This window comes from Hyla sarda, chromosome 5 (assembly GCF_029499605.1).
Source record: "Hyla sarda isolate aHylSar1 chromosome 5, aHylSar1.hap1, whole genome shotgun sequence".
Classification (NCBI taxonomy): Eukaryota; Metazoa; Chordata; class Amphibia; order Anura; family Hylidae; genus Hyla; species Hyla sarda.
Genome location: NC_079193.1, coordinates 75,403,156 through 75,475,244, shown reverse-complemented (window position 1 = coordinate 75,475,244; position 72,089 = coordinate 75,403,156). Strand labels below are relative to the sequence as shown.

Sequence of the window (72,089 nt, the reverse complement as noted above, 5' to 3'; positions counted from 1 at the left end):
TCCATGGTTTCTGCGTCTTATGCTCATCTTCGGTTATTTGTAAATATGTACTGTATGTTAATACTTTAGAATACTTTAGTATTTGTAACCTCATACATTTTCTTTAGGTGTTTGAATTGGTTGTCATTGGTAAGCCTAAATCCTAATCTACCGTAGGAAGGAATGGTATTTCTAAGGTGCGCTATTTTAGACACATGGCATTAAAATACTGACTGCTTCTTGTATAAAATGAAGCCTGGGAACCTTCAACCTTCATCTGAACAATTTAGTTATAAATCATATGGTCTGGTGCCTCCAGACAAATGTATTCTTCCTCCTAGTATTACACAAAAGGTAATCCTGCAACAAACTTTGTCATGGTTATATTCATGTTTAAGATGTGCGAATTATTGATAATTTAGAGAAGAATTTTAGCTGCATAAGACACGAATAAGTGTAGGGTTACTAGGAGCGAGAAGCACAACTGCTAAAGTTGTCATAGTAGACGTCACCTGTACATTAAGTCATGGTAAATGGATTATAGAATGAGTTCAACATTAAAGGACGATGACACTCAAAACTAAAAGTTTAGTTTCAGGTGGATTACTAGTCACCTTAATCCCCCAAGGGACGATACTATATAGTTTTAAGTAGTTTAGCACATTCCTGCATCCTTTTGGCCATTTGGTGCGCAGTTTTTCAAATTACAGCTGGCTCCTCCTATTTTCTATTTAAATTGAATCTTTAATTTGCTGCCAACATATGCAGACACCATTGGATGGCTGTCAGGACATAAACGATTTCCTGGAGCTGATGGCAGAAAAATAAAAATGTGATTTTATATGTTTGGCAAATACCAAGTGGGAAAGAGGTAGAGCAGCGATACTCAAGTGCCACAGCCAAGCATGCCTCCTTACTTGCCCTCCCCTCCTAGTACGTCCTTGATTGATGTACAAAGCCCCATACATTAGTCAGGAAAGGGATGGAAGGTGAGAGGGAGTGAGCAGTGTGCCAGCTGAAGCAAATAGAGCTGACAGATTCCATTTAATGGCCCAAAATTAAGGAACCTCTGATCTTGACTGTTTAACACATAAAGACTTTTGTTAAAGGTGTACTCTGGGATATAACTTTGTAAAAAATAAAATAAAAATAAAAATAAAGCTGTCCTAGAATGCCGCTCCACTGATGCCTGCAGTATGCTGCTCTCGGCCTTTCGGCCTTCACTGCAGTCTGTTTCCTGCTTCTTATGGTCGACTCATCAGACTGCAGCCTAGGTAGCTGCAGCAGTGCCCCATTTTGGCTGGTTATAGCCTGAGCGGTAATGTGACGTATGAAACTGTGGTTCTCTTCCTGGTGCCGTCACTCAATACGTCATAAAAAGTACATCCGAAAGTATCCCTTTAACAGCATTTATGGCCCATGGACTTAGACAACAATAGACAGGACCTGTCCTATTCAGAAGAATTGGAAATCATATCTGTGACCTTTTCAGAGGCCATTCTATTGGGAGGGGGGGGATGCTGATCTCTGCTATGAATGGTGGTGGATTCAGTGTTATCTCTCTAATTGTTTCATCTTTCACTGTACCCTTGTCTGTGCTGAGAAAAAAACATTACTGGGTTATAATCTGTAGAGAACAGGAAATTGCTAAATTTAAATTCAGTATTTTTAAATATACATAGTACAATGAAAAATTTTAATAAACATCACCAAAAATTGTTAAAATATGGTTAACATAAAAACTGGATAAAAAAAATGACATATTTTCTGTAAAATACTAAAATTAAAAAGTTGCATGTACCAAGACCGATCAAAACTTTTAACAGGTCCTCCCCTCCCTAACAAAAACAGTTAATAAAAAATTACTAATCTGCTGCGGTCATTGCGGGCAAAGTGTTGAGAGGAAAGTAGGAAGTGCTATGCGCTAGAGACTGGCAATGTCAGAAGGGCACCACTGGGGGAATTGAAGGCAGGCAAGTAGATTAAAAAAAATATTTTTTATTTTTATTTTTTATTTTCTGGACAACCTCTTAAAGCAATTGTGCAGTTTCGGCAGCATTGTAGCAGTAATCTATGTATGCATTTATCTCTATTATCAACATGTTCTGTAATTAACCATTTGTGACTGGATAACCTTTTGAAGTCTGAACTTTCATCTTTTGTTACATGTTATTTACCTACAACTCTGCCCCTGGAAGGCTTTCATACACTGAACTGTCGTGTCTGATTTTCTTGTTCTTGATCAGCATATGCTAATAATTTAATTTTATCCCGAAAAATAACAATGTGTCGAACAATTCTCGAATAAAAGAAATTTGCTACTATTTTCTAACAGTCATAAAGCCGCATTTATTATGCTGATTACTGAAATAATACTTTCTGTATGTATTTGATATTACAAGTTCGAAAGCTCATAGAATCAGACAACATTATGATTTTCTACTTGATTAGCACATTGATTCTGGGCGATGAATGGCGCCAATTATTGTTGATTGGTGTAAAAAAAAAAGAAGAAAATTATTATTTTGCACTGTAATGAAGATAATTTGTACTTAATTCAACACATACTGAACGATGCTAATCACAGTCAACAAAACGGGTGAGACGCTTTCCTGGAAACAAAACTTCTATGAAAGGGAAGTTAAATATTGAAGTGTAGTAAAAAGTTTAGTTAAGAATGTCTCACTCCTGACTATCTGGTGCACCCGATTCTTTCTGCGGCTCAAAAAATCGCATGAGAAATGGCAGGTTAAGAAAAAAAAAAGATGTGTAAGTGACGCTAGTCTAAGGCTATGTTCACATATTTTTACTTTCTTTTGCCCTTTATTTGGCTATTTTATGGTACAAAAGTTGGCCAACATATATCAGTCTTTTTCCCGCTGCTTGGGACCCCCCGGGATCTCGGCTGTGGCACCCGGTTGTCATTACTGCACAGAGCAAATTCACTGTGCGTAATGACGGGCGATACAGGGGCCGGAGCATTGTGACGCCACGGCCACGCCCCTCATGACGTCACGGCCCGCCCCCTTAATGCAAGTCTATGGGAGGAAGCGTGACAACCGCCACGTCCCTTCCCATAGACTTGTATTGAGGGCAGCAAACTGTGAAGTCACAAGGGGTGGAGCCATTTCATCACGATGCTCCAGCCCCTGTATTGCCCATCATTATGCACAGAGCGAGTTTGCTCTGTGCAGTAATGATAGCGCGGTGCCGCAGCCGAGATCCCGGGAGTCCCCAGCAGCGGGACCCCCGCGATCAGACATCTCATCCCCTATCCTTTGGATAAGGGATAAGTTGTTTAGGGGCGGAGTACCCCTTTAATGGACAATGTCTGGTAAGGCACACATTGCCACATTTATCAAAGGTGTATAAAAAGAACCAATTAGAGTCCAGCCTTTAATTTGCCAGAACAGTTCTATAAATGAAACCTGCATTATTCCCACGTATTATTTTAGAAAAAGGGGGTACTTTTTTTTGGAAAAAAAGGCAGGTAAAAAGGCTATTAAAAATAGTGTGTAATATATATATATATATATATATATATATATAAAGGGGCTGAGTATTTACCTAAGGGCGAGGCCACCACTCCTGGTGTAACGGAGCTTCAGAAGGCCATTAAATACTCCGCGGGCATTCTGGGTAGGGGAATATGCAAAGCAGCTCATTACATCACCTTTTCAGGTAATGTTCCCTGGTATCAGCTTAGCTCCTGTTAAGGAATATAAAAAGCTGATTGGGATTTTAAGCCAAGCTAGACTACTCCCCAAAAGGGAAGTTTCTACCCATCGGCAGACAGCTGTTTCGTGTTTTTGCCACGAAACAGCTGTCTGCAGATGGGTAGAAACTTCCCTTTTGGGGAGTAGTCTAGCTTGGCTTAAAATCCCGATTAGCTTTTTATATTCCTTAACAGGAGCTAAGCTGATACCAGGGAACATTACCTGAAAAGGTGATGTAATGAGCTGCTTTGCATATTCCCCTATATATATATATATTGTTTTCTGTTTTCAAATGTTGTACATCTATCATATGTTGTACATCTTGTCAAAATATTAACCTTTCTAATATACATCATAAAACATCATAACATTTTTTTTATCTCCTCTTAATAAAAATCTTGTAAAAAAAACTAGGGGTCCCCATACCATCCAGAACATAATCCCGTCCGGCTGTAGCATCAACAAGCTTAAGCACAGACAATGACAAAGAACAGTGAGTGAGGGTAGGACTAACACCCCCTCTGTGCTCACTCCTGTCCTATCAGACTGCTGCATGAAAACCGAGAGGACAGCGAGGCCGGGCTTAGTGCTTGCCTCGAACATGCCCCTTACTGAGCGGAATGAGTGAGCAGCAGAACGGAGGGATTTGTGAGCCAAATACAGACACATAAAAGCTAGACACTTAAAAAAAAGACATGTAAAGCATCTACATAACCTAGTGAGTCACATATAAAAGCAAATATTTTCTGTGATATTACAGGAAAGCTTTCGATTATAATTGAGAAGCCTGTGGGTAAAACTTAAAAAACAATCAGTATACCTAGAGAAGGACCCTAAAAAACGCTACAAAAAAATTAAAAAAAATGTAATCCCAAAAAATGTATGTAGACTTTGCAATATTTTGTTATAGATTTTAAAGTAGCATCTGGCTGCAGCATTTTTGGAAACAACAAAACACTATGAAAAAAACGTTAAACACAATCCAAAAGGTACTTTCTACTGGCATTTTTTCTCTTCAGATATTCTTGTTATTATTAATAATAATAATAATAATAATATAAAAGCACATTTTGTTCATCATAATCTAATTTATTATTGTGAGAAAAGTGATAATTCACTCTCACAGGAGTCAGACATTTAGTTAAGGTTTGTCTTTGGAGCTGCCAATGATAGTTGGATACAAAGCTAATGGTGCTACATGCCCCTGAAAGCGTCATTTTGTCTGTATCCCGTAATGTATGTATTTTAATGCTGGAATAATAATGTTCTGTGGATTTTATTACATCAACTTGTGCTTTTTCTCTGTTTAATGAAAGGAAAATATTTTGTAAAAAACTATTTTAAAAAATGTAGTAACAGGTCCACTATTACTACATTTTTTAAAATAGTTTTTTACAAAATATTTTCCTTTCATTAAACAAAGAAAAACTGCTTCCCCATAATAGAAAGTATGGGTGTTTCTTTAGGACAAGAGGCTTGAACCCCTGTAATGCTACACAGATTTTTACTGCATGATTCCCAGAATCCCACATTATTTAAACATATATCTATCTTATGGTATGTTTATACATGGCAGATTATTTGTTTGCAAATAAAACTACAACTGTTCCTATACATCTAAATTAAGCTTAGTGAACATCTCTTAAAGGGGTACTCCGCTGCTCAGCGTTTGGAACTGTTCCGAACACTGGAGCCGGTGCTGGGAGCTTGTGATGTGATAGCTCCGACCCTTGTGATGTCACGCCCCTGCCCCCTCAATGCAAGTTTATGGGAGGGGGTGTGGTATCTGTCACACCCCCTCCCATAGACTTGCATTGGGGGGAGGGGCATGCCATCATAAGGGGCTATGATGTCACGAGCTCCCGGCGCCGGTTCCAGCATTCAGAACAGTTTGTTCCAAATGCTGAGCAGCGGAGTACCCCTTTAAGAAGCCGCCCAGTGTCAAGAGCATTGTTACTGTGTGCGGAGAAGATTTGTAACTTTCACAATAGTAAGGACCATTACTTATTATGTCCAGTGGCTTCTAAGCTACTCTGTGCCAGATGTATAGTCATCTTCGCTATTAAATGTATATAGACAGATAGTTTAACCCCTCAGGACACAGCCCATTTTGACTCTTTTATTTTTCCATCCACAGGCCCATATGAAGGCTTGTCTTTTGCACAACCAATTTTACTTTGTAATGACATCTTTCATTTTACCATAAAATGCACGGCACAATCAAAAAAGGGGAAATTGAAAAGAAAAAGGCAATTTTGCTACTTTTCAGGGGGTTGCATTATTGTGCAGTGCACTTTAGGGTAACACTGACATGATATATTTATTCTGTGATACACATATTTATATACCTTTCAATTTTTGTATTTACTTTATTTGTATTGGCTGTATTCTGACCCTCTAAATTTTGCGTGTATGTGACTTTTTGATCACTTTTTTATTTTGTACAGAATCACTAACATTTTATTTTAACAGGTGGGACATTTTGGCATGCAGCAATGTTGTTTTTGTAAAATGAAAAAAAGGGGGAGTGATAAAAATTTTATTGGGGGGGCTTATCCACTAAAGGATAAATGGGGGCATCAGCATCAACGCATCATCCGTCATTTTTGGTAAAATATAGTAAGTGAGCTCCTGTGCTCCCTTCATAGTCAGAATGCTGATCAGGACATAAATGTATGTGCTGGTGAGTTAAGTTCCAGGGCACCAGGATATACATTTAATGTCCGATGTATTTAAAGGGTTAAAGGGAATCTGTCATGCTGCAAATAAAGTCCAATCTACATTCAGCATGCTAAAGAGCACCATGAGCTGACACAAAGTCTTGTGGGAAAAATTTGTGATCATATATTCACGTAAATCTCTGCTCATTTTTTATTAAGTAGTCAAGTGGGCGGTCCTACATAGATATTTGATCATCAACAGATCCCATTAAAAAATGTCAGTTTTCACATCAAGTGCAGTCCGTAAAAACATCTTTGCTAAATTGCATTTTTGTTTTCATTTTATCCCCCAATTTTTTTTCCTGATTTTGCCATAGGCTTTATAGTAAATTGAAACCGAGCCCTTGTTGCCAAGTGTTTGTTCATCCCTCTATGACTTTTTCAATGACCATTGAGCCAATTCCCCAGATTTTTCTTAGCCAGAAATGCAGTTCCTCTCTAGATGGAAGTCCTTTGGGGTTTCTTGCCATTCAATAGAGGTGGCAAAAGGTATGGGGCCAGAGCAAGGCCTCCATCTTTAAAGATCCAAAGGCAGCCACACGGGGCCAGAGCGAGGCCTCCATCACTAAAGATCCAAAGGCAGCCACACGGGGCCAGAGCGAGGCCTCCATCACTAAAGATCCAAAGGCAGCCACACGGGGCCAGAGCAAGGCCTCCATCTTTAAAGATCCAAAGGCAGCCACACGGGGCCAGAGCGAGGCCTCCATCACTAAAGATCCAAAGGCAGCCACACGGGGCCAGAGCGAGGCCTCCATCTCTAAAGATCCAAAGGCAGCCACACGGGGCCAGAGCAAGGACTCATCTCTAAAGATCCAAAGGCGGCCATACGGGGCCAGAGCGAGGCCTCCATCTCTAAAGATCCAAAGGCAGCCACACGGGGCCAGAGCAAGGCCTCATCTCTAAAGATCCAAAGGCAGCCACACGTTGCCTCTGTTCAGAGGCGTCCTTAGAAGAAAGGGGGCCCTTTAGTAATTATCTTAATGGGCCTTCTATTATAATATCTGATTGTTCCCCCTGGACAAAAAGGTCTACTGTTTATTTCTCTATGCCCCCTGTCCATTATTTTCCTAAAAATGAAAAATAGAGAAAGGAGTTCTGCACAGTTTCTTACCAATATAAAAAGGACTAGAACCAATCAGGATGGTGCCCTCTCTCTCTAAGGCATCTGCATGGTCTGCCGTTACGTTATGCACTCCCTTGCCTCCATGGTATGTATAACCTTGATTATTAGAGAATATTATAAAAACAAATTCATAATATTTATATATATTGTTCATCATGAACACATTATTATTATTTTTTATTCCCCCAACATCTCACCTGAAGGAGGACAGAAAGGGTAAAAATAACAAAACGGATGCACCAACAAACAATGCCTGCCTGCATTGTATTACAGGGAACACATAAAGCCGTTTTTTCATCCTTAACCTGACACTTTGCACAATATGCTCTGTGGCTTTGCGAAAACATTATTTCATGTTCTTAGCCTAATCAGTCTTGTCTGCCATCTCGGAGAACAGGGAGGTTCATTGTTATATGCAGCTGTCATTTGTTCCATCTCCCTGCTCTCTGCCTTCAATATCTTGGCGGTATTTAGAGAAAGTAATTTTCAGTTAGAAATCTTGTGCCCTTTTCGGTAAGTGCAAGTTTTAGCACTTCATCAATGGCCAAAGGATTCCGAGCTATCTGGGAGGTATCAGAACAGTTGATAAAATCCTCAGAGAGCAGCCTATGATAGTACATCTCATCATAAATAAAAAAATAAATAAAAAATAAATAAATAAATAAATAAAAAAACAGAAAAGGCAGAAAGGGCCTTTGTCAGTGTTTATCTGTAACGCTTTTATTCTCTGCCCTTGATTTCCTCTTCAGAAAATTGATGCACCCTTAAATTGAAGCGGGAGGCTTGACAGGTGATGGTTAGTGTGATAACTGCTCAGATTTCATCAGGCACTGTTTTTCTGGTGGTGCAATTGTAGGAACTTTCAGCTAGATTACCTGTCATCCACTACATCAGATAAAAGAGGGAGAGTTGAAAGATGCAGTTTTGCCACTGTATGCCTCATAGGAAATAAAAAGCGCAGGTGAGGTAACAGCCGCAGGACCTGCACCACAATTATATTTTAATCAGGGGCTTCTGTCAGCTGTGTCACAACTAACATTGACAGTCATTGAGTAAAACCAGTGTTGCATTTACATATTTTACATGGATAGACAATAGAATTAAAAAAAAGCTCCAAATCTCATGCCTTTTACCGCCGTTTGCAGAAGACATTTTTATTTTTGACATATTATGTACACAGGGCTCGTTGGTTTGCATTTTACATATAACGATGGCTAAATGCTATTGGAAGGTCAGGAAATCAACCCAAAAATGTGTTCTAAATATACCAGAGGCTTCACTTAAAGTGTACCTGTCATATCACAGAAAAAAAAAAAGATATTTTACGCTCTTCATTAGGTCAGGCCGATTTTTTACGTGTCTTTTTTTTTTTATGTCTCTAGCTGCTGTATTTGGCTCACAAATCCCTCTGCTCTGCTGCTTACTCATTCTAACATCCGCTGCTCAGAAAGGGGCAATCACTGAGCTCATCGTGCATTCACTCCTTCTGCTGTGTAGTGCTGGGTTTCATAGTCAAATCAATGCAGGCTTGTAACCCTTTCCTCTCTGTTTTCAGACAGTAGTCTGATAGACTGGACAGGAATGAGCACAGAGCAGTAGTAGTCCACCCTCATTTACTAAACCAGTGTCTCCCAAACAGGGTGCCTCCAGCTGTTGCAAAATTACAACTCCCAGCATGCCCGGACAGCCGTTGGCTGTCCGGGCATGCTGGGAGTTGTAGTTTTGCAACAGCTGAAGGCTCCCTGGTTGAGAGATACTGTACTAAATTTTGTTGAAGCTTGTGCTTCAGCTTGGTCATAGCCTATGCTGCAGCCCAACAGAATTATGTTCTGGATGGTATGGGGACTCCTAGAGGTTCTTTTTTCAATGGAAATATATATGTAAAATTTTATTATTATTTTTTTTAATCAACTGGTGCCAGAAAGTTAAACAGATTTGTAAATTACTTCCATTAAAAAATCTTAATCCTTACAGTACTTATTAGCTGCTGAATACTACAGAGGAAATTCTTTTTTTTTTTTTTTTTTTTAAACACAGAGCTCTCTGCTGAATCAGCTCTCTGCTGACATCTCTGTCATTTTAGGAACTGACCAGAGCAGTATATGTTTGCTATGTTGATTTACTCCTTCTCTGGAAAGTTCTTAAAGGGGTACTCCGGTGGAAAACTTTTTTTTTTTTAAATCAACTGGTGCCAGAAAGTTAACAAGATTTGTAAATTACTTCTATTAAAAAATCTTAATCCATCCAGTACTTATTAGCTGCTGAATACTACAGAGGAAATTATTTTATTTTTGGAACACAGAGCTCTCTGCTGACATCATAACCACATTGCTCTCTGCTGACATCTCTGTCCATTTTAGGAACTGTCCAGAGCAGCATATGTTTGCTATGGGGATTTTCTCCTACTCATGACAGTTCTTAAAACGGACAGAGATGTCAGCAGAGAGCCCTGTGCTTGTGATGTCAGCAGACAGCTCTGTGTTTAAAAAAAAAAAAAAAAAATCCTCTGTAGTATTCAGCAGATAATAAGTACTGGAAGGATTAAGATTTTTTATAGAAGTCATTTACAAATCTGTTTAACTTTTTGGCACCAGTTGATTTAAAAAAAATAAATAAAAGTTTTCCACCAGAGTACCCCTTTAATGTTTTGCCAAGATGCACAACATATAAAAAGTTTTTTATTCTGACAGTGCCCATTTATAGAACTATGAAAGATTTGCACCAGAGTCCCCAAACCATCATGTGTAGAGTGGAGAGTATAAATTTGGGATAAATCGGTTTCAGAGTGAATCTCCCCCAAAATTTGGACTTGTTACTCATTTCAGATTTAACTTATTTTAGATTTGATTGAGCAGCTCAGAGGTAGGCGGCAATGTATTCATCACGGCTTCCGCTACATTTGCTAGGTTAGGCACTCTGCACCTGAACTAGCCTCTCAATGTAATATTAAGGAGCAGGGACTCCTGCCTTCCACAGGAGTCCCTGCTCCTGTACATACTTCATGTAAAAAATCATAGGGCAATATGGGCACTTCCAAATCCAAATGGGAATCTAAATTTGCAATACACTTTGTAAATTTCCTTTCTCTTTAAACATATACCTTTTTTTTAGTATTGGTATAATCATATGTGGTATGGAGGCCTTGGTGCAACTTCAAGCTTTTGAACTTCCTGCAGATCTTTTCATGCACTCGACTAAGAACACAAATTATAAATGCACTGATAATGTTATTCACTGTCTGTCTTATGAAAAGCGAATACACTGTTGTTACTACCACATTCATGTTGCAAATGTGGTGGTCTTGTGTGTTGCAGTGATAGTGTAGGGTATATTGGTGTTAACCCTTAATTGTCATGACGCCAGGGTGTGGTTTCCTCAATGTAATGGTCCTACGGCCAACCGGCCCACAAACGACAGGGAGAAATAACGGAATGTCCACAGCAGATTTTATGAAGTAAACTTGAAGTAACTTTACTGTATATTTTATGCAACTGCATGGAATACAACAGTCTTTGAGAGAGAGAACCGTGGTACAGGTTCATCACAGGTTTGCTGGGACTCCGGATCAATGAGCTTTGATTGCTGGCCACTGTGCTACTATTTTTAGGAGATTTGAGTTTCTAGTAGTCACACAGGATTTAGTAATTTGAGCTTTGAATAACTCACGTTTAGTAGCTGCGGATTCTTAGGCTTTGGGCCTAGCTTGAATTGATGATGCTGATGAGATGATGAGATGTGCTTGCTTTCATGTACAGGTCTCAAGAGAGAGAATTTAGTGGCTACAGACCCTTATATATTAAGGGGTGGGATAAAGCTCATTTGTCAGCAGACCTGTAAATCCTGACCCAGTGAACTCTGGGTATCACATGACCTAAAGGTCCTTAAACCATAGTACAATTCAATCAAAGGCCCATGACCTCTAAGGTCCTATACAGAGGTATTCCTATATAACATCTTAAATATATATATTTATACATTAAATACCATTTATATGAGGCGACTAGGGGTTAGTCCTACAGGAGAGCCCCATTGAAATGGAGGGACTCTGGCTGAGGGGACTTTAGACAAAGGGACAGGACCAGGTCCTGTATCGGGACACCACAAACCTCCTTACTTAAGACAAGTCGTCCTCTACGTAGGTCTCCAAAGACAGAGGGATGAAATGACCATAAGGCCAGACACAGTCCTGGGCATATTTGCAAATGTCCTTGATCAAGCTGTAGGTAAACAACAAGATAGAGTCCTTGTACATAGTCAAATACCATAGTCCATACCAGCTCCAAAATTTTTATATAAACAAAATTATGTTATCTGGGGTTTTTCTGAGTTTAACACATAACGCTATGCATTAAGTAAATGATACATGACATTTGATCTATATTTTTCTTTATATATATCTTTCTTCTTGACTGACAAGTACTTTTGATACAGAACTGAAAGTATGTATAATGAGGGTGAGGCTTCTACATACCATTATAAATCTCACTTGTTATAATTTTTTCTTCCTTTGACAGACAGTAAATAGTATACCGTAAATTTATTATACCACACACTTTTCCTAGAGTTATACATTTGTTTCAGATTGGGTTGCCTGAGGCTTCCTGCCCAATGCCTTAGCTACTAGGGTCTATAGGTATCACACACTTACCCCTAGAACTCTGAACTAGATAACACTTACATATTGTTACCTTTCTGGATACGTGCATTTTTATTGAGCTACAGGAGCAACTTCTGGCCAGGAAGAGCATCCTGAACACGTAGAAGACAAAAGAACACATTCGTGCATAAACAGTGGCATGGAACTGTTACAGTCCCTAAGAAATATTTTTGTTGTTTTTGTGAGATATTTTTCTGAATTATGTGTACTGAATGTTATGGAAAGTACACTAGTGAAAGTTATGAAATGTACAATGTGTACACTCTATATTATATTACTCTATATAAATGTACAATGTGTACACTCTCTATGTATATTCTATGAGTGCAGTCAGTCTTGATATCTGAGGGGAATGTTTCTATAGGCGTTAGTGAGAGGTGGCATTGATGTTACTTCCAGAGGAGCTGGGAGGGCACCTTAAAGTAAACACTATAACACCTGAAGGGCTCATTACACTGAGAACAAGGAGGGCTCTGTACACTGAGGACAAGCAGGGCTCTGTGCACTGAGAACAAGCAGGGCTCTGTACACCGAGGACAAGCAGGGCTCTGTACACTGAGGACAAGCAGGGCTCTGTACACTGAGGACAAGCAGGGCTCTGTACAGTGAGGACAAGCAGGGTTCTGTGCACTGAGGACAAGCAGGGCTCTGTACACTGAGGACAAGCAGGGCTCTGTACACTGAGGACAAGCAGGACTCTGTACACTGAGGACAAGCAGGACTCTGTACACTGAGGACTAGCAGGACTCTGTACACTGAAGACAAGCAGGACTCTGTGCATGTGTCATGCACTAGGCTCACACAGCAGGCTGATTGACAAGCCAGGAGTCTGCTTGTCCCGACCACACTTCCTGTATTCTGACTCTGCATGGAGACAGCATTTTTTTTTTCATCAAAAATATTCAAATCTTTTAACCAATGTACTGAGGAGCATGGCCAGATTAAGGCTGGCTGGAAGATGGAGCACTTCATTATGTTGCCCCCCCCCCCCCCCCGATAGTTCCCCCACATTAGGTGCAGTGTTCCCCCACATTAGGTGCAGTATAGTTCCCCAACTTTAGGTGCAGTATAGTTCTCCCACATTAGGTGCAGTACAGTCCCACCACATTAGGTGCAGTACAGTTCCCCCACATTAGGTGCAGTACAGTTCCCCCACATTTGGTGCAGTATAGTTCTCCCCACATTTGGTGCAGTACAGTTTCCCCACATTAGGTGCAGCATAGTTCCCCCCATATTAGGTGCAGTATAGTTCCCCCACATTAGGTGCAGTACAGTTCCCCCACATTAGGTGAAGTACAGTTCCCCCACATTAGGTGCAGTACAGTTCCCCCACATTAGGTGCAGTACAGTTTCCCCACATTAGGTGCAATACAGTTCCCCACATTAGGTGCAGTACAGTTCCCCCACATTAGGTGCAGTACAGTTTCCCCACATTAGGTGCAGTATAGTTCCCCCACATTAGGTGCAGTATAGTTCCTCCACATTAGGTGCAGTACAGTTCCCCCAGATTAGGTGCAGTATAGTTCCCCACATTAGGTGCAGTATAGTTCCCCACATTAGGTGGAGTATAGTTCTCCATATTAGGTGCAGTATAGTTCCCCACATTAGGTGCAGTACAGTTCCCCACATTAGGTGCAGTACAGTTCCCCCACATTAGGTGCAGTAGAGTTCCCCCACATTAGGTGCAGTACAGTTCCCCACATTAGGTGCAGTACAGTTCCCCCACATTAGGTGCAGTATAGTTCCTCCACATTATTTGCAGTACAGTTCCCCCACATTAGGTGCAGTACAGTTTCCCCACATTAGGTGCAGTATAGTTTCCCCCACATTAGGTGCAGTATAGTTCCCCCACATTAGATGCAGTACAGTTCCCCCACAGGCATACAACCTTCAGCCATATACAGTGTATGGCTGGAGGCTGTATGCCTGTTTACTGCCCCACTTCAGTGTTCTGACCACCGATCCTCTGGTCTGGGGACCCCGGGGACTGGAGTCACGATCTACTGCTATGGCCTATGGGCCATAGCAGTAGGTCCCGGGAGCAGAGGTCAGACCACTGAAGATGACATGCCGCTGGTAACTTACCATGCGTGCACATCCATCTCCTCGCTGCTCCGCTCCGCTCTGCATTTCTTCTATGGGCGCATGCACGGGACGTTCCTGCGTGCGCAAACTCCCGGTGGCCGCCGCAGAGAGGTAACCGCCAGGACATCCCTGTGTCCTGAAAAGATTTTTCGGGACACCGGGATGTCCCGAGTGCGATGGGGGCCTCCTGCGGGATCGGAGCAGGCGCTCCATGAGTGCCAATGATGATCCGGCCCTGCTGAGGACAAGCAGGGTTCTGTACACTGAGGACAAGCAGGACTCTGTAAACTGAGGACAAGCAGGACTCTGTGCATGTGTCAGGCACCCAGCTCAGACAGCAGGCTGATTGACAAGCCAGGAGCCTGCTTGTCCTGACCACACTTCCTATATTCTGTCTCTGCATGGAGACAGCATTTTTTCACCCAAAATATTTACGTTTTAACCAGTGTATATTACAAATATGCATGCAATGCTATTATCTACATTATATAAAACATTTTTGCAACTGACAAGTGTACTTTTAAATCATGATTAAAATGTGAATTTAGCTGTAAAAAGAATAATATGGTTGATATGTATCTATAACCTACAGAGAAACTATGTAACTTTGCTAAAATTCTACAGTCCTGAATTATAGCATTAGCCTGCTGTGACCTGCTCTCACGATTTTGCATTAATATTATATACAGTCAAGAGTCATACATGGTTGTATGGAATTTCCAAAGCCTTTACTTGGCATTTAGATTGGAGCACATCTGTGAAAAGGCAGCATTTCTTCATTTTATCTTTTTTTCTTATGCCATATAATAATCTATAGCAAGTATATATCAGCTTACAAATCCTTACTATTATTTTCCTTTAACACCCAGTTGTGGTGACACACATTTAATCAGACTCAAGTCAAGTGATGTACTGTATTTCAGATGATATTCCCATAACACCAGATATACACCAATCAATCATAACATTAAAAAGGGGTTTCACAGACTTAGTGATCGGGGGCCTATTCTCAGGATAGGCCATAAATATCTAATTGGTGTGGATCTGACACCTGGCACACCTACCAATCAGCTGTTGGGCAAAGCTACACATTCCTAGATGTACATAATAAACAGAGCTAGAAGCCCCAGCTTCATTCCTTGAGTAGTGGCCATACCAGATTACTGCAGCTCAACTCATATTCACTTCAATGGGTACTGTCAGTTCTAAAAACTTTTCATATGTTGTACATCTTGGCAAAAGGATAATTTTTCTAATATACTTCTTTAAGAAATATTCACATTTTATTAAAGCAAACTGCCTTTGAAAATCCCACCACTAGGGGTCCCCATACATTCTGAAATACTGATGAGTCCCACAGAAGCATGAGGGTGTCCAACAGTCATGGACACCACCAGCCTTTTGTTGTGTAGGTCCCTTTAGTTCTGCTAAAAGTCCTCTGGTAAGGACTCCAATAGATTACTGAAGGTGTCCTGTGGTATCTGGTACAAAGACATTAGCAACAGATCATTTAACTCCTGTAAGTTGTAAGGTTAGGCCTTCATGGGTTTGACTTTTTTTTTCCAACCAGCACAACCCACAGTTGATCTCGATTTAGATCTGGGGAATTTTGGTGCCAAGTCACTACCTTGATCTCATTGCTATGTTCCTCATACTATTCCAGAACACTTTTCGCAGTGTGGAATGGCTCTCGCAAAGGGATGTACTTGGTCTGTAACAATGTTAAGGTAGATAGTATGTGTCAAAGTAACATCCTCATGAATGCAAGGACCCAAGTACCCACAGAATGTTGCAGTCAGCACATTGCCCAGAACATCACAATACCTCTGCTGGCTTGCCTTCTTGCCATAGTGCACTCTGGTGCTCTCTACTTCTTAGGTACAGTAAGTGATCCTCATGCTTCTGTCTCTCTACTTGATGTAAAAGTAAATGGGATTTCTGAGACCAAGTCATCATCGGTTGCTCCATGGACCGGATTAATGCTCTTGTGCCCACTGTATGTGTTGTGGTGGTACAAAGGGTTCTGCATGGGCATGTGGATCCATAAGCAGCCAGCTGTCCCTTACTTGGACCACTTTGGGTAGGAACAAATCACTGCATTCCAGGAAAACCCCACAATGGTCATCCCAAATGTAAGACCTAGTGAAACATATTAGGTATATGGGCTGTACGAGTGCATAGTCTGCAGTTTAGATGTTAATATTAATCTTTCATATATTACAAGTTGAGAAAAGTTGTGGACCATGCTCAATCACATTTAGGAAATGTCAACTGTCAGCATGACATTACGTTCACAGAAAGTCTGTGGCAAAATCTGAATGTTTGACATTTTATTGATCAAAAATAGGTTTAGTTTGAGCAGTCTATAAAACATGTAGGTAGTTCAGAGGAAAAGCAACTTGAACACAGTTACAGCGATTCATAATAAAGGTTGGCCAAAGTGAAGAAACAAGTTAGAACGAAAGAATTTTAGCCAAAATGTCATTCACTTGCTATAGCTAATCATGGCTTATGGCTGGTGGTGTTCTTGAAAGGTTCCAGGTCTGAAATAGTAACATGGCTTCTCAATGCCCAAGACAGCAAAAGAAAAAGTAAAAACACCTAACCTGCCAAATTCAGGACCCGGGAAAGTGTCTACTTCCCTCTCTCATAAGCGTCTAGAAAAAGTGTATGTGGTAGAGCTTTTCCCAGCACAGCCTTCTTGATAAATAAGATGCACACTAGTCAAACCCACCACCCAAATAAACATAGGAAAATAGCTTTACTGTAGACATTCTTTAATAAATCTGGGCCTTTGTACTTTCATAATAAAAAAAAAAAATAACTGACAGTAAATAAAAAAAACAAAAATGATAAAGTATACAGAAGAGCGAAGAAAATATAACAATAAATTAACTGTTCATGCTAAACTAAAGGGTTTTGTCTTCTGCTAGGCAAAGCATTCAAATCCTGATGGTCTCATTCAGTATGTCTATCACCGTTAGGTAGATACATAGAATTGGTCCCCTGAGGGCAATTCAATTAGGGAACTCCTCTCCTGCATATCCTTTGTCTTGAGGGCAGGTTGAGTACATGTTTTAACCTGTGAAGTCATTTGGCACCATAGCTCAACCTCATTTCACACTTATGGCTAGGGCAACGCAATGACTTGTGGCCATGTGACATTAAGGTGCCCATACACTTTTAACAGTTGTTGGCCTGATGTTTGTTGGGCCGGCAGCTATTTCTCACCAAAAAAATGCCATTCAACGTCATGTGACATGTCTATTGAAATAGATACTAACACTGATCACTAGTGTCCTTAAAACCACCTTTCTAAGAATGTGAAGGCCATCTTATGCTGCCATGACCGCTCTGGAGCTTGGAGTTTCCGTGTTCGTGACGTAATGCCACACCCCCTCCATTCATGGCTATCAGAGGGCGTGACAATGTAGGTGCCAGTCATCCGGCATGGAGCAGAGTTTGTTCTGTGCAAGGATGACAGGGGTGCCGTGCCGAGATCATGGGGGTCCCAAGCGGCAGGACCCCCCGTGATCAGTCATCTTATCCCCTATCCTTCGCATAGGGGATAAGATTTTTTTTTGGCAGAGTACCCCTTTAAGTCCTGCAATTTGTAAGGTGAAACCTCTTTAGACCAGATTTTTCAAGAACATTCCAAGTCAACACCTACACATGTATACAATAAAAAATACTATATGTGAATCATGTGCACCACATTCCAAAAATGTTCTTTTTGCTTATAAAGTGCAGCATAGGGTATTATTAAATAATAAGGTAGAGGAAGTTTTGCATGCCTTGTGTACACATTTTTTGCTGATTTGGCATGCATGGATTGTCTGCCATCTTGATTCCTATCTCTCTCTCTCTGATATAATTTCCTACTGCTTCCTATGATGCCTCTGGGTTTGCGGAGAGCCTGTGTGGGGTCTCAATAATTACACTTGCTCTAGGTTACTGTGGTGTCGGACAGGGTAATGCGTAATTAACCTTATCATGATGTCAGGGCATGGTTGATATATACACCCCCCGAGGTAGGCCAGCATCACCTGTGCCAGGCACGGGGCAAATAATCACTCCGACACAAGGTTGCGGTTAACTGGCTTGCTTTCCTGAGGTTGGAAAGCTTATCAGCTTTCTGGAACTTATAGTTGATTGTGCTGTATATAATTGACTTGACTGGTATGCAGCCCACGGTATACTTTGTGGACTTGGACTTGACTAACTTGACTGAAGTAATCCCCGAGACTGTAGGCTTACCGCAAGGCTTTGAATTTCAACTGGGTAGTGGGGTTGACTTGTAGTAGATGCGTGGTTGCTGGACTAGGCCTCAGGCCTCCTTTCAGATTCACCTCACAGACTTCACTCTTCTCCAAACTGTACCTCAGCACTGCACTAAGAGAGAAAGCTGAACTCTGACCTCAAACTATATATGGGAGGAATTTAGAGAGATCCCATTGGCCGGATAGTCACATGTTTACCACTGCATACTGCCCTTAACAACAAGGCATACTGCATACTCTCCTTAGCAACAATAGATTTAAGGGAACAAGTACATAGTCAATACAATACATTCACCCTTATATGACAGTATATTATATAGTGCATTATAGTGTTCTGAGGAGAGGGGAACCATCATGGACATTGAGCAGCATCTGTCACACAGGATGGGCAGGAGTACCGAAGAACACGTGATTCTGTACTGGGTCACCACATAACATCTAAGTGCAGTATGTGTCATAGATATTCTTTTCAGTCATTAACACCATAGAGTATGATATACTATGTGACACTACAGCAGTGGTATTATACATGTCTTTTCTTTCTTTCAGCTTTTACACACAGGAGAGAGCAGCGTCAGGCTCCATCACACAGAGTCAATGTAAGAGGTAGTCAGTGTGATTAGTTGAATAACTGCTACTGATCAGCGTAGGGACTCACCTATTGTCACTGAGCTCCTTGTCTCTTAGGGCAGATATGGGAATGGGATATAGAGCTATAACAATAAACTACAAGGGTAGAGCTGAGGGGAGATTTGAGCTGTCAGGAGGGATCTCATAGGTAATGATGGTTATCCTGTAGTTCACAGGAAGTCAGGTGACACAGGAAAGATCACTTCTTGTTGCACATTATACACCATAAGTTTCTGGTTGTCAGACTGGTGGTCACATGACTTAGCTCCAGTACTGAATTTTCATGGATTCAGTGGCATTGGGATGAAACAGATAGCACTACATAAATACTGGTGGTGAAAGTACATTCTATTACTTAAATTGCTACTCTAAGTAATACTTCTGTCATGGAACAAGGGCAAATAGGCTACTCACAGTACTATAAGATTATTTTACAGTTTTATGGTATCAGTGGCCTCTGTACGATGGTGTACTGAAAGATACAGAAATATAATGTATTTTTACTCATTTTTTAAGGATTAACAGAGTACTCCAGTAGCTCTCTGGGTCATGAAACACACTTCGCTGGACCGAGACTATGACTATTTGATCTTATAAGAAATGTGAAAATTCATTGCCTGAATTTAGTTGCAGATAAGCGTATGATATGGAATCGGGGTCATAAGTTTTTCTCTTTTTTATACATGATTTAGTTTGAATCCTTGTCAAAGTGAAATGTCTTTTTTTTCACTTGAGGCTTATTGTTATATGGCCCTTCCTGAGTTTCAGTGCAACCTGATAAACCTATGAATGCCCCAGTACATTATGTTTTGGAAAAGACACCTGCATATTGTGTAAAAAGATCTGAAGTAACTCAATTCTTGAAAATGAAGTTGGGCTCCTACAAACTTGTGTGATTTCTGGGTCTGGAAATCTTATAAATGTTAAATGGAATGCCAGAAAATGTAAGTATCTTGTAAAGTGTTGCTTAAGGATCTAGAGACTTCATTGGTAATTATTCCTCAGTAATGTAAGGTAAACTGAGAACAAGCAGGGCCTGACGTCCATGGGTCAGGTGCCTTATTGTTCATTGCAGACATATTGAAGAAAAAAAAAGCTATAAATGTATCTCAAAGAAAGGGAGTCAGCACTGGGCACTGGTCACCCCTCAAGCGCTCACTCGACATGCCAATCTGGCAAAAGATCCACAGTACACAGCATTGTCAGGGTTTTAATGCCCTGAGTGTGCAACCTTTTTCAAGCATATTAACCAAGTTACAAGTGCATCAATATATACATAGTTTACAAATGATTGGTCAGAAAACATGTGCAAAGCAAAACAATAATGACACAGTGCCTTCCATTGTACCTTATAGGTTAAGAGGAGGTTCCATTCTGCCTCCATAGTATTAGTATGTCACAAATCATAATACAGTGATATCTACCATGGATTCACTTTCAATTATAACAATAAATACCCTCCCCCCATGACGATGAAGACTTCACATCCCCTTACCATATGACCAATTACTCTCTGTATTCTTCTATACACCTCTACTAGGCATAATACCAACTCATGACCAGTTAGATTGCAAATAAACAGTGTGCGCCTGTGCCCAACCTACCATGTCTTTAGTGCTACTGTCACGATGCCGGCTGGCAGGTAGTGGATCCTCTGTGCCAGAGAGGGATTGGCGTGGACCGTGCTAGAGGATCGGTTCTAAGTCACTACTGGTTTTCACCAGAGCCCGCCGCAAAGCGGGATGGTCTTGCTGCGGCGGTAGTGACCAGGTCGTATCCCCTAGCAACGGCTCAACCTCTCTGGCTGCTGAAGATAGGCGCGGTACAAGGGAGTAGACAGAAGCAAGGTCGGACGTAGCAGAAGGTCGGGGCAGGCAGCAAGGATCGTAGTCAGGGGCAACGGCAGAAGGTCTGGAATCACAGGCAAGGAACACACAAGGAACGCTTTCACTGGCACTAGGGCAACAAGATCCGGCGAGGGAGTGAAGGGGAAGTGAGGTGATATAGGGAAGTGCACAGGTGTAAACACTAATTGGAACCACTGCACCAATCAGCGGTGCAGTGGCCCTTTAAATCGCAAAGACCCGGCGCGCGCGCGCCCTAGGGAGCGGGGCCGCGCGCGCCGGGACAGAACTGACGGGGAGCGAGTAAGGTACGGGAGCCGGGGTGCGCATCGCGAGCGGGCGCTACCCGCATCGCGAATCGCATCCCGGCCGGAGGTGGTAACGCAGCGCCCCGGGTCCGTGGAACCGACCGGGGCGCTGCAGTGAGGGAAGTGTAGCGAGCGCTCCGGGGAGGAGCGGGGACCCGGAGCGCTCGGCGTAACAGTACCCCCCCCCTTGGGTCTCCCCCTCTTCTTGGGGCCTGAGAACCTGAGGATCAGACTTTTGTCCAGGATATTGTCCTCAGGTTCCCAGGACCTCTCTTCTGGACCACAACCCTCCCAATCCACTAAAAAAAAAGTTCTTCCCCTGACCTTTTTAGAGGCCAAAATCTCTTTGACAGAGAAGATGTCCGAGGAGCCGGAAACAGGAGTGGGAGGAACAGATTTAGGAGAAAAACGGTTGAGGATGAGAGGTTTAAGAAGAGAGACGTGAAAGGCATTAGGGATACGAAGAGAAGGAGGAAGAAGAAGTTTGTAAGAGACAGGATTAATTTGACACAAAACTTTAAAAGGACCAAGATAGCGTGGTCCCAACTTATAGCTCGGGACACGGAAACGGACATATTTAGCGGAGAGCCATACCTTGTCTCCAGGGGAAAAAATGGGAGGAGCTCTTCTCTTCTTATCTGCGAATCTCTTCATGCGAGAAGAAGCCTGTAAGAGAGAATTTTGGGTCTCTTTCCATATGGTGGAAAGATCACGAGAAATTTCATCCACAGCGGGCAGACCAGAGGGCAAGGGGGTAGGGAGGGGGGGAAGAGGGTGACGGCCGTACACCACGAAAAACGGAGATTTGGAGGAAGATTCAGAGATTCTGAAATTATACGAGAATTCGGCCCAAGGTAGAAGATCTGCCCAGTCATCCTGGCGGGAGGAAACAAAATGTCGTAAATAGTCACCCAAGATCTGGTTAATTCTCTCTACTTGTCCATTGGATTGAGGATGGTATGCAGAAGAAAAATTTAATTTAATCTTGAGTTGTTTACAGAGAGCCCTCCAGAATTTAGACACAAATTGGACGCCTCTATCCGAGACGATCTGTGTAGGCAACCCGTGAAGACGAAAAATGTGTACAAAAAATTGTTTAGCCAACTGAGGCGCTGAAGGAAGACCAGGAAGAGGGATGAAATGTGCCATTTTGGAGAATCGATCAACGACCACCCAAATAACAGTGTTGCCATGGGATGGGGGTAAGTCAGTAATAAAATCCATACCAATCAGAGACCAAGGTTGTTCGGGGACAGGTAGAGGATGAAGAAAACCAGCGGGCTTCTGGCGAGGAGTCTTATCCCGGGCACAGATAGTGCAGGCTCGCACAAAGTCCACCACATCAGTCTCTAGAGTCGGCCACCAATAGAAGCGAGAGATGAGTTGCACAGATTTCTTGATGCCCGCATGACCTGCGAGATGGGAGGAGTGACCCCATTTGAGGATCCCAAGGCGTTGGCGTGGAGAAACAAAGGTCTTTCCTGGAGGAGTTTGCCTGATGGAGGCTGGAGAAGTGGAAATCAGGCAGTCAGGAGGAATGATGTGTTGAGGAGAGAGTTCAATTTCAGAGGCATCTGAGGAACGAGAGAGAGCATCGGCCCTAATGTTTTTATCAGCAGGCCGAAAGTGAATTTCAAAATTAAATCGGGCAAAGAACAGAGACCACCTGGCCTGACGAGGATTCAGCCGTTGGGCAGACTGGAGGTAGGAGAGGTTCTTGTGATCGGTGTAAATAATAACTGGAAATCTTGATCCCTCCAGCAGATGCCTCCATTCCTCAAGTGCTAATTTAATGGCTAGAAGCTCTCGATCCCCGATGGAGTAGTTCCTCTCCGCCGGAGAGAAGGTCCTGGAAAAAAAAACCACAAGTAACAGCATGCCCGGAAGAGTTTTTTTGTAGAAGGACAGCTCCAGCTCCCACTGAGGAGGCATCAACCTCCAATAGGAAGGGTTTAGATGGGTCAGGTCTGGAGAGCACGGGAGCCGAAGAAAAGGCAGACTTGAGTCGTTTAAAGGCGTCTTCCGCTTGAGGAGGCCAAGACTTGGGATCGGCATTTTTTTTTTGTTAAAGCCACAATAGGAGCCACAATGGTAGAAAAATGTGGAATAAATTGCCTGTAATAATTGGCGAACCCCAAAAAACGTTGGATGGCACGGAGTCCGGAGGGGCGTGGCCAATCTAAGACGGCAGAGAGTTTATCTGGGTCCATTTGTAGTCCCTGGCCAGAGACCAAGTATCCTAGAAAAGGAAGAGATTGGCATTCAAACAGACATTTCTCTATTTTGGCATAGAGTTGATTATCACGAAGTCTCTGAAGAACCATACGGACATGCTGGCGGTGTTCTTCAAGATTGGCAGAAAAAATCAGGATATCGTCCAGATATACAACAACACAGGAGTATAGTAGATCACGAAAAATTTCATTAACAAAGTCTTGGAAGACGGCAGGGGCGTTGCATAGACCAAAGGGCATGACCAGATACTCAAAGTGTCCATCTCTGGTGTTAAATGCCGTTTTCCATTCATCCCCCTCTCTGATGCGGATGAGATTATAAGCACCTCTTAAGTCCAGTTTGGTAAAAATATGGGCACCTTGGAGACGATCAAAGAGTTCAGAGATGAGGGGTAGGGGGTAGCGGTTCTTAACCGTGATTTTATTAAGACCGCGGTAGTCAATGCAAGGACGTAGAGAGCCATCTTTTTTGGACACAAAGAAAAATCCGGCTCCGGCAGGAGAGGAGGATTTACGGATAAAGCCCTTTTTTAAATTTTCTTGGACGTATTCAGACATGGCAAGAGTCTCTGGGACGGACAGAGGATAGATTCTGCCCCGGGGTGGAGTAGTGCCCGGGAGGAGGTCAATGGGACAATCATAAGGCCTGTGAGGAGGTAGAGTCTCAGCTTGTTTTTTGCAAAAAACGTCCGCAAAGTCCATATAGGCCTTAGGGAGACCGGTTACATGAGGAAGCACAGGGACACGGCAAGGTTTACTGGGAACCGGTTTTAAGCAGTCCTTGGAACAAGAGGGCCCCCAACTCTTGATCTCCCCAGTGGACCAATCCAGGATTGGGGAATGGAGTTGAAGCCAGGGAAGTCCAAGAAGGATTTCAGAAGTGCAATTGGGGAGGACCAACAGTTCAATCCTCTCGTGATGAGATCCGATGCACATTAGAAGGGGCTCCGTGCGGAAACGTATAGTACAGTCCAATCTTTCATTGTTTACACAATTGATGTAGAGGGGTCTGGCGAGACTGGTCACCGGGATGTTGAACCTGTTGACGAGAGAGGCTAAGATGAAATTTCCTGCAGATCCAGAGTCCAAGAAGGCCACAGCAGAGAAGGAGAAGGCAGAGGCAGACATCCGCACAGGCACAGTAAGACGTGGAGAAGCAGAGTAGACATCAAGGACTGTCTCACCCTTGTGCGGAGTCAGCGGACGTCTTTCCAGGCGGGGAGGACGGATAGGACAATCCCTCAGGAAGTGTTCGGTACTAGCACAGTACAGGCAGAGATTCTCCATGCGGCGTCGTGTCCTCTCTTGGGGTGTCAGGCGAGACCGGTCGACCTGCATAGCCTCCACGGCGGGAGGCACAGGAACAGATTGCAGGGGACCAGAGGAGAGAGGAGCCGGGGAGAAGAAACGCCTCGTGCGAACAGAGTCCATATCCTGGCGGAGCTCCTGACGCCGTTCGGAAAAACGCATGTCAATGCGAGTGGCAAGATGGATGAGTTCATGTAGGTTAGCAGGGATTTCTCGTGCGGCCAGAACATCTTTAATGTTGCTGGATAGGCCTTTTTTAAAGGTCGCGCAGAGTGCCTCATTATTCCAGGACAATTCTGAAGCAAGGGTACGGAACTGTACGGCATACTCGCCAACGGAAGAATTACCCTGGACCAGGTTCAACAGGGCAGTCTCAGCAGAAGAGGCTCGGGCAGGTTCCTCAAAGACACTTCGAATCTCCGAGAAGAAGGAGTGTACAGAGGCAGTGACGGGGTCATTGCGGTCCCAGAGCGGTGTGGCCCAAGCCAGGGCTTTTCCAGACAGCAGGCTGACTACGAAAGCCACCTTAGACCTTTCAGTGGGGAACTGGTCCGACATCATCTCCAAGTGTAATGAACATTGGGAAAGAAAGCCACGGCAAAACTTAGAGTCCCCATCAAATTTATCCGGCAAGGATAGTCGTATTCCAGAAGCGGCCACTCGCTGCGGAGGAGGTACAGGAGCTGGCGGAGGAGATGATTGCTGGAGCTGTGGTAGTAACTGTTGTAGCATAACAGTCAGTTGAGACAGCTGTTGGCCTTGTTGCGCAATCTGTTGTGACTGCTGGGCGACCACCGTGGTGAGGTCAGCGACAACTGGCAGAGGAACTTCAGCGGGATCCATGGCCGGATCTACTGTCACGATGCCGGCTGGCAGGTAGTGGATCCTCTGTGCCAGAGAGGGATTGGCGTGGACCGTGCTAGAGGATCGGTTCTAAGTCACTACTGGTTTTCACCAGAGCCCGCCGCAAAGCGGGATGGTCTTGCTGCGGCGGTAGTGACCAGGTCGTATCCCCTAGCAACGGCTCAACCTCTCTGGCTGCTGAAGATAGGCGCGGTACAAGGGAGTAGACAGAAGCAAGGTCGGACGTAGCAGAAGGTCGGGGCAGGCAGCAAGGATCGTAGTCAGGGGCAACGGCAGAAGGTCTGGAATCACAGGCAAGGAACACACAAGGAACGCTTTCACTGGCACTAGGGCAACAAGATCCGGCGAGGGAGTGAAGGGGAAGTGAGGTGATATAGGGAAGTGCACAGGTGTAAACACTAATTGGAACCACTGCACCAATCAGCGGTGCAGTGGCCCTTTAAATCGCAAAGACCCGGCGCGCGCGCGCCCTAGGGAGCGGGGCCGCGCGCGCCGGGACAGAACTGACGGGGAGCGAGTAAGGTACGGGAGCCGGGGTGCGCATCGCGAGCGGGCGCTACCCGCATCGCGAATCGCATCCCGGCCGGAGGTGGTAACGCAGCGCCCCGGGTCCGTGGAACCGACCGGGGCGCTGCAGTGAGGGAAGTGTAGCGAGCGCTCCGGGGAGGAGCGGGGACCCGGAGCGCTCGGCGTAACAGCTACCCTATATCAGCATGGACCAATCTACACCCTTAACCTTATGTGGTAAAGAATGTCCAGTGTGCATGCGCAGACAAGATGTGCACATGCAGAAAACCTCTAGTAAACTGCACATGAGCAGAAAAGACTGCCAACGCACCACAAATCCAAAGCTGTTTTACTAGGTCATCAAGCCAATATCTGAACCAACATAGATATGAAGTGCAGGATGATGCAACAAAGTTAGTTAGCTGAGAACAGGGTAGAGTAGAGATATTTGTGACCAGGTCAAGCTGTGTATGGTCCATGCAATATATGTGTATGGTCCATGGAATATATGTGTATGGTTCATGGTGTCCATGGTTACTTTAAAATATAAGTGGCTAAAGGGTTTACCAGTAAAAAACTATTGATGGCCTATCTTTAAGATAGGCCATTAATATATGATTGGTGACATGCTGAGACCCAGAACCCACTGTTGATGATCGGCCCATATTAAAGTAGATGAAGACTGATTTGCAGTGACCAAGCACAGCACAATAAATGGCCTTCTGCTTCATTGCGTAGTTCAGTGCCACCATTCTTTCAAAGAGCTGATCATCTGCAGAGGATGCTGGGTCTCATCATCTCACCGATCATATACTGATGATTTATTCTGAGAATATTCCATTGATACATTTTTACCAGAGAACCTACTTAAACTGGTAATGTTAAACTCTAAATGTTGGGAGCAATAAATTCCAAAGAATGCATGCAGCATGGAAGAGGTTCTTCAAGCAGGAGTAAGACGATAATAAGGTAATTATGTAGGATTGCTGGTCAATGGCTGACCAAAGGGCACAAGTGGGTTGGTCGATGAAGATAGATGACAAATGTGAAGATGTGTGATGATTCAGGATTGTGGATGGTTAAGAAGAGTAGTAGACCAGAGTTCGGAATCAAGTTCTACAAGTAATCAAGTAATTACTGTGGTTTTTGGTGGTAGGAAGATGCAGGAATTTCATTTTTGGAGGATTTGGAGGATACACAACTATATATATATATATATATATATATATATATATATATATATATATGTAAATTCAGGGCTGGTGCTGATAAGGATGACCATTATGATTTTGATTACTGATCAATATATATATATATATATATATATATATATATATACATAGATATAAATATAGATATTAAAAATAAATATATGCTAATATGCTGCAGAAAAACATTATTTTCCTTATGAGACATTTCAGCTTGCTAACTTGCTGACCAAGAAGATGAAGACCTTGGAACGAGGCCAGAAGAAGTAAGATAAGAGGCTAAAACTTGGAAGACAAAATATTTGAAGAGACATAGACTGTGTAGAAGGGCAGAGATATATATGGAATTTCCCAGTATGAGAGTGAGAGGGCAGCATAAGTGAACTTTGGCCAAGAGAGAAATGGATGCTTAAATATGCTAATATATACACAGACGCAATACTCAAATAACCGATCAAAATATAACATGATGATTTTGACGTGATAACTAACCTCCCCTTTTTGTCAAATGTAAAAACCAATGTACTTCTGTGTAATAAACAGAACTCCTTTGGGCAGCTCCTTAGCCAGTATGCTGAGGACATATTATACCAACATTCTGTCTGGTGTGTATTCCTTTTGCCGGCACTCAGCAGTATACAGTAGCAGTCACGCACATTTTAAGGCCTAACCAGCAGCCATCCTTGACAGTGCATGGATTTTTGCCACCCTATGCAAAAGCTAATTTTGCTGCCCCTTGACCTCACCTATTGGCTTCACCCTTTGACATGCCCCACCTTACTACTGAGGTCACACACTGTAACAAAATGCCTCCTTATGTAAGCACCTTACTACAGGGGTGACACACTGTAACAAACCCCCTCCTTATGTAATCACCTTACTATTGGGGTGACACACTGTAACCAACCTCTTTCTTGTGTAATCTCCTTACTACTGGGGTGACACACTGTAACAAACCTCTTCCTCATGTAATCTCCTTACTACTGGGGTGACACACTGTAACAAACCCCATCCTCGTGTAATCACCTTACTGCTGGGGTGACACACTGTAAAAAAACCCTATTCATGCAATCACCTTACTACTGGTGTGACACACTGTAACAAACCCCTCCTTGTGTAATCACCTTACTACTGGTGTGACACACTGTAACAAACCTCCTCCTCATGTAATCTCCTTACTACTGGGGTGACACACTGTAACAACCCTCCTCCTCATGTAATCTGCTTACTACTGGGATGACACACTGTAACAAACCTCCTCCTCATGTAATCACTTACTACTGGGGTGACACACTGTAACAACCCTCCTCCTCATGTAATCTGCTTACTACTGGGATGACACACTGTAGCAATTTAATTACCTCATTACTGGGTTGACACACTGTAAAAAAAAAACTTCTGCTAAATGTAATTACCTTACTCTTTGGGTGACACACTGTAACAACCTTCCTACTCATGTAATTACCTTACTACTGGGGTGACACACTGTAAAAAACCCACTCCTCATGTAATTTCCTTACTACAGGGGTGACACACTGTAACAAACCTCCTATTCATGTAATTTCCTTATTACTAGGGTGACACAAGGTAACAGCTTACTCCTTGTGTAATCTTATTATTTCTGGGGTGACACACTGTAACAGACCCCCTCCTCATGTAATTACCATACTACTGGGGTGACACACTGTAACAAAGATACATAACAGTGCACTTACACATGCTGTAAGAATCCACACACAAGCCCCCATCAGCTTTCAGCAGTGCCATCATAGTCCTCTGTAGCGCGAGCGGTGGTGGAGAGGAGGAGACGGAGTACTGATGTCATGAGGCAGAGGACATCAGCGATCTTGTCTGTCTGCCTCTTAGGAGCGCATTGCCGCTGAAAACAGTACTTCTCCAAGACAGATAGATGTGATCACTCAGGAGCAGAGGGGCGTTGGGGCAGATATATGGCGTGCAATGTCAAAATACTGGACGGACCTGACCTGCCTTTCTGCCTCGGAGGTGGGGCTGCGCTGCAGAATGCAGATTATTATGTTGCCACGAGGGGCGCTGCTGGCTGGGCCTGTGCTTCAGATAAGCTGGCTACTAACTTTCTTGCAGTGGGCAGAGCGGTGCCCCCATAAAGAGGACGCACTAGGCAGAACCGGCCCTGTGTGGATCTATCACACGTGAAGCCAACATTATACAGATATTCTGAACCTCAGCTCCATTTGCAACCACAGTGTACAGTTCTATGAGAAAACGAGGACAGATTGTAGATAACTCATGGTGACCTGAAGTTTTTGACAACAAATGAATTGACTGCCCTGGCAAATTCCAGTAGATATTTTATAATATAGGAACAAATTGGGTACAAAGGGAAAGGATGTACTGGTGCCAGCTGGTATAGTAGCCCAGGTTGATGGCCCAAAATATACCAGTAGCTTTATTCCATCACCACGTCCAATGTAGTCTTTCCCAAGCAGGTAGCTAAAAGAAAGATCATTTACATTAGGCATCTAGAGTTATCTATTATCTATATAAATGTATACTTATTTACACCTGAAAAAAAATTATTGAAAAGAGGGGAAAGAAGAAAATATAATACTTACTTTACTTTAATAATTTACTTTAAAATTTAATGGTAAATAAAGACAATAGTATGAAAATGGTGACAGGTGCTCTATATTGATTTGACACATATGTTGCAATATGGTCACTCTGTAGCCTCACAGCCAAAACTCAATTGATACTTTTACCAACAAATGGATACCTGGAACAAATGACTGTCATTTTATCTTCAGAACGACCAATTTCACATAACAAACATTATAAAGATAACAAATTCCATTATAGAAAGCAGTACAAGTTAGTAACCATTGTCTAACTAACATTTTAAAAGGAGTGCATCAACAGAAAATGACCTATTGTTTATCTCAAGTTATATGGTAAACATTTTTTAGATATTACTGGTAATGTTTTTCCTAATTTTCCATTTCGCTATCTATATTTTATAATAATCTTGAAATGTTGCAGTTTTCATTTTGGCCACTAGGTCTACAACTAAGCTGAGACTTTCTGTTCTTTAGGGATTATTTCCCAGTAATGCCTTTCTTCTAAGCACAGATAGGGGTTCAGTGAAAGTGGACACCAGTATATAGATAACACTGGACCCACCACCATTCACAACAGAGCTTAGAATGTAGAATGACCTTCTAAAAGGTCACAGAGAGTGGCCAGTGATATCTACAATCAATTCATCTGAATGAGGCAGATCCTGTCTATGTCCATGGATCCTGCAGTAAAGCATACTACTAAATGCTGTTAAAAACAACTCAGGCAAGATGGCTGCCCTCATAATAACATACCAAAAAAATTACAATCAGTAAATAGAAACAATAAAAAAAACATGTTCCAGTATCTGCCTCTAATAAAGGGGAAAAAAATTCTAAGCAATGAATTCCCTTTAAAACTATAATATATATAATGCGAGAAATAATTAATCGAAATTCCATCCCTCTTTTTTTAACAATCTGTTTTTAAAAAATTACAAAAAGCGCTAACAAGATGCCTATCTGTTGATTTCTATTCAAATAAGTGATTTTTGGAAATGTCCTCTAAAGGTTAAAATATTTTTGCAAATAATTCTTTAAAGTGGAAAAAAATACCCTGAAAGTGTTGGCAAAAAAGGCACATCTTAGAAAATATGTGAACGTAAAAGAAAATAAATAAATAAATCAAGTCTAACATAGGAACAGAGAACAAACAGCTCATATTTTTATTGTATTGTTATTCTCCCGCAGCATAGTGGAAAAGCACATTTCTATTTGTGTTGTCTAAAAGCTTATTATTAATAGCAATTGTTTAGCTTTTCACAGTCATGCAGAATTTATCTTACAGGGGGGGAAGTGTGTGAAAAAAAAAAAAGTACCCCGTCTTTGAAATCATCCTTTATGCCATATAGTTAAATGATCTGAATGGATTTCTCTTTTTTTATTTCAGAATTGAGATGAGTCTGCTTCTTTTAATATACCTTTAGAAATATTTTATTTCTTCATGATGACAGAAGCACTCACTGACAACTATTAATACATTATAAACACCCCATCAGAGTTATATAAAAACATGTCAGTTTTAAAGGGAACATCTTTGACAGCAAATTTTCTGATTGTGAAACAGCTGTGCCTCCAGTACAATGCATTAAGTAGTTTATTCCTTTTAGATAGTTAAATTGTGCATGAAATGTTGCTGGCGCAAGGGCTCCAAATCTGGCCTGATTAGCGAACATCTGTTACATTGGAAAAATTCATGTCTCCCCTAATTAGCTGTCAGCCTGATGTACATCAGCCGTGATGGTGCCGGATCCGCTGCTGTTTAAGTCAAACAGGTTTCTCTCCTATCCCATCACCTGCCCTTAAATCTCTTATTCTTCTATGTCGCTGTAATTAGAGATGGCTGGAAATACAATAGGGCAAAGTTATGGTCAGTTTTTTTCTTTAGTTTTTTCATCCCATCTGTGCATTCTTTTTTTTTTTTATTTTTTTTATTTGCCATCACATCCAAGTAACAGTCTTGATAACAGATCCGTCTGATAATCCTTTAATCCGCGCTCTCACGTTTACAGACTTCCGTAACTCTGGAATTGGCACTTAGTGATCGAAAAGGAAATCTATCTGCGGCTAAACATGCTGTCTGGTTTTAGGAAAGGACACGGCGTTGCTAAATATAAGGGGAGGCATCGGGACGCAGTCACATCGAGTGACACTATTATCTTGTATTGACAGAGATGTCACCGCTGATCAATGAGCGAATGTACTTCTTGGAATTATGCAAGTGGAAGTAGCTCTGGAGAAGAGTGAATTTTTTTGACGAAAAGGACAACACAGGAGATGGATGTAAAATATTGCTTTTTTATTGTAAATTCCAAAAACAAGGTGATCAGTTTCCATTTTAGGTTAATTGATGGAGGTATGTAACCAATATAGCAGTTTACTGTGTTTCATACTGGTTACTCTTCATCAGTGCAATGTAATAATGAAACTGTATGAAGTATCTAGTAAATAACTAGTAAGGTAACACAAAAGTAATTACAATAACCTGTAATTCTTTCATACAACTCTGCTATAATTTTAACCCCTAGAGGACACAGTGTGTAAATATACATACTGGAGCTCTGGTACTTGGTGCACCATGATGTTCATTTATGTTATGCAAATGAAATGGCGATCCCATCTATGTCTGTCATTAACCCTTCAGATGCCGGGATCAGTGCTGCTCATGGCATCTAAAACAGTTGTGGGGCTTTGGAGACACTCAACAGACCACCCACAGCCTGATTGCAGGGTTTCCGATGAGTCAAGATGGTGGCCGAAGGTCTCGGGGGATCTTCTTGTATTGTCTGTTTTGAGGCCAGCAATACAAGTAGATCATCGATATTACCGATCAGTGCTATGCCATTGCATAACACTGAACAGTAATAGAAATCGAAAGACTATTATAAAGACTATTATAAAATATGGGAATTGAATAGTAAAACAATGTTTTCAAAAACATAAATAAGCCCCACCTCTGAAGAAATTTAAATTGCCCCTTTTTTCCCATAAAAAAAAATAAATAAATATAGAAAGAAATAAACATTGGTATGAACAGGTGTGGAAATGTCAAAACTCTTAAAATATTATATTAATGATCCCATACGGTATATGGCATCAGAAAATGTAAGAAAGTCCAAAATAGCATATTTTTGATCAAATCACAGAAAGAATTTAATAAAAAGTGACAAAAAAGATCACATATTTGCAAATGTGGTACTGATTAAAGCTACAGTTCATGGTGCAAAAAATTTGCCCTTATACAAAAAAGTTTGACTGTTTTAGGAAGCAGTAAAATAATAGAAAAGTTATGTAAGCACGGGTATCATTTTAATCGCACTGACCCACAGAAAAAAAGATTGTCAGTTTTAGCTTAAAGGAGATCTGTAGTGCTCTGAACTGTATCCCCTATCCGAAGGATAGGGGAGAAGTTTTAGATTGCGGGGGGTCAGAGCACTGGGGTCCCCGCATGATCTCCTGTATGGGGCCGCGGCAATGTACAGGAAAGGGGGCATTCCATCCTTGCATGATGTGGCAGCTGGCAAGCCCCTCCATGAATCTCATAGAGATACATGGAGGGGCATGGCGGCTGCCGTGTCATGCGGGGACAGCATTCCCCCTTTCCTGTACATTGCCGTGGCCCCGTACAGGAGATTGCGGGGGCTCCACTGCTTGGACCCCCCGTGATCTAAAACTTATCCCCTGTCCTTTAAAGTGAACTGTGTAAATAAGAAATCTTCCAAAAGTAACAACATTTTGTGTTTTTTCCCCCTATAGAAGCAGATCAGTGCTATTAATGAAGCTTTATAGCTTGTGGCTACTAGTTATATTATTAAATAATATTACAGCGAGACATATGCAGAAACATAATTCCATTACACCTGCATGGGATAGAGTCACCTTATAAACACTTCATTGAAGCTTGGACGTTTGTTAAGTTCCTATGGGTTGAGGTCTTGGTATTTGTTAGATTTTATAAGTATACAAAAGTGGTAGTAGATTTCCTCTCAACTCAGCAGAAAAATGTTTTTATTTTGTTTACAGTCATGGCCGTAAATGTTGGCACCCCTGAAATTTTTCAAGAAAATGAAGTATTGCTGTTTATTCCCTTTGTATGTATTGGAACTAAACCAAAAAAGAGAGGAAAAAAAGCAAATTGGAAATAATGTCACACCAAACTCCAAAAATGGACAAAATTATTGGCACCCTTTCAAAATTGTGGAAAAATAAGATTGTTTCAAGCATGTGATGCTCCTTTAAACCCACCTGGTGTAAGTAACAGGTGTGGGCAATATAAAAATCACACCTGAAAACAGATATAAAGGAGAGAAGTTCACTTAGTATTTGCATTGTGTATCTGTGTGTGCCACACTAAGCATGGACAACAGAAAGAGGAGAAGACAACTGTCTGAGGACTTAAGAACCAAAATTGTGAAAAAATATCAACAATCTCAAGGTGACAGGTCCATCTCCAGAGATCTAGATTTGCCTTTGTCCACAGTGCGCAACATTATGAAGAAGTTTGCAACCTATGGCACTGTAGCTAATCTCCCTGGGCATGGACAGAAGAGAATAATTGATGAAAGGTGTCAACGCAGGATAGTCTGGATGGTGGATAAGCAGCCCCAAACAAGTTCCAAAGATATTCAAGCTGTCCTGCATGCTCAGGGAGCATCCGTGTCAGCGCAAACTATCCGTTGACATTTAAATGAAATGAAACTCTATGGCAGGAGACCAAGGAGGACCCCACTGCTGACACAGAGACATAAAAAAGCAAGGCTACATTTTCCTAAAATGAACTTGAGTAAGCCAAATCCTTCTGGGAAAACGTCTTGTGGACAGATGAGTCCAAGATAGAGCTTTTTAGTGAAGCACATCTTTCTAGTGTTTACTGAAAACGGAATGAGGCCTACAAAGAAAATAACACAGTACCTACAGTGAAATATGGTGGAGGTTCAATGATGTTTTGGGGTTGTTTTTCTGCCTCTGGCACTGGGTGCCTTGAATATGTGCAAGGCATCATGAAATCTGAGGATTACCAAGGGATTTTGGGTCGCACTGTACAGCCCAGTGTCAGAAAGCTGGGTTTGCATCGGAGATCTTGGGTCTTCCAGCAGGACAATGACCCCAAACATACATCAAAAAGCACCCAGAAATGGATGGCAACAAAGCGCTGGAGAGTTCTGAAGTGGCCAGCAATGAGTCCAGATCTAAATCCCATTGAACACCTGTGGAGAGATCTTAAAATTGCTGTTTGCAAAGGAAGAGTGGTCCAACATTCCGGCTGAGAGGTGTAAGAAGCTTATTGATGGTTATAGGAAGTGACTGATTTCAGTTATTTTTTCCAATGGGTGTGCAACCAAATATTTGGTTAAGGGTGCCAATAATTTTGTCCAGACCATTTTTGGAGTTTGGTGTGACATTATGTCCAATTTGCTTTTTTCCCTCCCTTTTTTGATTTAGTTCCAATACACATAAAGGGAATAAACATTTGTATAGCAAAATATTTGTTACTGCAATCCTTTTCTGTGAGAAATACTTCATTTTTTTGAAACATTTTAGGGGTGCAAACATTTACGGCCATGACTGTATATGATAAAAACCTGCATGCCACTATAAGTATTTCTTTGAACTGCAGCTGTAGCTGGACTGGAAAGTTGCTTTACAAGAAGTCTCCATGCAGTTCCCTGTCCAATATTGTTCAACCCTACAGACCCCAATCGAACAGAAAATTGGAAGATTAATTTGGGAATACTGTATTTATGGTATTTAAATAAAGTTAAAAAAACAGTAAAAACTAATAATTGGATAATGTGGACACATAACAATGGCTTTAGAACAGATTTTCAAGAAATCACCCTCATTTTCAATATTTTATTTTTTCCAGGTGACCTATGGGGAGTGGGACTTATTGTGGCTGCATTAAAGTCTACCTGTCATATCACAGAAAAAAAATAATGCTTATATATGTTACTCACTAGGTCATGCACATTTTTTACATGCCTTTTTTTATGTGTTCAGTTTCTGTATTTGGCTGAAAAATCCCTCTGTTCTGCTGGTCACTCATTTTAACATCCGCTGCTCAGGAAGGGGTGTGCCCGAGGCAAGCACTGAGCCCGCCCTCACTCACCATGCATTCACTTCCTCCCTGAGTCTGCTGTGCCAGGTATCTTCATCCAATCACTGCACTCTGCTCTGTAACCCCCTAGTATTCTTTTTTATAAGCCATAATTTCTATAAAAAGGCAATTAAAATGTTTATGATGTATATCACGAAGGCTAATGTTTTGTCAAGATGTACAATATATAAAAATGTTTTGATTCGGACAGTGCCCATTTATGTAAGCTTGGGTTTATGCAAAGTGATAGAATTATATTGAGAATATTAGACAATAGCTAAAAATGAGCATCATGTTTGATTCTGTTGGATCCAAGTGCTATAAAAAGCTTTCTGTCTGATGAACAATATGGCTAGAATTGTAGTGTGTTATTTATTATTATAGCTATCTGTCCCCAACAGAATGCATGGGTTAGGAAAATGTGCCAATGCTGGTCCCCTCTGCCAGACAGATGTTGCTAGGACGCTGTCCAAACTGTCCAACCTCATTTGAGTGCAAATAGCAAAGTGGGAGCCTGTAGAGATGATTCATTGGTGAGTTTTTATGGATGGTAACCAGGGGAAAATGGATAATCTGTTTGAGAGAAGGTGTCTGCTCGGAGCAGCAATCCACCGCTACGAGCAGATGCACTGCAATGTGCGAGTTGCCGTGCGCCTGTGCAGTATACTCACACATCGTGGCAGCTCTCGGCCTAGCTCATAGAGCAGGGGGAGAGGCCGCGATGTGTGCGAGTAGACCACGCATGCGCAGCGACTCGCACATCGCTTCAGTGTGTCTGCTTGTAGCGGCATATTGCCGCTCCGAGCAGGCACCTGTAAAGGCCCTTCAGCGGCGGATTCGCAGCATAATATGCGCTGGGGATCTGCTCATGTGGACGTACTCTTAGGCTTTATTTTTCATACCATAAACATTTATCATCTCAATTCTTCATTGCCTTCTTCTCTGTTAAAATTTTTCACACTGACTACACATTTCATTGAAAATGACAGCAATACATTACAAGTCAACAATGTGTTATCAAGTTATATATGCACTAATTATATGCTAAGTGTAGCATTAGATTATAGGAAAAAAACAACTATTTCTAGAGTTAAAACCTATTTGCAATTGTCTAATAAATGAATATATTTGATTAATAAAATTTTTGTTGACTTTCATGCTTTTCCTCTCCTGATGCAAAATGCCGACTCTGTACTTCTCTCAACAGACTTTCTGTCTAGTGTACATCCTGTAAGAGACTTCTTGTTCCTGCTGTACACACCAGCTGGGAATTCAGCCAGCTATATCTCTCTTCCGCTATGTGAGATGCTACTGTGGGTCTAGTGGGAGGAGTTATAGTCATGTAGGTGCAGTGGGTGGGAGAAAGAGTTGGCCCTCCAGATGTTGCAAAACTTCAACTCCCAGCATGCCCTACAGCCATTAGCTGCAGCTACCGGCTGTCCAGACATAGCCAGGAATGCTGGGAGTTGAAGTTTTGCAATATCTGGAGGGCTGCAAGTTTGAGACCCCTGCTCTAAAGTCTCACGCATGTGCAGTAACAATTAAGGGCTGCTACATCAATAACAGTGCATGTTGTTTAAAATGCATTTTACAGAAAAATGGTGCATCGAGGACAAGGTAACATCTTAGTCATTGTTATGTGCCCTATTAGCCCATACCAGCAGCTGACAATGGTCTTACCTGCTGAAAGGTTCCCTAAGGTGTTTTCTTGGACTTAAAAATTGATGACCTCTTTCTATGATAAACTGCCAATATTTAATCAGCGAGTCCAGATAATAGGACCACCATCAATTTTGAATAAATTGAGATGCTCCAGTACCAGGCATAGCTGGCCATATAGAAACCCTAGTGTGCCTCTAGTAACACTTTGGCCCCTTTTTTATGTTCATCAGTGGGATCCCAAGGGATAGGCCCTGATGATCAAACACGCCATCAGTATATCAGTCCTTGAAAACCCATTTAATACAGTGAGAATAATTTACCAAAAAGTTTGTGCCTAGACCTTGTTGTAAAATTTTCCAAAATTTGGTGCATTTTGTAGAAGTTTGGTGCATCTTGTAGACGAAACTGTATCATAGTCATAACTTGTTTTAGACACTGGTTAGTTGGAAAAGGAGTCTGTCTTAGTGTGAAAGGGTTGCAGCTGGAAAGAGGCATGGTTTAAAATATGACATAATGTGCTAAAATTGTGCCATAATTTGGGGTACAATATTACCACAAAGTTAGCAAACCAATAGTCTGTATAAAAAGTTAGACAAGTCTAAAGGTCAAATGCCAAATTTATTATATACTGGAGCACTTGCCATTGTGAAAAAAGTGGAATCTATTCATTTATGCTTTCTATGTTGCTAATATAAAAGTGGTTATCCACTTTTAGCAATATTTACTCCATTGACTACATTTATATCAATGGGAATGAGCTGTAATACTGCACACAACCTGAGGACAGGTGGGGCGCTGTTTCTGGCAGAAATCAGCTCTGTTTTTCTAATCCTGAAACCATTTTATAGCACTCCCACTTGCCCCCCCTCCAAGCTAGACCCTTGACTCGGTATAACATGTTTTCTATAATTTGCCATAATCTATGGCAGTGGTGGCTTTACAGCTGTCCCAAAATTACAAATAACAGCATCCTGTGAAAAATACAGATGCATTGTATGCTGGGACTTGTGGTTTACAGGTTGGAGACCCCGTAATTATAGTGTGTAGGTATACACCGCTCACTTCCTTCGGGTCTCACTGCATCACCTGTGCACAGACACGCCAGTCCCGCCCTCGGCTATGTGCACTATTAGAAGAAAGAAGGTTGTCCAGCACTTGGGATATGCAGGTAAAAATCAATGCTTTCTTAATTGATAATCTTCGAACAGGGATCAAAACAGAGATAACGTCTGACGCGTTACGCACCTAGGTGCTTAATCGTAGACCAGTCTATGATTAAGCACCTAGGTGCGAAACACGTCAGACGTTATCTCTGTTTTGATCCCTGTCCGAAGATTATCAATAAAGCAAGCATTGATTTTTACCCCCTAATTATGGTAGAATCTGTTTCCTATTTCTTACAAAAAAAGTAGGTTATAAAGAAACAACAAACTAAAAAACACCCATTGACTAAAATGCAGAAGCCATAACCGATTAGTGACATCATTAACAATTAGTCATATCCAATATTCGCTCTGTGACACAAATGATCGGCTTATGAGTGTCAACTGGGCACCTTCCCTTTGACACATCACAATACATAAGCTGTCATTTCCTTGTGCAGCCAATTAGAACAATATTCTTATCATCGCTAAAGATCAGAATTATACACCAGCCTATCAACTGCAAAGAAGAAAGTAAGCGAGGAATTGACAGCACGCTATAAAAATACACACACATTTTGTTGTGTCTACCGACATCCCAAAAGGTGATTCAACAAATTCTGAAGCATCTAATGGGCTGAGCGCGCGCCGTTCTGCAGGGATTGCCCACTGATAATAGTCAGGTCAGTCACGTGACATATTCTAATTCCAATGATATGACACTTGTGCTCATTATCTCTACAATGAGATAGTAGTTGGTAAGAAATGTTACCACCATGTAATAAGCAGCACTACAGCGTAATTCTGTCTTTCTTAAGATAGCTCAAGTTAGCATCCAGCAGAGAGGTGAACTTGTAAAATTTGCCACCCGCAGCTGCCGTCTATCCATCATTGACTTCCTCAGCAATTCTTCCGTGTAGTCGGTTTTCCTGATACAAAAACAGGAGCTTCTGCTTTAATTTCCAGAGCTACAAACATAAATACACATAACCAAATATATTTATCCGCCATCAGATGCCTATTTATAAATATTCAATACATCTTTGTTGATAGATGTCTGGCCTATCTATAGATATTTCATGTTTCACATTTAAGGAAAATAAAAAAATAATAATAATATTGTTGCTTTCCCGAAACGAGCAGCTATTTGTTCACTCGGAGAATGTCACATCAATTGTAAAGCCATCAGCCTTCGAAGCGCGTCGGTGATTGCTTCATATTTACCGTTAGTCCAGCAATGGAGATGGCACTTTTAAAGTCCTTGGACAGACTAGTGAGTGTGACATTTAAAGTGTTGATTTTTTTTTTTTCAGCACTTATGTTAATTGTTGTAATTTTCTTGATGAACCACTATTCTGGTTGCCTGATGCAGCCAAGATAGTTTTACATTTTCTATGCAGGCCTCTTTGCCATTTGGTCGTTGTAGTGTCAGCTTCAAGTGTACTGAAAGCACACAAAATTGCAAGCAAATTGCATCAGATTGCCAACATTGTGAAAAGGTAAATTGCTTGCAAATCTATTTAAACCACTGCCCTACTTTCATCAGCTTCAGTACTTGGTATTCATGATTGCTTAATTGACGACCTTTCCTATTGTGTAGTGCTTTATGGTGTAATGGAAAGCGATCTTTACCAAACCAATTACCCTTTTTTCTCAGCACTGCATTATCGCTTTGATTGCAACTGCCAGTCCTTTGTAAATGAACTTTCTGATTTCAATGATGTTTTTTTTTCTTTTTTTTTTTTTAAATGTAAGATAGAAAGAAGTGGCATTCATAGTGCGTGTGTTATGTTCTGTGTTCAAATCTCGTCTTTTTTTAAATTTTTTATTTTATTTTAAAGGTGCCATTGTCTGGGGAAAAAAATGGACTGAAGGGTGACATAGTATCTACAAATATCCATGTAACTATTATTAATATTATAATGTCTGCTTTTGTAACCTGGGCTCAATTAGAGAAAGATAGGAGAAATGTTTTGTCAACTTGTCAGGCGCGCAGGAAATGTTTTCTAGTGTTTTTCTTTTGTTAACACATATATATTGTCTGAATGTGCTTCGGAAATTGGCAGGATAAATATTTGATATATATATATATATATATATATATATATATATATATACAATATTAAATCTCACTCATGCTACTTGCGGATTGCCCTGTGTGCTATGTGTGAACATACCCTAAGGCAGTGTTTCCCAACCAGTGTGCCTCCAGCTGTTTCAAAACTCCAACTCCCAGCATGCAGCGGTTTTGCTACAACTGGTGCCATACTGGTTGGGAAACTCTACCTTTGGGTTTGTGCACTCACACGCAAGGAAAACCGCAAGTAGAATCCACAGCATGTAAGCGAGCTTAAATATTTACTATATATATATATATATATATATATATATACATTTATTTCTATTTATTTATCCTGTCGTTTTCAAAGCACATTCATAAATATTTTTATATATATACTGTATTTATCCTGATATTTGCGTGCCTCCAGCTGTTTCAAAACTACAACTCTAAGCATGCCCGGGAATGCTGGGAGTTGTAGTGTTGCTACAACTGGTGGCACAATAGCACATTAGTTGGGAAACACTGCCTTTGGGTATGGTCACTCACACAAAGGGAAATCGGTAAATAGAATCCAATTCACAGCATGTAATCAGTCAGATTTAATATTCAATATATATATATATATATATATATATATATATTAAATGACAATATATATATATATATATATATATATATATATATATATATATATATCCTGTCATTTTCCTTCAACCCTCAAAGCACATTCAGATAAGGTATATTTAAAAACAAAAATAAAACACCAGAAACATTTCCTGTGCACTTGAAAAGTTGACATGCTGGCAGTTGTAGATTTAAAACAGCTGGAGGCATACTGCTTGGGAAACACTGCCCCAAGGTGATGTTGCTATGTAGTGGATATTTTGCAGATTTTCAGCATTTTTTTTTTTACAGATTTCCCCAATGAAGAGTGTCAAGATGTGCAACAAATCTTCAGATAATTGTCAGCAAAAGAAATATGTGAAAAAAAGTGAAGGAACTCACCCACGATTTTCACTCAAGGGCTGGTCCTGCAGGACTCCTGCTAACGGTAATGGTGCTCCTGTTGTAGAAAAAATGCAGGAACTCAGTTCCCACGTGTTCCTGCAGGACTTGACCCCTGGGTCTTGTTCACACAATGTATTTTAATTTGTTATTTTTTTTTGGGGGGGGGGGGGGGGAGTGGTAAAACATCCATAAAAAGCGCAATTTTAAAACTCGAGTTCTAAAAATAGTTGACGTTCTGTGTTTTTATAGGGCCGATTATGGACGGAAAAAGAGCCAAATTTAAATTGGTATAACTTGCCATTAAAAAAAAATTTCATGTAAAAACGGACAATTCTTTTCCACACAATTTCTTTTTACAGCTGTAAATACCAGCCATAAATATTGCGTAAACATTGGGAGAGATTTATTAAAACCTGTGTAGAGTAAAAGTTGTACAGTTGCCCATTGAAACCAATAATATGGCTTCTTTCATTTTTACAGGCCTCTCTAAAATTCCAAGAAGCTAGCTGATTGGTTGCTATGGGGAACTGCACCACTCTTCCTCTATACAGATTTTGATAAATCTCCCCGTTAGTCCCCAAAGCTAGGTATGTGTGGACCCAGCCTAAGGCTAAGTTTCTACTTGTTTTTTTGGGGGGGAAAAACGCCAAGAAAAACGCCAATTCTGCCGCTTTTTCGGCCAAAAAACGCTGCGGCCAGATGTTAGCTGTAAATCAATGAGAAATCGCAAAATTCTTATTCCACTTGGCATTTTTCACTTTGGCTTTTTTTTTTTTAATCCTTTTAGCATTTTTTCACTCTTTTTTGGCGGTTTTCAGCTCCTTTGCGGTTTTCCAAAATCGCAGCATGTTGAGCCACTGGAGAGAAAAACGCCAAGAAAAACGATATGTGGGTTTTAACTTTGGCTTTTTTCTGGGTGGATTTTATTCTTTTTTGGACTTTAGCGATCCAAAAAAGGGATGAAAATTCCTTTCTTAATAAAATTTTATAGGGTACCATTATAAAAAAAAAAAATAAAATACAGTAGTGAAAGAAAAAATTGTATCTAACGAAATGTATCTTTTATAACAACATTTTTATAAATTTTTAAAACAGGGATCAATTTATGTGGGCGGGGACCTAAAAATATAGCCGACAATAATAAAAATGTAGTGTGTGTATGTTTTTCACTTTTTTTCTTTATTTTTCTAATTTTTTTTAGGTTGTACTACTACTCCCAGCATGGAACACACTGTTCCATGATGGGAGTAGTAGTACCTGTACTAATTGACAGATTGCCCGTTGCGATCCTCCTGTATAATGCACAGATGCGGCCAGCCGCTCTTCTATGGTCCCCTGCACTGCCGTATATATACACCTATTCATATTTCCCGCAGAGATGTCATTGGCCAGATGGTTCCAGCCAATCACAGCTATGTGGGAAATAGGAATAGGTGTATATATACGGCAGTGCAGGGGACCATAGAAGAGCGGCCGCCCGCATCTATACATGAGGGTCACAGCGGGTGTCAGGAGTGACATCCACTGTGATCTTTCCTTAAATGCAGGTACTACTGCTCCCAACATGGAGCCCACTCTGCTCCATACTGGGAGCTGTAGTACCTGCATTAATAGACAGATCGCAACAGGTGTCAGAAATTACACTCGCTGCGATCTGTCTATTAATGCAGGTACTACAGCTCCCAGCATGAGGCAGAGTGTGCTCCATGTTGGGAGTAGTAGTACTACCTTAAAAATAGAGAAAAAAAAGTGAAACACACACACTTTTTTTAACAATTAATAAAAAATTTGTTATAAAATATATAAATTTAGCTAAATAAAGTATTTTTCCATCACTACTGCATCCTTTTTTTTTTTTTTTTTTTTGGTACCCAACAAATTTTGGGTACCAAAACAAACTGCCAAGGTCCAATTTCCACACAAATGAAAAAACGCCAGAAAAAACACCAGACACAGGAAATTGCACTGCCGTTTTTTATGGCGTTTTTTCTTGCGTTTTTTTTTAAACCAAAAAACGCAGGACAAAAAAACAAGTAGAAACTTAGCCTCAGGGATATGTTTCAGACTTGCTGCAGATTTTATCAATTAACTTACAGCCATTTTTTTTATACTATTGGGGGGGGGGGGGGGGGGGGATTTATCAAAACCTGTCCAGCGGAAATGTTGCTGAATTGCCCATAGCAACCAATCAGATATCTTTTTTCCTTTTTCAGTGGTTCTGAGCAACTCAGTAGCTTTTCCTCTGGACAGGTTTTGATAAATCTTCCCCAATGTGTGCACTGATGGATGCTTTTCCATAGAATGCAAAAAGAAAAAATGTTTATAAAAATACTAAAACCTTTTTTTTACCTATTTTACTGTGATTTCTTTGTTTTCATTTTACACTGTGTGAACTTGAGCTGTTTAAATATCCTCTAAATATCATCTACTGGGACATTACAAACCCCCTACTTAACAGAAGTTGTCCTCCACAAAGGGTCCTGTAAGGCTTTGAGTGCCAAAGCGGCCTTGGGGCCGAATGCATTCATAAGGCATTGCAATTAATGTCCATTTCCAGGACAAATTTATTGGCACCCTTTCAAAATTGTGGATAAATAAGATTGTTTTAAGCATGTGATGCTCCTTTAAACTCACCTTGGGTAAGCTACAGGTGTGGGCAATATAAAAATCACACCTAAAAGCAGATAAAAAGGAGAGGTCTATATAGTCTTTGTATTGTATGTCTGCGTGTGCCACATTAAGCATGGACAACAGAAAGAGGAGAAGAAAACTGTCTGAGGACTTGAGAACCAAAATTGTGGAAAAATATCAACAATCTCAAGGTTACAAGTCCATCTCCAGAGATCTAGATTTGCTTTTGTCCACAGTGCACATTATCAAGAAGTTTGCAACCCATGGCACTGTAGCTAATCTCCCTGGGCGTGGACAGAAGAGAAAAATTGATGAAAGGTGTCAATGCAGGATAGTCCGAATGGTCGATAAGCAGCCCCAAACAAGTTCCAAAGATATTCAAGCTGTCCTGCAGGCTCAGGGAGCATCAGTGTCGGTGCAAACTATCTTTCAACATTTAAATTAAAGGAAACGTTATGGCAGAAGACCCAGAAGGATGCCACTGCTAACCCCGAGACATAAAAAAGCAAGACTACATTTTGCCAAACTGAACTTGATTTAGCCAAAATCCTTCTGGGAAAACATCTTGTGGACAGATGAGTCCAAGATGAAGCTTTTTGGTAAAGCACATCATTCTACTGTTTACCGAAAATGGAATTGAGGACTACAAAGAAAAAGAGCACAGTACCTACAGTGAAATATGGTGGAGGTTCAATGATGTTTTGGGGTTGTTTTGCTGCCTCTGCCACTGGGTGCCTTGAATGTGTGCAAGGCATCATGAAATCTGAGGATTACCAACGGATTTAGGGTCGCACTGTACAGCGCCGTTTCAGAAAGCTGGGTTTGTGTCAGAGATCTTGGGCCTTCCAGCAGGACAATGACCCCAAGCATACGTCAAAAAATGAATGGCAACAAAGCGCTGGAGAGTTCTGAAGTGGCAGCAATGAGTCCAGATCTAAATCCCATTGAACACCTGTGGAGAGATCTTAAAATTGCTGTTAGGAAAAGGCACCCTTCCAATAAGAGAGACCTGGAGCAGTTTGGAAAGGAAGAGTGGTCCAACATTCCGGCTGAGAGGTGTAAGAAGCTTATTGATGGTTATAGGAAGTGACTGATTTCAGTTATTTTTTCCAATGGGTGTGCAACCAAATATTAAGTTAAGGGTGCCAATAATTTTGTCCATCCCATTTTTGGAGTTTGGTGTGACATTATATCCAATTTGCTTTTTTCCCCTCCCTTTTTTGGTTTAGTTCCTATACACACAAAGGGAATAAACATGTGTATAGCAAAACATGTGTTACTACAATCCTTTTCTGTGAGAAATACTTCATTTCTAGAAAAATTTCAGGGGTGCCAACATTTACGGCCATGACTGTATATATATATACTATGACAGTTGATGCATAACAATAGTTTATACAAGACTAGACTTTTCAACCAATGGCATTTGTCCACCCTCCTTAGTATATAAGGGGCTGTAGTCTCTAAATTCACTCTCTTCTCTCTTGTTCCTGACACTCAAGCAAGCACAATCAGCATATCTCAATTCATCCTACCTAGGCCAAAGCCTAAGGAACCTGCAGCTACTACAAAACCATTCGTTATCAAGCTCTATCTACAATTCCTAGTGACTACTATTCAACTCAAAGCCCATAATTAGTAGCACAGTGGCCTGCTCAAATCTGAAGACTACTAGTCCCAGCAAAGCCTGTGAGGCATCCTGCATCCCGGTTACCTCAAGAGAACTGAATAACTGTAAAGACTGTTTCCTGAGAAGCTTAAGTAAAAGTTCCAGTTATCTCATAATCCCACTGTGGACATTCCATTATTTATTTCCTGCCGTTTTTGGGACGGTTTTCGGCAGGGCCTTCTATACTAAACAACCTCACCCTGGCGTCACGACAAACCAAGGGTTAAAACCACTAGACCCTGTAACATTATTGCCTCACCCAGTCACCACAACTCTTTTGTGGGGGATTGGTTTGCCGGAGGCTTTCTGCCCAATGCCTTGACTACTGGGGTAACTTGGCATTACCCATTTCTCCCCAGAACACTAGTTATCTTTAAGGGGTACTCCGGTGAAAAACTTTTTTTTTTTAAATCAGCTGGTGCCAGAAAGTTAAACAGATTTGTAAATTACTTCTATTAAACAATCTTAAATCCTTCCTGTACTTATTAGCTGCTGAACACTACAGCGGAAATTCTTTTTCTTTTTGAAACACAGAGCTGTCTGCTGACATCATGAGCACAGTGCTCTCTGCTGACATCTCTGTCCATTTTAGGAACTGTCCAGAACAGCATATGTTTGCTATGGGGATTTCCCTTTTACTCTGGACAGTTCCTAAAATGGACCAGTATTCAGCAGCTAATAAGTACAGGAAGAATTAAGATTTTTTAATAGAAGTAATTTACAAATCTGTCTAACTTTCTGGCACCAGTTGATTAAAAAAAAAAAACGTTTTTCACCGGAGTACGGAGTTGCTCCTCCCTTGTATCCCTGCAGGATCTTGGTTGCCTAGTGCTATAGTGAAAGTCCTGAGTCCCTGTTACCGTGTACCTTTTTCTTGCTACCTTACCTACCTTGCACCTGTGTTACCTGCCCTGAACTTCTGCCATCTTACCACGTCCTGCCATTCTCCTTCTGTGCCATACCACCTCCCAGCTACCTGTGTGGACGAGTAGTGCCAGGGGTAGCGACCTGGGTGCCGTCTGCCGCAGCAAGACCATCCTGCTTCTGCTCCCAGGCACGGCTCACGTCATCATCCACACAGACCCAGAGGATCTACCACCTGCCGTGATCCGTTATAGTAAGATCCGGCCATGGATCCCGCTGGGGTGCCTTTGCCAGATGTCTCGGATCTTTCCACCGTCGTGGCTCAACAGTTGCAGCAGTTAGCCCATCAGGCACAATAATTCTATCAACTCTCAGCCATGGTGCAACAGCTTCTTGTCGCTCAGCAGCAACAACAGCAACAGCAGCAGCCACCTGTTCCTGATCCTCCTCCTGTGTCTGCAGCTTCTCCTGGGACCAAGCTTCATTTGTTCATGTCTTCTAAGTATGACAGAGATCTCAAGCTCTGTAGAGGCTTTGTGACAGAGTGTTCTATTTATCTAGAACTCATGGCGGATCTGTTTCCTTGCAGAATTCCGCAATGCATTTGAAGAACCCATGCGAGCCTCCTCTGCCGAGATGGCTCTTCTGAACCTCTGCCAAGGGAACTCTTCCATTGGCGACCACGCGGTTGAGTTCCACACTCTTGCCTCTGAACTTGCTTGGAACGACGAGGCCTTGTGTGCTACCTTTAAAAAAGAACTTTTCTCTAGAATCAAGGATGCTCTCGCTGCACGAGATTCCCCCGACTAACCTGAACGAACTTATCCATTTAGCCACTCGAATTGATGTACATTTTGCAGAGAGGCAAGAAGAACTTCCTTTGGAAAAAGAACCTGCCCGAACACGGCAATTACCTCATCTGGCACCCGTGTTCCAACATCCACCTCTACTGTCTTCTTTGGCTCCTGCCGAAGAGGCTATGGATGTGGACCGTTTTCACTTAACGTAGCAGGAAATGAGAATTTGTGCCTATATTGTGCCAGTCCGGAGCACAATTCTGGACTGTTCTGGACATCCTCTGCGTCCGGGAGAGCGCTCTCTTCTTGGACAAGTAGGAGTGGCATGCCTTAATGTGAATATTACCTCTCCTCGCTTGACCACCCCGGTTCAAATGTTTACCTCTGCCAAGACTTCTTTCACCACTTCTGCTTTTTTGGACTCTGGCAACTGCTGGTTCTGCTGGCAACTTCATTGGTGCCTCCTAGGTCCACAAACACCGTCTTACAGTGACGCGTCTTGTCAAGCCCTTCTACATTTCTTCTGTTAATGGACAAAATCTGAACTGTAAGGTGCAATTCCGCACTGAACCCCTCGTCATGCAAGTGGGGGATTTGCATAAGGAAAAAATTTAGTTTTATGTGCTACCACGTTGCACTTTAGAGCTTCTTCTTGGTCTTCCTTGTCTTCAACATCTTTCTCCACATTTTGACTGGAAATCTGGTGAAATCACTTGTTGGGGACAATTTTGCCAAGATCACTATCTCGTGCCTCCTATTAGGCTTGCAAATAAAAGATTCAGAGCCGACGTTCTTTCCAGATCCTCCCATGTCGCAGGATTGGACTCCACGCCAAGGCATAATGTTCCTCAAGTGATATCTTCTGTGCCTGTTAAACTCAGATGTAAAGTCTTGAATTTGGGACATTCTTCTTTGCCATTTGGTCACCTTAGAAGACGGAAGACTCCATGACAGAAACCTGCAAGTTCCTTACAGCCTTTGCCCATTCCAGAAACCCCTTGGTCTCATGTAGTGGGAAACTTTCTGAGGTCCAAAGAAGAGGGTGGGTACTGTAACATCTGTGCTCCAGCCAGACACGGTAGTCCAACAGATCCCCCATGACTCGACTTTCGTCCTGCAGAGTCTTCCAGGTATATAGGTCTTTCTGGACCTTCTCGGACCTGGACATTTGAATGGGGCAGTATAGGCCTAACTGTCGCCCCTGAGGGCTCCTGAGCAGGTGCAAGCGGAGTAAAAACATCTTTAGACTCAGTCCCGGACTCAATTACTTGAATAGCCAGTCTTTTAAAAGCGGGGAAGGACAGACTGGGGTTCTGAACTGCTAGCATTCTCAACTGGGCTTTGTCCCACTTATTATGAACCCCATCAATAAACCTGTCCATTAACACTTTGTTGCCCTGCTCAGGTGTGATACCAGCTATTTTTTGAACAGTCTCTAGGGCATTCTGTAGGGCTACGGCATAAGCTCTTAAAGTCTCATCTGGTTTCTGTCGCCTCTCATACAAAGGGAGAAAGGGAGACGTACTTGTGATGTAGAATGTGATTCAAATACCTGGTACAGCCCTTCAAAGGTCTGCTCTACAGTTGCCTTCTCAGTGGCGGGCCAGGTGCGGACTTCCTCAAGTGCTGGTCCCTATAATTGTCCTATGAGCAGCTGCACCTGTTGATTAGGAGGAAGAGAGTAGAAGACAAACAAACTCTGGATCTTCTCCTTGAAATCCCTCAGGGTGAAGGGGTTTCCATTGTAAATAGGGAGGACAGGATTCCCCAAGAATACTGGTGCTGACATCTTGTAGACTTTTTGAGTACGCCGTCACTTTAAGATGAATTGAGTGTGCTGTTGCTTTAAGATGATTTGAGTGTGCTGTCGCTTTAAGATGATTTGAGTGTGTCATTGCTTTAAGAAAATTTGGGTGCGCTGGTCCTTTAAGATGCTTGGCAATATGCGGCAGCGATTTAAACCTTGATTAACAGGAACCCTCCGAGTGGCGCTCCCCCTCTTATGTTGTGAGTACCCGTGGACTTCGTTGGGCACTATGTGGTAAATGCGAGCTGCCACTGATGCTGTAGACTGATTGCGGGAGATCGTTGGTTTATGCAGAGTCTGCACTGCAGCGGGTACTTGGTGGTATAGCGCACAGCCGGACGCAGCCGTCGGAGCCTTTAATATGGCTGCGCCGGGGGAACTTCCTGTTTGGTCCAGCTGGTAAAGTCTTCCCCCGTGCAACACAGGGCAGATCTTCATTTCTGGCTCGCACACTGAAGAGGCATCACCGCTGGGGACAGACGGGGCGGAGCTGCGACCGCTCCAACGCCCGGGAAACACTGAACTCTGTTTAACCCTTTGAGGTACGGACTTTACACACTTTATAACAGCAATTAAGAGTCTCTCTTTCACCTCCCCCACTACTTTATCAGCGCTCGTTAGTAGCTCTTTGCAATAAGGACAGTCGCCTACAATCTTCTGCTGCAAACTTTTTCGCAACTGCATGCGATTTTCTTTGGACACAGTTCAGACTCAGACTAAAAGGGAGGAGGTGCGGCTTTATGGCTAAGGCGCACACCCGTAACCGTTTTGGGATGCCAAAGTTGTGGTGATGCCAAAGTTGTGGTGTGACCATGGGGTGTGAAGGGTGTAGGTGGATGGGACAGATGGTATAGCCCAGGGGCAAGGTGTTATTAACCATTAATGTTTGTGACGCCAGAGTGCTTTTTCCGGTAACCACCTGAACGATAGCACCGCTATCCCAAGATTAGGCAGGGCAATAATAGACCAAGACCAGGTATAGGTTAAAGTGGTACTCCGGTGAAAACCTTTTTTCTTTTCAATCAACTGGTGGCAGAAAGTTAAACATATTTGTAAATTACTTCTATTAAAAAATCTTAATCCTTCCAGTACTTATTAGCTGCTAAATTCTACAGAGGAAATTCCTTTATTTTTGGAACACTGATGACATCACGAGCACAGTGCTCTCTGCTGACATCTCTGTCCATTTTAGCAACCATGCATAGCAGATGTATGCTAAGGGCAGCATGGTGGCTCAGTGGTTAGCACTGCTGCCTTGTAGTGCAGGGGACTTAGGTTCAAATCTCACTAAGGACAACAAAAAATAAAGCGTTATTATTATTAAAATAACGTCAGTAGAGAGAACTGTGGTCGTGATGTCATCAGAGAGCATTCCAAAAAGAAAAGAATTTCCTCTGCAGTATTCAGCAGCTAATAAGTACAGGAAGGATTAAGATTTTTTATTAGAAGTAATTTACAAATATGTTTAACTTTCTGCCACCAGTTGATTTAAAAGAAAAAAGGTTTTCACCGGAGTACCTCTTTAATGGTAGTGTTACTGAGGTTAGACAGTTGTTAAAGCATTTACAGCTAGGCCAGAATCCCAGGAGAGTTAACCAGTAACACAGAAAGGGTCTTGGAGCTTGCTGGGACTTGCAGTACTTTTGGGTCAGACTTCAACACAGCCACTCTGACTATAATTGACTTGACTAGTGACTTGACTTTGGTACAGCAGACATAGCTGAGTCAACTTACTGACAATAGCTGGTGTGCAGGCTTTATGGCCTCCAGGTGTACTGGACACAGGATCTGTGATGTCTGTGCTTTGCTGTTCTTCAGCAGGATTGATGGTGTAAAAGAGAGAGATGTGGTAGAAAGGGGGCTGAGCCAGAAGCCCATAGGTCAAGCTGCAGGTCAGGTGGTCATCTCGTGCTCTCTGGGTAACATAACACATCATGTGAACATAACAGGTGATACCTCCAAAAGGTCCTTAAAGGTCCTTTATACTTTATATACCTATACATAACATTATGCACTATATTTACAACACTATACATAACATTAGACTTACTACCATGGGGGAGACGCTGCAGGAGAGCCCCTATGACAATGAGGAACTCAACCTGACAGGGCCTAATTAATGTACAGGAGTATATCCCGCACTGGGACATTAGACACACACATATATATATATATATATATATATATATAGATATATATATATATATATAAACAAAAAGCAACAGCACACAAAAAAATGAAAGAGTATAAGGTGAGATGCAGGCAACCTGTTAAAGGATCAAGTCCAACAATCCATCCAAAGATAAAAAAAAAGAAGATCAGGGCAGCACTCCAATAACATGAACAAAGTGAATTTATTCCATCAAAGCAATGTGCAAAACAGCAGCGACGTTTCGATCCTCTCCAGGATCTTTTTCAAGCTGAACTAAACAGATTTGTGGTTTCTTTTATACATACAACCATAAAGTGAATCAATTATCAATAAAGTGCGATATCAAAATACAATAAAGTGCAATTAGTGCATAAAATGTGTACAGTAGAATGATCAGTATACATTGTAAGGCTCATATATCCTTCTTATTATGAGCAAGGTGCTTATACATGTATCCACAATAACTGGACACTAAAGTGCTTACAGTGATCTTAAAGCAATCAGATTGCCTATAATTAAAAACAGTCAAACAATCAGAGGAATAACTATAGTAACACTATACCTTAAGCATGTGTGATGGCGTGCATGGACACTCTGCGTTCCGGAAGCGCCGTCTGTGCCAGCCCCACCCCTAACATGACATTGTTGGCAATCATTGGTTTGAGATCTCCGTCCTGCAAACACCAGTGAGTATCGGCGCGTGCGCAATGCCGGCTCTTACGTCCGTACATAGTCACGTACCTGCGCCTGCGCACCGAGGAAATTGGTACGGCAGCAACCATCTTGAAAACTGGAAAATCTACCCTAACATAAAAGAACATAAAAAAAACAATGTACATGATTAAATCATTCTACAGTAGAATACCTTTCAACTCTCGGACATTATAATGCAGCAGTCAATATGTAAACAGGCGACCATGGGGCAGGATCCCATGCCAACCTCATGCCGCCAATGCTCAAATCCAGGTAAAATTAAAATGAAAAAATTAAAAATAAAAAAAAAGTAAAAAATAAAAATAATAATAAATGAATGAAAAAAAAAAAAAATGAATGAAATGAAAAAAATGAAAAAGACAAGGGAAATAAAATTTATGGCAACAAGCTAATCCTAATACATATTAGATTCATGTTCTCTCAAATCTCGCTTTCTCAGAGCAAAGAGCAGGGCATTGTTTAGCCAGACTAGAGCGGATTCTGGCCACAAAACCCCTATTCTGTAGGTCACCCTTACCAACATGTACTGTATTGTAAGTCCATGTTATGGATATGTATAAAAGAAACCACAAATCTGTTTAGTTCAGCTTGATCCTGGAGAGGATCGAAACGTCGCTGCTGTTTTGCACATCGCTTTGATGGAATAAATTCACTTTTTTCACGTTATTGGAGCTAATATAAGATAGATAAATAGATAGATAAATAGATATGCAGTAGATTAATGCAGCACACCAGAAACATCCAATAAAGTGCAATTTATTCCATGGTGCAAAGGTACAATGTTTCAGTAGCCTCACGCTACCTTTTCAAGTCAAGCATGAGGCTACTGAAACATTGTACCTTTGCACCATGGAATGAATTGCACGGTATTGGATGCTTCGGGTGTGCTGCATTAATCTACTGCATATCAAGTTTGGATTGCCTAGCCAGGATCCTATACCTGCGTGCACCCATTTTGGCTTTTTAATTTTGGATGTGCTGCTCTTTTCTACCTAGGTAAATAAATAGATGGATAGACAGACAGATGAAAGATGATAGATAGCAAATGTATACTGCTATTAAAACACTTGTTTGCCTTTTAATGGAATAAAAATAAACACTTTTTTTCATCAATTTAATTTGCTGCGGAGAGATTACCTTTTCTAGATAGATAGATAGATAGATAGAGGGTAAAGAACACTGCAGCACTCCAAGGATGTGGATGACAAACTTGTGAAAAAGTGTTTATTCCATCAAAATGCAGAAGGCAACGTTTCAGCTGCTAACATGCAGCCTTTCTCAAGCCGAGAAAGGCTGCATGTTAGCAGCTGAAACGTTGCCTTCTGCATTTTGATGGAATAAACACTTTTTCACAAGTTTTTTTATCCACATCCTTGGAGTGCTGCAGTGTTCTTCACCCTCTTGGAATTTTGGAGTCCTGGGTCTCACACTGAGTTGCACCCACTTCCAACAACTCTGATGGTGTGCTGCTTTTTCTTCATTTTTTTTTTTTTTAGATAGATAGCTTGAAAATGGCTTCAAAGACAGCTAAGATGTTGCACCTGTGTGTTATGATGGAATAAAGCTACAAAATTTTTGCATCTACTGGAGTGCTGCGGCTATCTTTTTCTTTGGATAAATATATAGATATGTAGAAAGATAGATGGGTAGATAGGTATAGATAGAAAGGATAATGGTGGGTGCCAGCGGGTCGTTGTCCCAGGTTACAGGTCAATCTCCAATATCCATACCATAAAGAATTCTGCAGCACTCTAAAATACGTGGAATAATGGTGACATTTATTAGCCTGACGGCATAGCGATGTTTCGGCTGCCAACTTGCAGCCTTTCTCAAGCTTAACATCAGTGATACACATAGGCTAGGTTCAGACTACGGAATTTCCCCCTGCAATTTTGCTTTGAAATTGCAGGCGGAAATTCTGCTTTCTAAAATGTATAGTGTAGTGAATGATTTTCCGTTCACAAATTCACACATCGGATTTTGTGAAGTGGAAAATCTGCTTTGAAAATCCGCTTAGAAATTTCCGCCTGAAGAAAGGCGGTGCTCTTTCTTCAGGTGGAAATCCGCGCGGAAAACATTGCAGTCTATTGGAGACTGCAGTATCCGTGCGGTTCTAGCACCGACTGATTCAGCCGGCACTGGCCGCACTTGGAATCTCCGGGCGGAAATTTTCTGCCTGGTGATTCCGTAGTCTGAACCTAGCCTTACAAAGATGCACTTACTGTCAGGATGTTAAGCACCTAAGGTGCTTTATGCACTAGTAACATCCTGACATATAAGCCAAGGACTTTCTGATAAACCATGTATTTTGAGATGCATGTATTTTTATGATGTTTTTACACAATGTTTTTATTATGTTAATTGATTGATTAATGTATACCACATGCATAAATACTCTGCCAGTATCACTGATGTTAAGCTTGAGAAAGGCTTCAAGTGGGCAGTCGAAACGTCGCTATGCCGTTGCATTGCCGTGGAATGAGATTTGCCATAGAATGAGATGGTCCGCCTCCATCACATCCTATTGGCTCTCTCTTGTCACGTGACATATTTAAACGTCACGCAGCGATGCGCACAGCAGTGTCAATTTGGCTATCACAGGGAGAGGATCTCCTCACCCTGTGATAGCTGAAGCTGTACGGAGCTCTCATGGCCTCTGTGGCCCGACAGAAGTTCACACATGTACGCAGCTCATACGGCTGCCTCATATACATTTACTGTTGATCCACAGCGCTATCGGGATCCCGATGCCCGATGCGCTGTCATCAGTGTGCGTCCCCGCGAGCGCCCCACGCCTGCAGCTCTACTCCCCGTCCTCCGCCCCCCGCTGCTCTACTCCCCATCCTCCGCCCCCCGCAGCTCTACTCCCCGTCCCCCGCAGCTCTACTCCCCGTCCCCCGCATCTCTACTCCCCGTCCCCCACATCTCTACTCCCCGTCCCGTTAACGCTCAGGGAGCGGGGAACAGAAAGTAGAGCATCGGGCGCAGGTTAAGTTATTCGCGTAGTGCTGCGCATGCGCAGTACTACTTTACCTGCGCCCGATGCTCTACTTTCTGTTCCCCGCTCCCTGAGCGTTAACGGGACGGGGAGTAGAGCTACGGAGGGACGGGGAGTACAGCTGCGGGCATGGGGCGCTCGCGGGGACGCACACTGATGACAGCGCCATCGGGCGTAGGAATCCCCATAGCGCTGTGGATCGCTCCCTGAGCGTTCACAGGGGACGGGGAGTAGAGCTGCGTAGGACGGGGTGTAGAGCTGCGGGGGACGGGGTGTAGAGCTGCGGGGGACGGGGAGTAGAGATGCGGGGGACGGGGAGTACAGCTGCGTAGAACGGGGAGTAGAGATGCGGGGGACGGGGAGTACAGCTGCGGGGGACGGGGTGTAGAGCTGCGGGCGTGGGGATCCTGATGACAGCGCCATCGGGCATCGGGATCCCGATAGCGCTGTGAATCAACAGTAAATGTATATGAGGCAGCCGTATGAGCTGCGTACATGTGTGAACTTCTGTCGAGCCACAGAGGCCATGAGAGCTCCGTACAGCTTCAGCTATCACAGGGTGAGGAGACCCTCTCCCTGTGATAGCCAAACTGACACTACTGTGCGCATCGATGCGTAAGGTTTAAATATGTCACGTGACAAGAGAGAGCCAATAGGCTGTGATGGAGGCGGAGCATCTCATTCTATGCAAATCTCATTCCACGGCAATGCACCGTCAGGCTAATACATTTCACAGTTATTCCATGTATTTTGGAGTGCTGCAGAATTCTTTATGGTATAGATAGGGGCAGTGGGATTGTGATTATGGATCAAAGTAAGTACATTCAAGAAGCTCTATGACAGCTTAGTGACACACACACCTATCGAATGTTGCCACGTGACCCTAAGAAAAATATTGAGAGTCTCCTCGAGTCCATCCTTAGGAAAGACTTAGATGACTCAATTATTGATCAATCTCTATGCGATTTTCTTAAAGTACCTCATCCTAAGACCACGATTTTGTATTTGCGACCATCATTTTACATCAAGTACTACGACCTTACGCCGCAGAAAGCCAAATAATTTTTACGAGACTCAACTGATTTTTTGATAAAATTGGAGACCATAAGCATACCTAATAATGTCATCTTGGCTTCATTCCATATTGTTTCACTCTACACATCCATTCCCCATGACATGGGCCTGCAAGCTGTCAAGAGAGCCATTTCTCCTGATTTTTCCTCTTCTAAAACATCACTCATTATTACATTATTGGATTTTGTACTGTCTAACAACTATTTTATGTTTAACAATGTATTCTACTCCCAAATAGCTGGAACCGCCATGGGGACCAATGTGGCCCCTACGTATGCAAAATTTTTGGTTGTGTCACTAAAGGAGTCCACCATCTATGTGTCCCACCACTCAAGCCATGTGCTGGGGTGGTGGTGCTACATTAATGATGTGTTTGGGGCGGTTCCATCGATGAGTTAAATATTTTTCATGCATTTCTTAACACCATCTGTTCTTCCATTAAATTTACTTTAAGTGAATCCATGACATCTATACAATTCTTAGACATTTTGGTTTCCATTGACAACGGTAGATTGACCACAAGTCTGTTCACAAAACCTACGGACAGTAACATTACACCAGTAGACATCCCCGTTCAATGATCAAATCATTACCCCGCAGCCAAATGCTCCTAGCCAGGTGAATTGTCAGCGAAGAGTCTGAAATCCCCTCCACTTTAAATAAAATGGCTGATAATTTTGTTGATAGAGGGTATCCTAGAAAAGTAGTCACACAATGTAAATCTAGTATACTGGTGCTAGACAGTAAAAAACGTATTCCTGACACAACACCTAAAACATCCAACAACCGTATCACTTTTGTCTCTACATTCAATCATCAATCCTCCCAGATTTCTCGATCCATTAACCAACACTGGCACATCATAAAACAAGCATCTCCAAACATCTCTGAATTTCAACAACCAGCCCTGCTGTCTTATAGGCGAGCACCAAACCTAAGAGATAAGTTGGTCAAAGCCGACACTTCCACCAAGGTCAGCGATGGACAACGATATCTTACAGTGAAACGCAGGGGATCATTCCCCTGCTGTCACTGTATTAATTGTTCCAAAGTGTTAAAAGGTCCCAACTTCACACATCCTAGAACTGGTATATAACTGTGGTGTCCCGGTACCGTATAGTATACCGTACCTTGTATTGTGGTCCCCAAAGCCAGAGTTACTTCGTTCCAGTAGCGTCCTCCTGGTGGGTTAGCCCCTAGTCACCTTTTTCCTTTTTTAATGTTGTGATGTTTGTATGTACATTTAATTGTATATTTCATTGTGTACATAGTGTCGCAGGACCTTCGGTCATGTGACTAATGTTAATTCTCTTAGGATATGTTAAAGGGCCTTCCTAGGTCACGTGTGTGGTCACATGTTTAGACCGTAATTCCTTGTGTAAAGTGATTGACAGATGGTATGGACCAATGAGCTCAAGGCCAGCCCCTGCCCATATAAGGGAGCTGCCAGCCAATCCTTGCTTTCTTGGGTTCCAGACTAGCAGAGTGTAGAGATCCGTGCAACTTTCAAAGACAAGACCAGGCCGAAGCCTGACAATCCTGCAACTTACCAAATCATGAGTTACAATACAACTCCCTGCTAAAGTCTGCGTGACTGCTGGACCTAAACTCAATCCCTTAAATCCAGCGGAACAGCGCATATAAATCTCCTGAGCTTAAAACTCACAAGGTCCCTGTCAGGATCCTAATAGACTCTTATTGTACAAAGACTGTTCCTGTTTAATTCTGCATAAAATCTGCAGTAAAAGTTCCGACAGTTTTCTGAAACCTCCGGTTGTGGACAATCATTTAATATCCCTCCCTATCGCTCTTGGGACAGGTGGCGATAGGACCAGAGGAGCCCTCACCCTGGCGTCACGACAGTTAAGGGTTAAACCAGCACCCTTTCATCACTGAACAGCTACACCCCATATACCCTACACCCCCACAAGCTTATCACATAACATTAAACTCTACCTGACCTACACGTCCAGTTATGTGATGTACATTCTAGTGTGTCCGTGCAAACTCTTATTTGTTGGTGAAACAACCGGGAAGTTTCGGGTCAGATTCAACCAACATAGATACACTGTATGCAAAGGGAGACTAGATCTCCTGGTCTCGAAACATTTCGTAGAGGCTGGACATAGCGAAAGGGATTTAAAATTTGCTATTGTAGATCATACCCCCCCCCCCTCTTAAAAGAGGAGGGGACTACACTGCAGTCTTGATGCATTAGGAACTGCAGTGGATCTTTGATCTCTAGACCCTTCTGCCTTTGGGCCTAAACACTGAATTTGTGATACCTTATAACTAATAATTCATTATTTGTTTACACTTGTTGAATACTGTAGATTGTCCATTTCCGTACATGTTAGTGAGTATTGCCTTTTTAGTGCAAAAAATATTTTTTATTTCATGCTATTTATTTCTCTTTCTTACAGAGCCAGTCGGACGGTCCCTGCATGCACAATCACTCTTGTTTCTACACAGCGGGATGGAGGCCTACCTATAAAATTTACTATATAATGTGTTACTCTATTGGCCATTAATTATGTCTTTCTTTTTTTCCCTTTTTCCCCTCCTTCTCCCATAGGTCCAGTGAATTTGATGGGTGAGGTGTCGGAAACTTCTGATATTGGGACTGTTGAGTCCCACCCCCACTGAGCTGGTCTGTAATGTGGGCTTTTCCAACACTCTCCAGTTCTGGGGATGTATATGGGTATACTACAATAATCCATACTGAGATATCTCTGATGTCTCAAAGTAGGGAAGTAGGACCCGAGGGGTAACAATATGTTGTGTCCTATGTACAAGTGCTTTCTTGCATGTGTGGTGCTTTCTGGCAAGCCCAATACATCTATCATTGGGGCCTCTGCCTCCTTCTGGCCGGCGTTTGGCGTGCATATACTATGCCGCCATCGCCAGAGTGTGTTTGTTTACACTGGCATGCAGTGCCCGCCCAAACCTCTGCCTCTGTAAGTGTTTTTAACATTATATATCACTGTATATTATTATATGGCACTGCATATGCACTTTACTGATATGTACAGAATATGTAATATGGATTTTTATCATTATGGCACTGATTCCCACTATCTGATCACAATGTTTTATATATGTTATGATTTATATGCAAATATGTTGATCTGCATAATTAATGGATGACATCACTTCCCATGTCCTATAAATTGTGTCACTTGCACTATGTACTTTGCTTGAGAAAGTCTGCATTGTAGCAGATGAAACGTTGTCTTGTGTTTCTTGATGGAATAAAATGCTACCCACTTGGAGCATCTTGGAGAGCCGCAGTGATATTCTTCTACTTAGATAGATAGATAATTAATAGATTTAGATAGATAGATAGATAGATAGATAGATAGATACAAAAAAAAAAAAAAAAAAAAAGTTGGCCAGCACATACTGATACCAAACTATTGCATGGACCCAGCATACAGGTGCATGCTGCTAGGCTAAATATACACAATCAGTAGAATACAGCAGCACACTGCTAGCACAAAGATACAGATAAAACATGAAATGATATATTGCTACACTGAAAAATGAAAAATTGAGGTGCTTCGCTCACTATTTGGCCAAATAGTTTGGACCATCCCACGACGATAAGGTGACCTCTTTGAGACAGACCCTACACTATGAATGTGCCTCTGTGCAGTCAATTACTAGGCTTGTAAGGTCTGAGACTTCCAGCACCTTATAAGATGGGTGGGGTACAGGAACCAACATGGAGGTAGCCACTCCCCCATATGTATAACACAAAAAAGGATAAGTTGGCCAGCACATACTGATACCAAACTATTGCATGGACCCGGCATACAGGTGAATGCTGCTAGGCTAAATATACACAAGCAGGAGAATACAGCAGCACACTGCTAGCACAAAGATACAGATAAACATGAAATTCTATATTGCTACAATGAAAAATTGAGGTGCTTTGCTCACCATTTGGCCAAATAGTTTGGACCATCTATGGACCATTTGGCCAACTATTTTGTCAAATGGTGAGCGAAGCGCCTCAGTTTTCCATTGTAGCAATATAGCCTTTCATGTTTTATCTGTATCTTTGTGCTAGCAGTGTGCTGCTGTATTCTCCTGCATGGATAGATAGATAGTAAAAGCAAAAACACTGCAGCACTCCGAGATGTAGAAAAATCTTGTGAAAATATTTATTCCATCATTGTTGCAAAGGCAACATTTCAGCTGCAAGCATGCAACCTTTTTCAAGCCAAAAAAACTTGAAAAAGGCTGCATGCTTGCAGCTGAAACGTTGCCTTTGCACCAATGATGGAATAAACATTTTCACAAGATTTTTTTTCACCTCAGAGTTCTGCAGTGCTTTTGCTTTTACTTGAAGTCTGGAGATCCGTGACCGGGGTCCCCCATTGAGTTGCACCCACCTCAAGCTGACTTATTCTGGTGTGCTGCTTTTTCTTGCTCTTTTTTAGATAGATAGATAGATAGATAGATATAGATAGATTGATAGATATGAGATTGATAGATAACATTTTTTAAATATTTATTCTGTGTTTTTTATTATTGTACAGATTCTTAGGGCAGGAAACTGAACTAACATTTTGCGAGAAAGAAAAAAATTAAAAAAGAGTATAATCTATAAGTGTTATAAAGCAACTGTGACATTTATGCATTTCCAAATGTTCCAGGAGAAAAAAAAAAGCTTTTCTCTAAAAATTAACTTTCTTTCTGCACATAACTGTGCTGACTTTCTTTTATAATACATAATAATATGAGATAATACAGAACCACCGAGAGGCAGCTTTATGTATTTATGTCTGTGATTTGGGAAATTATATCATTACCCACAAGTGGTACATCAAAAAAGATCTACAAGCAATTTAGCCATTCCTTAATACAGTAAGTGGAAATAGATGCACCATTTTACTTCCCACAGTTTTGACTTGCATTGTGCCATATGAGTTTTGAAAAGATTTCTTTTTTATTGTTTTCCTCTTTTTTCCACTAATAAAAGAGATTGAGCTAAAGCCAAGCTCTCTGTTGATGATCAAGTGAGAGAAAAATGCTAGTTGTTGATTTTCGCTCTTTTGATACAATGTAATGATTCATTTAAAGTATAGCCACCCGGCAGGTCCAATTCTTGGAAGCCAAGAAATGTGTTTTTGTTGCGAGCTGTATTTTCTAAATGTGTTTCTCACAACAGACATCACTTGGAGCATATTAACTTTGTATGGGTCCCTCAAATGGCACACAAAAGCTGGATTTGCGGATTTGATATTAATTCAATTCTTTACTTTTCTCAGATATCGTTCATTCCCAAATGCTGGTTTTAGAAACAACTTACAAAATTAAATATGCAGCCTGAAACGAAGAACAAAACTATTGTGCAGGGAAATAAAGCCGCATGTCATTAAAATGCATGTTTAAACAGTTTAGCTATCTGGCTCAAAGCAATGTTGTAACTCTGTCACAGTTACTAATATAGAACCACAATGGCTAACCTATAAATGTCCAGCTGTTGCTGACTATTTTGGGCTTCAGCTCTATATTTCAAGCTTTGGTTTGCTTACAGAGAACCTACACTTGTTTATTAGGGAATCACCTATACTGCAATTCCCAACATACTATGCAATTATTGAAGGCACTCCCTTTATGGGTAGCGGGGGTGGGGAATCCAATAATAGAGCAGGGAAGCTGCAGGGGGTTGTAGCCCATAAGAATCTATAGATTGTTTTACGACAGCCTGCTTTGCCATGGTGAGAATACAGGCAAAAGGACATAATGATTTCAGACCCTAGATCCCTCCTCTAGGGAGATTTATCTATAGTTTTGGAGGGTGCATGAAATTGAAAAATGGAGAATTATGAAGCAAATGGTACGCAAGCCTTGGTAGGCACCATTTTTTTTCTAGATGCTTTTTGAAGAGGTTGTGCAACCATAAACACGTATCGCCTATCCACAGAACAATGGATAAGTGTATAATCACAGGCGTCCCACTACTGGTCTACTGGTCCTGAGTCTTCAGTGGTAAAAGAGTGGTGGACATGCCTGTGCACTAGCAATGCATTCATTATCTATAGGAAATGCTGAGCGATTATACACTAAATTATCCCTTAGCTTGCTGACAAATTTTGGGTTGACACCTGTATTTTCTGTGTCCTGTGCAAAACAGTGTGTATGTTTTTTGGTCACCCACCTGTTATCAATTTTGTTGCTGGACTGATGGATGAGGCCTACAGCGTTGCCTGCCTTAAACCTACTGTCAAGCAAGGTGAGGGTTCTTGAATAGTTTGATGGTACAATATTATGGCACTCTTTGGGACCACTAGTATCTGGATGGTCTAAGTGACCAACTTCATCCCATGGTCCAGACTTTGTTTCGAGATGGTGATTCCATTTTCCAGTCATTAGTAAACCATGGGAATAACTGGTTTTATCTTTTCTATGCATACCTACAGGGCTCCTATGCTACGGTACAGGCTGCAGATGCTTACTTAATTTTCTTGCTCCTCAAAGCAAGATCCAATGCATCGAACCATGTGGATAGAAGTTTTGTCATCCTGGAGTTGGTCACTTAGAATATCCAGATACTAGTGGGCCCAAAGAGTGCCATAATATAGAACAAGCATACTATACTAGAACCCTCACCTTGCTTGACAGTAAGTTTAAGGCAGGCAACATTGTAGGTCTCATCTGCTAAACTTCAGACATAACATGACTGGAAGCAGGAAAATCAGTTAAACTCATCAGCATGTACCACATGTTTCCATGCCACCAGTGTTCATATTTTGCCCCATTTCAGATTTTGTGGTGTCAAGAATGGTTTGGCTTATGCAGCTTTTTTATGAATATCATCTCTGTACTGTGCACTGTTTTCTCGTACACTGATGACCTAAAATTGCATTAAACTCTGCAATGGAGGTAATAATAAAAAAAAATTAAAAAACGGTTCAGCGAGGTGCTGCTCTGTATTTGGTCAGAAAAGAAGGACTCGAGTAGCACAGGACAATAAAAACGTATTTGTGTAGCAGGGACAATGCGTTTCGGCATCCACTGAGGCCTTCCTCAGGTCCACTCACAGTTCTAAAAGAATAGATACATTTAAACACATATAGAAGGTGTGCTTCTTCTGGAAGGATAGAGAGGGAGTAATTTAATATATATGTATATATATATTTATATATATATATATATATATATATATATATATATATATATATAAAGATATGAAATAAAAGTAACCACAGGGTAAGTTTAAGAGGAAAACGGATCCGCTGCTGGAGTTGCAGGGCGCTGGGTAGGTGGTAGTGCGTTTGTGTCACTTTTACACGAAAAATTATTACTTTAAAAAGGCATGGTGGCGCCAGAAAAAATAGTGTGCTATGAATTTTTTAACAGAATGCTAGAAACTGATATATATGTGGAAAGGATATAGAGGGGTTAAGTCTACGTCCCAGGGTGGTGGGGTTGAGGAGATTGGATTGAGGGGTGAAACAAATACCTGGAATGGAGTCCTGTTGTGTGTCTGTGCTGTCTTGATCCGTGGCAGTGCGCCGGGAGCGTGTGCTAAAGACAAAGAAGCCGCCGGTACGTCACTTCCGGCACTGGTTGCCATGGATACCAGGGATGCTGCAAGGATATGCACATGGATTATGCGCAGCCCGGCGGATATTTGCGCTGGTGGATTACTTTGTAAAGAAGCTTATGTGCCCAGAGACAGGGCTGGTAGTAATTTGAGGGCCTGTAGTCCTGTGTTTTACCTCCAATTCAACAAAGTGCTTCTGTCCCTTGTATTGACCACAGCTACTTCTGACTGCAGATGTGATCAAGAAAACAGCAGACCTTGATCCTGAGTTTTTGAATTTAAATATTTTATTTGTTTTTTCACAGTCATTTCTTTAATTTCAGTACCCACAATGAGCTGCATCTAAAGACCTCAATATACAGCCAACTGGACCCCGACAGATAAAGTTGGGGATGAAGGGACATGGCTGGACTGGACTACCGGGATACCTGGAAAATTCCGGCTGTGAGCACAGAGTCCCTGTGTCCCCGTCTGCTGGCGGGGCCGAGATTCGCATTGCGGGAAGCGCCCGCATGCGAGTCCCGGCCCGTCCCTCACCATGTTCCACTGCCTCCTCCTCCCCTGTGTCTCAACTCCGGCGCTTTGAAATTTAAAGGACCAGTATACCCATAATTACTGTTTGCACCTGACACTACATTATAAAGTCCCTGCACCTCCCACACTTCCCTGCAGGATATTCACTGCCCCTAGCCAGAGATTAAGCGACCCTTTAGCCTGTTAGCCTTTCCAGTGTATCCAGATCTTCCGCTACGTTATTAGACTCCACACCTTTGCTCCCTGCCTTGACCATCTGCTACATTTGACTACGCTACTGCCTTATCCTTCAGTACCTCGCATATATATATATATATATATATATTGTTTTTTTTGCAATTAAAATTGTTTATTATTTTAATTTAACTATTTTTTTTTATATAAAACTACAGTTAAAGGACAAATATCACGTGATCTCCTGTATGGAGCCTCTGTGCTGTAGTGTTGTAGCACAGGAGTGCATCAAGCGCCCCACACGCGCCTGATCCTTTTTCTTTTCTGTTATCAGATAAGCCTGCCGGAGGATTCTTGTAGTGGCTTACTCCTCCTCCCTGCAGTCATAATACAGCCAAGCTAAGTGGTATGAGGGTTATAGAAAGATAATTGAGAGACCTCCATTCCATGCACAGATTACTGTTGTCCACGGCATGAAGCGGTGGCTGACACCCCCTCTATGTATCTCTACGGGAGAGCTAGAGATACAGCTGTGATGTCCCAGTACAGGACATGGTCCTGCACTACACTAAGGCTTAGTTGAGTCCCTTAGTGACCTGGGGCTCTCCTGCAATGTCTCCCCTGCTGTTACTATACTGTCATTTATTGCATAAACAACTGTGAGATGTCACATGTTGTCACATGTTACCCAGAGGGCACTAGTTTAACACATGACCCGCAGCTTGACCCATGGGCTTTGGCTCAGCCCCTCTCTATATAAGGTGGCGGCCATTACAATTCTCTCTCTTATGCTCCCTGCTGAGGAACAGTCAAGATCAGAGATGTCAGTGCTAGTGTCCAGCACCCTGAAGGCCTCAAGTCTATGTCTGCTGTCCCTGCCTACAATCTAGCCAAACCTAAAGTCAAGCATCTAAAGTCTATTACAAGTATAATTGGTCCCAGCAAGCTGCAAGGTCCTTCTGTGTTCCTGGCCACCTCTCTGGGATTCTGGCCTAGCTATGAAGATAATAACACCTGTCTTAACTCAGTAAAGCCTCTGTTAAACCATAACTTGGTTCTGGACTCTCCTTTCACTGCCTAGCCATTGAAATAGCGGAGATACTGTTTGTGTTGTTCCAGTACCCAAAAACCACTCTGGTGTCACAAACATTAGGGGTTAATAACACCTTGCCCCTGGGGTTAATACCATCTTGCCCCCCTCCACCTACACCGCTACCACCTACACCATTACCGCCATCACCGTGGGTTACCACACAGCGCATTGTGTGAATAGGGAATAAGTACTTATGTACCAGAGGTCCTCTTTAAAGCTTTAAATACATAATTTACATATCAGACTGAGGGTAGGGCCACACGTAACGGATCTTCAGCATATTTTACCCATAGTGTGCCTCCAGCTGTTGCCACCCCTGCCCCTCCCCCTGACCTGCTCACAGCGGCAATCTGACACTCCGAGCAGCCACATAGGGGCCTGCAACATGCTGAGTGTACTAGCAGTGTCTGAGTACACTACACATGTGCTCGCTTACTCACAGGCCCCTGTGTGGCTGCTTGGAGTGGCGGATTGCTACTGCGAGCAGGTTGTGGTATGGCGGCGGGGGTGTGTGGTACAGGGCACATGTTGTTAACCTTGGGGCAAATGGTATTAACCCCTTGTGTTTGTGACGCCAGGACTTGGTTTAGCCTTAACCACCCGAAGGTATACCGCTGGATCCTGGGCTAGGCACAGGGGAAATGAAGACACCAACGCCAAGTTACAGACAACAGTAGCTTTACTGAGGGTAGACATTTTTTACAGTCTATGCAGTACAGCCAGGCCCCAAGGAGAGAGACCTCACAGGTTTGCTGGCACTTGTAGTAGACAGGAGAATTTAGTGCAGGCCACACTGAGTAGACAGAAGGCTTTACTTGACTGACAGGACAGTGACTTAACTTACTTGCACTTGACTTGAGGCTGCAGGACTTGACTTGAGGCTGCAGGACTTGAGGCTGCAGGACTGGACTTGTGGCTGCAGAACTTGACTTGAGGCTGCAGGACTTGATTTGTTGCTGCAGAACTTGACTTGAGGGTCCCACTGTTCTGGACACACACCATAGGAACGACTTCACTGGACTAGACCTCAGCACACAAAGAGAGCAGAGCTCAAAAAAAAGGAAGCTAGCTCCACCCAGGACTTATATGGGTGAGTCTAGCAGGGAGCCCATAGGTCACCTTTGGGGTCAACTGGTCACTAGTACTTCCTGGGTAACAATCACATGGTACATTTATTAAAGGTACAATACACAATAAAATACACAATCTATTTACATGGGGGGGAACAACTGCAGGGGGCCCTGGGGACACTGAGGGACACTGCCTGACTGGGCAGGGAAGGTATGGGGAAAAACCATCCTGTACTGGGCCACCTCAAGGTCATGGGGTGGGGCGGGGTGAGGCTGGGTAACAGCTGGAGGCATATGTGTTGGGTCACCAGCGGATCTGCAGCATAAAATACCTTGATACTGCATATCACTTTTAAGATATATATATATATATATATATATATATATATATGTGTGTGTGTATTACTTATTAATATAACTGGACATACATGCTTATGAGCAATGTGAAAAGACTAAACTTAATGAAACCTTTTTGATACATCCATTGTGTTGTGTAGTGCATTATTCTGTTAGATGGCTAAGAGATTGTGGAGGTGGCTTCTTACATTGTGTGACTCAGAAGTCTGATAATGATCGGTGACAAACTATGTACTGGGATGCAATAGTCTGCATGTCAAGGCTACAGGAATGCTGCTCTTCTAATGTTCAAAACATCCCCTCCAAAGCACAGAATGACAAACCATGTGAGCAACAGAAAGAAGTTATTTGTGAGATAAGTATAGGTGCTAGACACATAGGGGGGGATTTATCAAAGCTGTCTATTTCCCGCATCAATATAGACCAACAGAGCGTAAGGCCAGTCTACTGTGTGCCTAATTTATCAAATGTCGCATGGTTCTTGATAAATTCTGCACACAAACTTTGGGCTCTATGGTTTAGCCTGTATTTAAACATGCCTCGGCATGGTCTGACATTTCAGCACACTTTTGTGCGAAATATATTCAGCACCAATGCATTTTTCTGTCTAAAATAGCCTTGAATGTCTCATGTACTAAAAATCCTCTAAAGGAAAAGTCCCGAAAAAGTCACACGTATTTAGACTGCGAATTTCTGTGCGACAATTTTAGAAGGGAAAAACCTTTAAATCCTTTGATAAATACCCCCCATAAACATTACATCAGGATAAGGTACCAAGTAACATATAACATTTTTGTTTTGTTCAATGGAACCTAGCTGCCGACCCACACCCAACCTGGAGACAGACGGGGAGAGATTTTTGAAAGAAATAAGCTCTGTTTTTCTGGATAACCCTTTTAAAGGCACTAAGGCCAGAGTGTGATTGTTACACACACACACACACACACACACAGACACATACACATTGGCCCTCATTTACTAAAGTCCAACCGACTCTTTTTCTCGGTTATTGCACTTAAACTTTAGCCGCAACTTCTGTGCGACTATTTATGCGACCAAATTTTTTTCGCACAACCAACACTTTAGAAAGTGTTTTTTTTTACTCTGAAATGGGCGTGCTTTATGCAAAAATGGGCGTTTTACTGACAAAAAACAAAAAATACTTCCAAAATCACTCGAGAAAAAGTGTGAGTTTGCCTCACACAATAACCGACAGCCAAGAGGCCGAGTGAAATTTAAAAAATGGAGTGATTTCTAACAAGGGACTGTTTGCCATTGTGTTTTGTGTGAAAGTAACTTGTTTTATAACTGGAAAACATATTGTACAGTTAAACACTTTTATGAATAAAATATTGAATGCTTTTGTGATAGTTAATGTTTATATATTTATTTTTCTGTTTAACACATTTGCAATATTAGGATTAAATCTATTTAACACCCAAGCTGATAAACCAGGATAATTGTTGTAATGTTTGAACAATTATAACACATGATTTAAAAAAACATTTTTAAACAAACAAGTCTAAACCATTTTGACTCACACAACTAATTTCTTTAGCTCGGAGTTTGTGCGACACAATTGACTAGTGCGACACAAAAAACTGTGCAGCAGAAAAATAACCGACATGTGCGACAGAATAGTAAGTAAGCCTGAAAAAAGAAGATGAGTGATATTGAAAACACTCCAGAATAAACACTCCACTCTTAGTAAATCAGGGCCAATGCCTCCAGCAGCCTCACACACTCACACACACACACACACACACACACACACACACACACACAATGCCTCCAGTAGCCTCACACACTCACACACACACACACACACAATGCCTCCAGCATCCTCACACACACACAAACACACACACAATGCCTCCAACAGCCTCACACACACACAATGCATCCAGCAGCCTCACACACAATGCCTCCAGCAGCCTCACACACACACACACACACACACACAATGCCTCCAACAGCCTCACACACACGCACACACAATGCCTCAAACAGCCTCACACACACACACAATGCATCCAGCAGCCTCACACACAATGCCTCCAGCAGCCTCACACACACACACACAATGCCTTCAACAGCCTCACACACACGCACACACAATGCCTCCAACAGCCTCACACACAATGCCTTTAGCAGCCTTACACACACACAATGCCTCCAGCAGCCTCACACACCTTCACCCCACCACTCCTGCTTCCATTCACCCTACAGCTCCTGCTTCCATTCACCCTACATTCCTGCCCCAGCTTCCTTTCACCCACCGCTCCTGCCCCTGCTTCCATTCACCCACTGCTCCTGCCCTTTCTTCCATTCACCCCATCGCTCCTGCCCTTTCTTCCATTCACCAACCGTTCCTGCCCTTGCTTCTATTCACCCACCGTTCCTGCCCTTGCTTCCATTCACCCACCGCTCCTGCCCCTGCTTCTATTCACCCACCGCTCCTGCCCCTGCTTCTATTCACCCACCACTCCTGCCCCTGCTTCTATTCACCCACCGCTCCTGCCCCTGCTTCCATTCACCCACCGCTCCTGTCCCTGCTTCCATTCACCCACCCACCGCTCCTGTCCCTGCTTCTATTCACCCACCACTCCTGCCCCTGCTTCCATTCACCCACTGTTCCTGCCCCTGCTTCCATTCACCCCCTTGCCCCTGCCCCAGCTTCCATTCACCCCACCACTCCTGACCCTGCTTCCATTCACCCCACCGCTCCTGACCCTGCTTCCATTCACCCCACCACTCCTGACCCTGCCTCCATTCACCGCACCACTCCTGACCCTGCTTCTATTCACCCCCCTGCTCCTGCCCGTGCTTCCATTCACCCCACCATTCCTGACCCTGCTTCCATTCACCCCACCACTCCTGACCCTGCTTCCATTCACCCACTGCTCCTGCCACTGCTTCCATTCACCCCATAGCTCCTGCCCTTTCTTCCATTCACCAACCGTTCCAGCCCTTCCTTCCATTCACCCACCGCTCCTGCCCCTGCTTCTATTCACCCACTGCTCCTGCCCCTGCTTCTATTCACCCACTGCTCCTGCCCCTACTTCCATTCACCCACCGCTTCTGTCCCTGCTTCTATTCACCCACCACTCCTGCCCCTGCTTCCATTCACCCACTGTTCCTGCCCCTGCTTCCATTCACCCCCTTGCCCCTGCCCCAGCTTCCATTCACCCCACCACTCCTGACCCTGCTTCCATTCACCCCACCGCTCCTGACCCTGCTTCCATTCACCCCACCACTCTGAGCCTGCCTCCATTCACCGCACCACTCCTGACCCTGCTTCTATTCACCCCCCTGCTCCTGCCCGTGCTTCCATTCACCCCATCATTCCTGACCCTGCTTCCATTCACCCCACCACTCCTGACCCTGCTTCCATTCACCCCACCGCTCCTGACCCTGCTTCCATTCACCCCACCACTCTGAGCCTGCCTCCATTCACCGCACCACTCCTGACCCTGCTTCTATTCACCCCCCTGCTCCTGCCCGTGCTTCCATTCACCCCATCATTCCTGACCCTGCTTCCATTCACCCCACCACTCCTGACCCTGCTTCCATTCACCACACCACTCCTGACCCTGCTTCTATTCACCCCCCTGCTCCTGCCCCTGGTTCCATTCACCCCACCACTCCTGACCCTGCTTCTATTCACCCCCTTGCACCTGCCCGTGCTTCCATTCACCCCACCACTCCTGACCTTGCTTCCATTCACCCCACCACTCTTGACCCTGCTTCCATTCACCCACTGCTCCTTCCTCTGCTTACATTCACCCACTGCTCCTTCCCCTGCTTACATTCAAACCCCTTCACCCCCTTTCCTTGCGCCTGTTTTCATTAAAAACCCTGCTTCCATTTGTGGTAACTGGGCTTTTGCAGTATGTAGCAGGGTCTGGTGGTATTAACCCTGGGGGGGGGGGGGGGCAAGATGTTGTTAACCCCTTAGTGTTCGTGATGCCCGGTTGGGGAATTTCGGTATGGTAACCGCCGCCAACCAACCCAAAACGGTTTGTAATAAAGGAATGTCCACAGCAACGATTCTGAATAAACTGGAACTTTTACTTGAAATGCTTAGGAAACAATTATGCAGTTCCTTCAGAGGCAACCGGGACACAGGATACCTCGCAGGATTGCTGGGACTTGTAGTCATGAAGATATTTATGCAGGCCACTGTGCTACTAATATATTCTTTAGCTGAATAGTAGTCACTAGATTTGTAGAGAGCCTTGTAACTCATGTTTAGAAGTGGCTGCAGGTTCTTTAGGCTTTGGCCTAGATGAGATGAATTTGCAGTGTACAGGAGTTAATGCTTTCTTTAGGTCCAGGTCTCAAGAGAGTGAGAATAAAGACTACAGCCCCTTATATACAAGGGGGCTGGACAAAGCCTGTAGGTCCTGCACCCAAGGAACTCTGGGTATGTCACATGACAGTGGTTCACAAGACTAACACTTTTATACATTTGTACAAACTTTATACAAATTGACAATGCATACACAATATATACAATACATTTAAATAGAACAATAAGAGGGTGAGCAAGGGGGGGGGGAACCCTGC

General features: G+C 42.4%; 1 long non-coding RNA gene across 1 annotated transcript; it reads left to right on the top strand.

The window, feature by feature from the left end:
* The first annotated feature begins 19,109 nt into the window (after positions 1-19,109).
* On the top strand, positions 19,110-59,284 carry LOC130272541 (uncharacterized). The gene is made up of 3 exons (XR_008843605.1): positions 19,110-19,159; positions 41,936-42,071; positions 59,158-59,284. It is a non-coding gene; the product is annotated as an uncharacterized LOC130272541 (long non-coding RNA).
* The last annotated feature ends 12,805 nt before the right edge of the window (positions 59,285-72,089 follow it).